General features: G+C 35.9%; 2 protein-coding genes across 5 annotated transcripts; both read left to right on the top strand.

Annotated features, from left to right (window-relative positions):
• The first annotated feature begins 615 nt into the window (after positions 1–615).
• On the top strand, positions 616–6,285 carry LOC123564979 (noggin-2-like). 3 transcript variants are annotated; one of them, XM_045358944.2, is made up of 2 exons: positions 616–756; positions 5,331–6,285. In XM_045358944.2, exons 1-2 carry the CDS (start codon positions 744–746, stop codon positions 6,095–6,097), a joined length of 780 nt encoding a protein of 259 aa, XP_045214879.2. In that variant the 5' UTR covers positions 616–743; the 3' UTR covers positions 6,098–6,285. The 3 variants fall into 3 exon arrangements, with proteins under 3 accessions (XP_045214879.2, XP_045214878.2, XP_045214880.2); XM_045358943.2 differs by having other exon boundaries at positions 735–875; XM_045358945.2 differs by lacking the exon at positions 616–756 and adding an exon at positions 1,447–1,704.
• Positions 6,286–11,199: 4,914 nt separating this feature from the next.
• On the top strand, positions 11,200–43,842 carry LOC123564980 (NFU1 iron-sulfur cluster scaffold homolog, mitochondrial-like). Of its 2 annotated transcripts, XM_045358946.2 has the most exons (9): positions 11,200–11,306; positions 27,522–27,658; positions 27,969–28,104; positions 29,665–29,731; positions 30,287–30,404; positions 35,460–35,563; positions 35,941–36,075; positions 38,960–39,059; positions 40,355–43,842. In XM_045358946.2, the coding sequence occupies exons 1-8, from the start codon at positions 11,248–11,250 to the stop codon at positions 39,044–39,046; spliced, it is 843 nt and encodes a 280-aa protein (XP_045214881.2). In that variant the 5' UTR covers positions 11,200–11,247; the 3' UTR covers positions 39,047–39,059; positions 40,355–43,842. The 2 variants fall into 2 exon arrangements, with proteins under 2 accessions (XP_045214881.2, XP_045214882.2); XM_045358947.2 differs by lacking the exon at positions 38,960–39,059.
• The last annotated feature ends 17,106 nt before the right edge of the window (positions 43,843–60,948 follow it).

Below are 60,948 nucleotides of genomic sequence, written 5' to 3'. Positions count from 1 at the left end.
TTATAATATAACCTTGTACATCCATGTATTGTGTCTTGAAGAATATTTGTTAACATTACAGGGCTATCATAAATCATAACATCTGCATTATGGCAGATTTCTCTTACTGTATTCTAGCGGCATAAAACTGCTTTTTGTCGTTTTCCGTGGGAAAGCGTAAACGTATTAAAAATCCCGTTAGTGACGTCAACGTGATCAAACAACGCTGCGCTGACATTTCCTCGCATTTTATGGACTATCCACGTGATTGATTGAAAATATATTCATTTTTTATTTATTTTTATGTGTTTATTTCATATTATACCATACAGAAAGCATTGAGATATGTTAGTACCCTCATCCTACCGGGATCGGGCACCAGTCCCTTAGGATTTTGCAGATGTTATAACACGAAAAACAAAAACAACACAAAAAACATGCATTTCCCTACTGTTAAATGCCGTAAACTAAAAAAAATAAAAAAAAAAATAAAAAATTCATGACAAATGTACTTATGTAGTATTCGTTGTAACATTGGATAAAAAAAAAACTTTTAATAATTGCCAGCGAAGAATACATCCAAAATCAGTAAAAAAAATAAATAAATACGGGAAAGGCAGCACGTGCAGCCAGTACAGTTAATAAAAAATTGGAATGAGCTATTGGAACGAAGTAAAACGCTTGTATTGACCTTGTATTTATCATTCAGGATGTTGTACAAGCAGGTGTAATGCCAAACGGTGATGCAATACAGGTAGCAAGTGATGAAATACATAGGTAAATGTGTTATATAATGGACGACAAGAGTTTTAAATCAAGACGTGTAATTAATATTCACAGCTGTGTCGTTAATTTGTTCTATGTACAGAATAATGTATCACGAAGGATAAAAATACGTGAGTAGAAACAAACGTTGATTTTTTCGTAATTAAATATAGTGCGACAACGGTTATATTGTCTCAAAGGACTCAGTAGCATATGTAAAATATTTGTGGGGACCGCCCATGTTTACGAATCTCACATTTTCTTGGTGTCTTACCAGTTTGGTAGTAAATGATTTTTATGTCATACCTATATTATGTTTCTTTAACGCCCGCATAAATTCCTCATTAAATCCCTGAAATATCCCCTACAGGTAAATGATTAGTGCAAATATATCAGTATTGTCACAATCGTGCAAAGTCGAACTCAGTCGGATATATACAATATTTGCATTTTCCTGATGTTTTACCAGGCTGGTAGTAAATGACTTTTATTTAATACTTATGTTATGCTTATTTAACGCGCGCATGCATAAATTCCTCATTAAAGCCCTGAAATATCCCTTAATGCAAATATATCAAAAACGTCTATGTCTTTAAGAAATCAATTATGAAATGACGACAGTCCGATCTATTATTTCAGACATGCTTTGATAGAATCTTGGAAGAACAAATCATAAACCGTCTCTGATAGTGGATAAATCTGCGATTGGTCTGGCAGAATTAATTGAAAATCTCTACCACTTGATGAAAACACGTGCCGATTTATTATGGCATCAGCTATCTTATAGCGTAATAAAAACAAATGAGCTTTTACTTCGCGGCACTATCGTGCTTATTTCAAAATAATATTTCTTGCTGGGAGAATGGCCGGGGATGGATATATTTGCTAAATAATGTTTAGATATAACAAAGTTATTCAAATTGACATCTTTCTTCTAAACGGATAACAAATTGCCAACATGTAAGTATACATTTTAAATTAAAAAAAAAAAGACTAAAAAAACTATTTTACCGATTATATGAATGTTAGCTGATATTTATTTTGGCATTGAACAAAATATTTTTAGTTAATTCTAACGTTACTGTTTAACAAAATTGAGTGATGAATGAATTCTTTTGCAGATATATTTAAATATATTTTGCTTTTTAAATGTTAGCAATAATCACTTATTAATTCTAGACTGTAGCCGCATAACGGAAATTAACCACTATTGCATTCAGTCTATACAATGATGATTATTTAACGCAACGGTAAATGCATGTCATAAACGCAGATGTTGCATTGTAAAGCTATTTAACTATACTTTGTTTTTTTTTTTTTTTTATTGTTGGCAATACTCGCTTGTTAGTTCTAGACTGTAGCCGTGTAACGGAAATTAACTACTATTGCATTCAATATGTACATGATGATTATTTAACGCAACGGTAAATGCATGTCATAAACGCAGATGTTGCATTGTAAAGCTATTTAACTATACTTTTTTTTTTTTTTTTTATTGTTGGCAATACTCGCTTGTTAGTTCTAGACTGTAGCCGTGTAACGGAAATTAACTACTATTGCATTCAATCTGTACATGATGATTATTTAACGCAACGGTAAATGCATGTCATAAACGCAGATGTTGCATCACAGGATGTAATCTTTACATTTAAATGCAATGTTTAATATCAGATACGTCAAAATATAGGTTATATATTACAAAATGCTTTCCTGCACAAAGGACTGACGTTTTCAACCCACCTGGCACCCTCCTCGTGCTTGTTATATTGACAAAATAATGATTAGGACATTGATTACAAAGTCAATTCGATTAACATGAAAATTTTTTTATAGCTGCTGTTCCAAAGTAAAGTTGTCAAGTGAAGTAAAAAGACATTGCGTTACGCTTCGATAGAACTAGACCAAAACTCCTCGAAGCGCTGTGTACGGACCTAAGTTTCCCGCGCTTTGTTTAAATACGCTGCGCGCTGCAAAAATTGTGCCGTTTTATTTATTCTATAATTTGTACAATACGGTACGAAAGAAAAATAATCTACCACCGGTTGGAGAATAAGCTTCAGATGGGAATTTCTAGCATAAGGGGACACGTTTCCGATGGGTAAAACATACTCGTATATCTGACACCCCATGCCACATAAATTTCGCGATTTTAATGACATGCTGTTGGAATGTAACAGCATTTTAATAACGATTCGTCCATCGATTAGCGCTATATAAATAGTTTATGTAAAATTCGGTAAAAATCCGATTTCTTGATATTTGCTTTTTGTACGTTGTGGTAGATATTTTACATAAAAAATCGTAATGATACATAATTTCCCGCGCTTTGTTTAAATAATAATAATAAATTTGTACTGTACGGTATGCAAGAAAATTAATCTACCACTGGTTGTTGATGCAGCTGGGAACATTCGACAGTTAAGTACTAGTTACCTCCAAAAGAGTTACCCTCGAACCGGATATGTATCTGCTTCCACATCCAGTGACAGACTATTATAATCTGTCTTATTAAGAAATATAAACAGCTATAATGCAATACAAGTAATCAAAACAAAATATGCAGCAATACAAGTAATCAAAACAAAATATGCAAAGCGCATGAACCACTATAGATTTGCTTTTATGAATTTCATGGATCCTTGTTACCATTCATTTCTGTCATACTCATTTTTTCATAATACATAATACACTCCAACTGATACGGTTAAAGCCGAAAATAAGAAGGTAATGCTATGAAACTGTCAAGTTTCACAGACCATTTAATCTGCCTAACGTCCTGAACTCGAACATATAAAACGCGATGTCTATAAAATACTTCAAATGCTATGAGGTAATGTTAACAGTCATCATATGATTTCCATATTAAGCTAAATTTCGGCTATCTTGCTACATGAACTTCGATAATTGCTGTATTTATTACTTTTTTTTGTCATATCTTTCAAGTTTACAATTTGAATAATTTCAAAACATCAAATTGGGATAAAATCTATAGACTATAAAGTTTTACAATTTTTCACCATCCCTCAAACTTTTCGTGCACTAAAACTATATAGACAGAGATTTTCCAAAGAAGATACATTTTACCACTAAATAAATTACTTTAAAATGCTACAAGTTCTTCTTATCATTTTTTGAATTAAATGCATCCGCATGTATTAGTTTCAGCAATATGACCAAATTAAAAGGAAATCCTGAAATGGGTTTTAAAAAAAATAACAGAAAAAATATTGAGTTTTTGCTAAAACCTAACAGGAATGATTTTATAGAGAAGATAGTTTACCAGAAAACTTGCAGTTATCAAGATATCGTAACATTATGTTTTATAAACATTTCTTGAACCTTAGACAAAATAAACATTACTCCCGCGGTAAGTATTTAAAGAATTTTAATTAGATACGAAAATTGCACATTTATATGCTAAGTTTGGTTTCCAATTTTGACTCAGATTCAGTCAAAGGGCAGCATTTTAAAATCGTATTAAACATTTTTATTACTATTTAGTTTGAATTTAAGAGATGTACGGTGGTATCTAATGTTCAAGTTTCAAAACAAATATAACCGTCGGATCTCTAGTTTGAATCGAATGTTCAATTTTTAAATCTCGCTTTTTTACGTTTAGTTAGAACATATTTTTTTCATGAAATGCAACTACTCTAAACAGCCGATCTTATCTATCGTGTATAAACTTGCGAAACTTAAATGGCTACAGATTTCATATCCGGACCAATCTAAAATGTCTAAAACTTGCTGAATAAAGATCAAAAGGAAAATGTGGACTATGTTTGATTCAAGATAAATATTTGCAGCCAAACAAGCAAACTATAAATTCAGCGGTGTAAGACTTAAGTTTCGATGACAAATTGCACGTTAAATACTGTAATGCTATTATTTTACTGATGGAAACGCTCCCTAAATGTCAAGCTTACGTCCGTCATGATTTCAGCAACAAAATTGCAATGAAATTATGGAAGAATACCTACAGAACAAAAAAAGACTGAGAACTAATCGAACCATTGTGCGACATCATATTTTCCCCACCATTTCTTTATTTAGTGTCTGTCTACCTACTAACTAACAGGCATGGCGGTCAGTTTCATTGTTCTCTGACGTGAACATAAAAAAGAAGATCGATTCGGTAGATATCTTAAACGATTTAAGGAACAATTTTATGGACGAGCGAATCTGAGGCATACCCTGCTTCGATATCATACATGAAGGCTGATGTATCAAATAAGCTTTAAGCCAGTATAGTAGGAATACTTTTAAGCAGAGTTGAAAGCAATCAACAAGCGACAGAAACAGATATTATAATCGTTACCAAAATGGAACGTAACAGCGAAGATAAATATGCATGTGTCGTTTACTAAAAACGGACCGTTAATTATTTAGTAGGAATTGATTGTTGCAGATTCGTTATATTTATAATGTTCTTTGAAAATATTAATTCACCGTTCAAGATTTAAATTCCAAATCAGTTTACCTACTCCAAGAAAGTCATAAAAGGTATTTGTGGGCATGGAAACGTGGACAAAATGTCACTGGTTTACATTACTTTAATGTAAAAGATCTTTTTTTTTCTTTTTCAGCTGAAGTCCGAACTCTTGTCACAGGAATGGATTTGTATATTCACCTAGTTTTCTCACTGGTATTGTTGATACAGGCGGCATTGGGCATTTATATCCAAGATAGAGACGACAGTACTAGTACTCTAATAAAGAAACAATTTTCATTCCCTGTTATGAGGCACTATATGCCACATGGCAAACATCTGAAATCCAAGAGACTTTTAAGAAAGCTCGGTAAAGATTTTAACTCTGAATGGATGTCTACGGAAATACCAAAAATATCTAACTATGTTCCTGATACATTTCCTCTTTACGGGAACAAAATCGAAGACAGTCTGGCAAAATTAAGATTGGATCAATTGGTTAAGATGCATGCCGTTGATATGGGACTCAGCAACCAAACACAAGAAATAATTAAAACTTTTATGCAACGAATGTCCACTTGTCACACAAATTTTGAATGGGAAGAATTAGGGAACTTGTTTTGGCCCCGTTATGTGAAATCTGGGATATGTGTTTCAAGCGGCTCATGCTCCTGGCCTTCAGGAATGCACTGCCAGGCTTCAGAAAATAAAACTTTACGTTTGTTGCACTGGAGATGTATCCGGCGGAAACAGACAAAGACCAAAGTTATCGGAAAAACCAACAAAGATAATAGAACAAAAGAAATCAAAAGAAAAACACGAAGAAATATAAGGAGTACTAGTGGAGTAATTGGAAAGAAGCTAAAATGCAGATGGAAGAAAATACCATATGAAGTGACAGCTAAGTGCGGATGCTCTTGTTAAACAATTGGTTGACACAACAAAAGTAAAATTGTTATGTGCATATTTAATGCGTACTACTGTACAGTCTTAATAACAGATCTTTGTTGTTGTTGTTTTTTAAAGGTGCCATTTTGTTATTATCGCCAATTTTGCTTGATTGTTCCAATTATCTGTTCTATTTTGTTTTATATAAATAAATTTAGATATGACTTCGGTTAAATCTTATGGTTGACTGCATCTTTGTAGATATTTCTCGGATATGTAATTTTTATATACATATATTCACATAAGGTAGATATGCCTTTCCAACGGTTCAGGCGAAGATTTATAAAAGAATGTAAAAATTTATATGAATATTTACATTCTCCCTACTCATTTTCCATTGAAAATTCTGACGTTTAGTTTTATGAACCACGAAATGAAAGACGTCAATGTTACAATAAAGCCCTTAGTGATGACATGCTGCTATTTTGAGGATGCAGTATCGATTTTTTTTATATTTCCTTGAAAATATAAAGTGCTATGATGAAAACTTTTATTTCAGATAAAGCTTATCATTATATATATCAGCGGAAAAATATCAGAACCAAACCTGATCTACTTTCATAGATATTTAAAATTACCGACCCCTACCTTATTGTACATCTTACATAAATTTAGGCAAATGCCAGCCAAAATAAAGGGTGAAAAAAATTCAGCAATAAGTAGAATCTGTTTGGTAAAATGGTACGTTATTAGCCATATTTTGATTATTTAGCATTAATTTTTGGCAAAACTTCTGTTAGAAAGAAATATTCGAAAAAACATTTTTCCAAATGGCGGATAACATGAAAATACGCTCGTACATCCTTAACGACGTCAGCGTGTAGTCCTTAGATGACGTCGCAGTTGTTCTGGCTGGTGAATACAATAACCGAAAAGCAGATAATAGTGTTAAATACAACAAAGTAAATGCTGTCTGTTGAAAGATGAAAAGGAAATATAATGTAAATATTAGAAATGATTTTTTTTGGAGTTCATGCGAAATGAACGTCAGAATATGATTGGTAACTTAACCAGGAATCACTAACGCAGTTGGTGGATTTGCCGATCATATTTTACCGTTAATTTCGCATGAACTCCGGAAAAAGAATTTTAGTCCTTCAATTTGATTTAAACAAGATTTTATAACAACACTATCTCTATTCCTGTCTATTGTTTGTTATAGAGTCACGCCGACACATATAAGGTAATGCGGCGAGTTTTCCAGCTTTTGATGGTAGCGGAATACCTCAAGTGCCCTTCCAGCTATCACTGCAGGCATGAGCGGACCCCTAGGTAGAACCACCGAGCTTCTGTACGCCAGCTGAATGGCTTCCTCACATGAAGGATTCTACATCTCCAGCGAGATTTCGAACCAGCTGCGATGAGGGGTCAATGATTCGAAGCCAGCAATTATAACCACTTTTAATGGTTTTATCTGGCGATTTAATGCTTACATTTCCGCTCCATATAAAAAGTACAACAGTTTTATCCTTTATTTATGGTGCTTTTTAATTTTGCCTTTAGGCAGTAACTGCTATATGCAAGCTCCATATCTTCAGATCCCCTTCCTAAATTCCAGTTTGTTTAGTGCTACTCATTGGCTTTTTCGTTTAGGGCTAGCTCGTTATTTTAACTGGGAACCCTAGGCGCCGCTTTGCTTGGAATTGATCTCTGTGTATCACTGAAGGTACAATATACACCGTCATATGAACATATCTGTGGATGTCTTTACATTGTTTTGTGTTGATTTTTTGGCACTCGTAACATGCGCAAATGTTGAGTTCTGCTCAACACGGGGCTAGAGGGCATTGGACCGTGTAGCATGCAGTCCATGAATAGACTCAATCAAACCGAGCCTGCAACAATTTCATTTTGATGTGTTTGGATACCTATAGAGTTTCCACTTTTTCTGTTTTACCGTTAATGTGTGTATATGGATCATAGAATTTCTTCCATAGAAAAAATGTTTTTAAACAGGTAATGAATATATATACTCACCCAAAAAAGTTCTGTACTAAAGCTTATATACAAAAAAAATGTAACTGAAGAAAATTCGAATAACTAATGACATTTTCGTAACGCATATCAATTGAAAGTTTGATTTTCGCTCATTCATAAGAGTAAAAAGATATTATTATGTAAACATGCAGTATAGTAGTATCTTGTGACGAATTAAAGTGCTTAGATGCAAAGTGTTTGTGACAGAGTTCGTCAACTAAAACTTAACCACACATTCAATATTGATAATAGTAAAGCCACATGAGATTTTGAAAATACATTTGATAAAACTATCAAGTTATATGATTTTTTGGCATTAAAGAAACCAGATGGATTTTTGTCGGCATGAGTAAAATCACATGAAACGCAAGTCCGGTGTGCAAGAATGTTTGGTCAGATTGTCAACAGAATTCCAAGAGAGAATATTGAAGAGAGTTTTAATTAAGAAAGAAAATAATTCAGCCATAATCATAACTGGGACGTTTGTGAATTTGTTTTAGTTGAGGTTCCCTCATATTTGTCGCTTCTGCTAGATCCTCTTGACATCAGTCTTATTCTGTCGGTCGATATGTTTAAGCTGATGGATTAAGTTTATATAGTGCTTATCCTTGGTTGTATTTGAGACGAGTTTTGTTTGTTTGTCTGGTTTAGTTTAACGTCGCACCGACACAATTTAAGGTCATATAGCGACTCTCAAGCTTTGATGGTGGAGGAAGACCCCAGGTGCCCCTCCGCGTATTATTTCATCACGAGCGGGAACCACCGACCTTCCGTAAGCTAGCTGGATGGCTTTTTCATACTAAGAATTCAATGCCTCGAGTGAGGCTGTAACCTACATTGGTGAGGGGCAAGTGATTCGAAGTCAGCGACCATAACCACTCGGCCACGGAGACCCCGAGACGAGTTTTGAAACAGGCTAAACGCTGTTTGGTTTCAAGTTGGAGGTAGCAATTTGAGACCAGTAAGAATCCCAGTGAATGATAGAAAATGTGTAATATGTAATAAGCTAGAAGATGAATATCATTTCATACTTGAATGTTCAATCTACTCTGATTTAAGGAAACTTTACATACATAAAAGGTATTGGAAACATCCAAATATGTTCAAATTTAGTGAGTTGTTAACGCTAAAGAATACCATATATATAAGAAAACTAGGAATTTATGTATATAAAGCATTTCAACGAAGAAACGACAGGTTATATGGTACACGTGAATAAAAATTTTAGACATGAATAAGATTTCACTACAATCACGTTTTTGTATAAAAGAAAATAACTATCTTTAAGTCAATCATTCTGAGGCTATTTCATTATCTTCACTTTATGTGTTTTGAAGAAGTTTATCCATTGTATCTGTCTTGCATGTATGTTTTTGTAAGATTGATAAATTTGTGGATATAGTATACTGATGTTAAAATAAGTAGCCTTTCTTACGTTTCGTTTCGATAAGATCGGTCGCTTAGCCACAGTTAGTGTTTTTTTTTGTGTGTGCATATGTATATTAATGTGTTTATCGTTTGACAATGTAAATGTTATGCAACTGCATAATTGTTAATTTTCACTAAGAAATGCAGAATTTATAGATGTATAATTCCTTAAATTTTATCAGAATGGATGTATCTACTATATCAATATTTTATATACAAGTGTAGTTGATACATTAAAAGAAATATTGTATTAACATAATCTAAATCATTTATGTTAAATGAAAAGGTTGCAAAAAATATGTGTCAGACCTTCTCCACATTGAAGTGTATGTAATTATATATATGTTTTCACTGTTCGTCATATCTGTATGTATGCTTGTTATGCCATGATGGGCTAATAGCCTTATGGAATAAATAAAATAAAACTAAACTAAAAACTAAAACTAAACTATATATTTTGTTTCAAGCTAGTGTTTAGGTTTGGACCTAGTTGGGTTCTGGAAAGGATAATTATAATAACTCATGCTTGCGTCGTATGCTCATATTTGCAGGAGTCTCCAAACTGTAAGCTCGTTTAGGTCTAGAAGTTCGATCGTGCTAATTTGCCGAAACGTGCTTGGTTTGAAACATAGCTTGTATACGGCCATAAGAAGATATAAACTATTTAATACAGTTATGGTTTGATAGGGCTGCATTTTGAATTTATTATACCTACTTGAGTTTTAGTTAAATTATGTCTCAAAAAAATCATTTTAAAATCATTTTTCAAAACTTATCAGAAGCAATGCACCTTAAAAATCATTATACACTTTGCTAATTAGAAATGCTCCGTTTATTTAACATTAGTAGAAATCAAAAGAAGGGTATTACCATGCATCTATAACCATGACCCAGTCCCAAGAACGATTTAATGTTATTGGATACTAGCTTTCGACTGGTTGCAAACTTGTGTGTATAACTCGTCTTCAGATGTTGCTGCATATTTATTTTACGTCAGATCAAAAGAAAAATGGATGAAAGTTAATTTAAGGTATCCAATCCACAAATAGGTAACATTTTGATGCCTGGTGATCTCATGTCTTTTTGGTATCATTTGAAAGATCGAGTTGTGTCTGCTAAACAAGAATTAGTAAATAAGATGATCATAAATAATATGCAAGGATCATTACATTCATGTTTTTTACTGTGAAATGATAAATCGTACATTGTAATAACTGGATTTCTATTGAAGTATCATTGAAGATTATAAAGTAAAAAAATAAAAATTCTGTAACATATTTTCGTCATGTAATTTATGTTTTCTTTTTCAGTAGGCAATACACTTTCAACTGATATACCAAAATTATATGAGCTTACCAGGTATCAATATTTGATATATTTTAATATCACAGTTATATAGAACTTGCTTATAAACTTTGTTGATCGGATACCCAAACATTTCTGAAGCTGATTTTTTCGAGGTTAACTTCAGTATTGATCGACTTTGAAAAAAAGGCAGTGGCTACGATTACGGTACCGTGATCCTAGCCTCCGATTCTAAAGAAAAAACGTATGAAAACTTTCCAATACGAAAGATCAGCTGTGTCCATATAGTACGTGTTTTGTGTTAAGAAGAGTATCTAATAGGGGAAATGAGACCTCTATGATCAGAGAGTCATCAGCTCTGGGGAAAATCTATAGCAGCGTCTGGCCTATCACAACAACAACAACTGAAAAACAAAATGGCTTCCAGTGGAATTTTGCGTATTTTAACGAGGATAAACACAAATTTAAGATTATGGTGAGAGCCTGTGAAGTAAACAAAGACACATATTGAAGATCAGACAGTTTCTCATCAATCAACCTATTTGCTTGTTATGACATTTCATAAATTAGCAAAACAAACGCAACTTTGAATGACCTTTTCACTTGTGTCATCAGTTTACGCGATAACACAGATACTCTGTGGCTGGGCATTAATAACTTTATCATGACATCACAGCACATTAGGGGTTCTAACTGACCAATCAGAGGGCTGCATTTTCAAGTACCTGCCAGTTTCTACTTGGGTATAACGAAGTATATTTACAATGAACATATAGTGACTTTTGAAATAAATATTGATCAGGTTGGCGTGACGTCACATCCGGAGCAATCGATTATGCAAATTACCTTGGAGGTGAAAGCAGGACCTCGCAATTCGTAGCGAATTAACTAGCGATGTGGGTTGTGATGTTTTAATTCTCAAATAAAACAAATCAAGAGTCATATTTTTTATCATCTGCAGTCCTTACGCTATGGTACAATCTATATATTTTTCAAAAAAAAGTAGGGTTTTTTGTGATAATTGATTTTGTGGCATTTTAAATCGGTCTGGAAAAAGTGACAGATTATGTGTTGTCTGCTCTTCGGCGCTACGGATCAGATATAATTAAAACAAGTTCCCAAGCTTATTCAACATTTTCTCAGTTTGCTATATATATATTAATCTAAACTAAATATCTGAGAACAAAACATTTTTTTATTCAACTTCTTTGCTTGAAATCGTAGCAGTTGTTTCTTTCATCTTTCAAGTGTCTTGAATTTTTTTTTTCTTTTTAAGAAAGAACAGATCAAACAAATAGTAAATTAATTTTCTGATATTTTTATGTCTTTTTTAAATAAGCTGATTTGCTCTGAAATAATTATATTGTTGCCATTTTCTGAAATGTACTTTGTGCGATATATTTTATTTAGTTAATGTAAAATGCTATAATGTCGAAGTACATTAAGTATGAAAGTCATTTAAATGAAGTTGAAAACTTATACTTTATTCTATATGTAATCTTATTGCAGACATTTTTTTTTTTGAAGAAATGTCCTTCCAGCCAAAAAATAGTTTGGTGAATTAATTTTAAAGTTTCAAATGAACTAAATGTTCGGGCATGTGTATTGGTTGAAGTTTTTTTATGTAGTAGCTCTATTAATCCCTTTGTCAATTGACAGGCAAATAACAATAATGTGCATCTTCCAAATATCATAAGACCCTGAAGGCATACATCAAACGGATAAGACAGGAAATTACCATAAGGCCACGAAGGGGTACATCAGAGGGATAAAACAAACAGGAAATCAATCTATTAATAAGCGATAGTCATTACGAACTGGTCAAAACTGATTTTCATCAATATACCACATACTGATTGGTTTCCATAGTGATTTATGACTGGAATGAATGCTTTAATTTTGTGGTATGTGGAAGCAGTCAATTGTGACAGTCTAACAATTAACAAAAAAAAATGGATATTGAAAACTACAAGATATGACTAACATTATTCTAGACAAAGCGTGCAAATTATCGTTCTCAGTTTTAAATAATTGACAAAACAGAGATCAGTATTTTTTTTTAGTATTTTCGTAATTGGAAGTCATCAATTTATTGATACGTCCTGGCTTTTCGTAAAAAAGAAACTAGCATGCCGTTATTATATATATCATTTTATCTCCGCGTGTAACACAGTAGCTCTAGATGTCATATTACATTTAAAACAATTGTAACATATAAAAAACCGCTTTGTGTTATAAATGCTATTGTGATCCTGATACCCTTCGAGGGAGAAAAAAAATCCCTTCTCCAGTATTTACGCATAATGTGCTATTAAGCTTTAAATTATGACACCTCTCATTAAATTTCATACGAATGAGAATTTAGGTAAGAGGTGTTGATTTGATTAAATTTGGAGTGACTGAATCACTTTTGACACCACAGTATTTTAATGGCAGGCTACTAAATAGAACGAGAAAAGTGAAACGAATGGAGAAACCTAATTAGATGAAATAGATTTTCTGTTTTATTTACTTTAAAAAGACCTCCGATTTTTTAAATTATAATTTTCATCCAGTCCGTCACAAATATGAGACCTTGCAACTTACACGGATCAATGATGAATATCACGTCTGAAACCTAAAAAAGAAAGGTTTCTTTCTCGGGAGTGATTTCTGGAACATCATGCTACATTATAAATTCACTGACTTATTAATATTGCCCAAAATTTTACTTTAAGCAAAGAAAAACAACCAGCACTAGTGAAACATGAAACGCTTTTCAATTACAATTTAGCGTTTGCTGTCACCTCCGCTTGTTGCTACGCAACGCGATACGCTGAAGTGCCCGGATATCCGACCTGATCAATCACACTATATTAGAAATCAAATTAAGTTTTTTCAATGCACATGCTCCAGATGATGCTACAAACAACAAAACTTTGAAGTTTCATTGAAATATTATATTGATTTAATACTTTTATTTTAGTTAAAAGTTTGAGATTTGTAGTGGTTGTAGGTATATAAGGCCAATTCCAACAACCTTGCTGTTGGGTTAACCCTTTAGCGACATGGTTAGAGTGTCCGCCTTCAGATCACGAGGTCCGGGGTTCGATCCCCGGTAGAGTCTGTGGTATTTTACTACAATGGCGACGAGGATGTTTGACAGATTCATGCATTTGGATGAGGCTAGAAACTGATAGTACTTTTAGTAGGTTCAGTTGATGCCTCGGGCTAGAAACTGATAGGAGGTTCAGTTGATGCCTTTGGCTAGAAACTGATAGGAGGTTCAGTTGATGTCTCAGGCTAGAAACTGATGGGAGGTTCAGTTGATGTCTCTGGCAAGAAACTGATGGGAGGTTCAGCTGATGCCTCAGGCTAGAAACTGATATGAGGTTCAGTTGATGCCTCGGGCTAGATATTGATAGAAGGTTCAGTTGATGCCTGGTCCTTCAATGTTAGAGAGGAGAGGAGTGTAGTGGTTGTAGGTATATAAGGCCAATTCCAACAGCCTTGCTGTTGGGTTAACCCTTTAGCGACGTGGTTAGAGTGTCCACCTTCAGATCACGAGGTCCGGGGTTCGATCCCCGGTAGAGTCTGTGGTATTTTACTACAGATTTTACACAGGGTGTCTTTGATAAAGTCCGAGTAAAATGTAATCAATAACAAAGTGAAATAAGTATCAATCCACAATGTTTTGGACATGTTAAAATTATGAATATAGCCGCCTTGTTGACTGTTCGACGTGATTTGACCTTTTTTCTCCTATTTGAAATTCATTACATATATACTCACCAAATGACCCACAATTTTCAATTTAAATGCTTCTTTGCAGACTCATTAATATGAAAGTTAAGCAGCAATTTCCGTTAGTCACCATTATTAATTACTCAAGCAGTATAAGTCTAAAATACTAAAAGCATATTAAGTTTATTTTTTCAATTCTTCAGTCCTAAGAAATACACAAATTTGATAAAAGCTGCCATTATGGCAAACAATGTATTGTGTAGTAGTGTTTCCTGCAGGCCTTTTTAACATTGCGCAGCACCATGCCCCTTTTGAAGTACTGCCATGCTGCCCTTCAAACTGCCCGTTTGCGCCATGTGCCCTTTTATTTTATCAGGCTTGTGTATTTATCCTGCCCTTTCAAAACCAGCCAGGATAGCCAGTGTTCGCGGGACATGTTCCGTGTATTGTACCGTCAATTAGCAGCTTTGATCAGCAGGCCGACACGCGACCCTGATTAAGAACTGACAGGATTATGCAATCAGTTACTGTTTTATGATACTTTAATTGGGAACAATAGATGAAAATTTGTTGTTTTTAGCATGTCGGCAGTGAAGCTACATGTAGCCTTTCATGGAAGAGATGATTGAGAACAGTCAGTTAAACGATAATTATTTTAAAAGATTGTAATCATTTAAAATGTAGATTGATTGTCGCACATTTTCGATGCGCTCATTAGGCCTTTAGAAATTAAATATTTGAATGTTCACCGACCAACCCATGAAAATTGACCAGACTCGAAATATTTTATATCAGTTTTATTTACAAGATTTATTTTAATTCCTTTAAGGATTCCATTTATAAAAATAATTAGATAAACGTTTAAGCTTTTAACAGAATGATACAAAATTCTTTAAAATCGACCAATGTCTTGATTTATAATTTATAATACGAAGTCGTACTTTCCAAGCACATGACGCGCCGATGCAGAAGTTGCCGCCATCTTGAAAATTTGAAAGCATACATCAGTATGAAAATAACCGATAACTTAGCGATAAAGTTTATTATAAAAACTTATCGAGATTTAAATGAATGAACAAAAAATGCAAGGCCCTATTTTGTTTTCGTAAGTTGAAAGTGCACGGCCGCAAGCGTCAAGCAAGCCGCAATTTCGAGTTTTACAATGAACTGTAGGTATCCACATTTATGTTTATATTACTGAATACTGTATGATTAGATGGAAAAACAGATTCATAGTCAGTTATTTTGATTCAAACTAGTGTATTTATCGCAGAAACTTCCGAGCAATGAGGGAGTGGTAAAAATAAAAATAAAATAAAAAAATAAAAAATCTAATCTAGCAAATTTCACAGCATGTACTTTTTACGTCGCATTCTACTTTCATTTTCGCATGCCCAAAACACTAGAAAAATTAAACTTTCCATGTCAGTTTGTTGTCTTAAATCTTACTGACAATGAAGAACAATTGGTTTAATCAGTGATATAGGTACAAAGTCATTGATTACATGTAGATTTGATGAACTGCCTATGCTCTTAAGATAAATCAATCATTATGGTGAAATGATATTTGATGATTGACTAAAGTTGTTCAATAAAACTTGTTGCTTATATTAATTATCAGCTGATATCTGTCTCTGAAAATGCAAGCCAACACTTCATGAGGGTAACAGAATAAGAATGTTTGGAAGTATGAATCATCAGTGTCATCTTTGAACAAAAGAAAGGAAAGCTCTTTCACAACATGGTAGGCATTATCAAAAGAATAATACAAAATATCTACCATGAGATATGAAAGATTCTCAAATGCAATGTGAAAATAATATGTAAAATGATGCCGGCAAGCATACTCGGATGAATGCGCTTTCAATGCCAAACCGAGCGTTGAAAGTGCCCTTTTCAAGGGAAGCACCATGCCCCTTTTAGAGTCTGCAGGAAACACTATGTAGATGGTCCCATTAATGAATTTTGCTAAGACACTTCCTCATGAAGCGTCACATGCAAGTCCTTGTTGAAGGGGAGTATTCAAATCCAGTAACTGTGGACTCAGGCATGCCCCAAGGAACAGTACAGGGACCTTTTCTCTTCCTATGCCATTTAAACGACCTCCCTGATACTGTCAAATTACAGGTCAGATTATTCGCTGATGACTGTCTCCTTTAGTGCACCATACAAATTTAACATAACAAGACCACCAGACCCTCCAAAAGGACCTTATGTCGCAGGGTGAGAAAAATGTGCAGCCAGACAGGGACTCGAACCAGGGGCTTCAGAATACTGTTCAGATGCTCTACCGACTGAGCTACCCAGCAACCTACACATTTTCTCCCCTTTTTATTAGCTCCACTATTCAGAGAATAGGGGGACTATACTACTTGCCCCAGCGTCGGCGTGACCCTTCTTGGTTAAAGTTTTTTCGGCAACCTTTGTTTTTCTGTCATATCTTTGTTACTATTGCTTATATCTTACTGTAACTTCACATAAACATTGTCCAGTATACAAACAAAGTATGTGTCAGGGCTGAGCCCATTATACCCAAGGTTAGGGTCACCAAGGTCTTATACTTAGGTTATTTTTAAGGTTAAAGTTTTACGACAACCTTTGTTTTTCTGTCATATCTTTGTTACTTTTGCTTATATCATACTGTAGGTTCACATAAACATTGTCCAGCATACAAACAAAGTACATTTTTGTATGTGCAGGGGCTTGGCCCATTATACCCAAGGTCAAGGTCACCAAGGAATTATACTTGGAATTATTTTCATGTTAAATTTTTTCGAAAGCTGCGTTTATAGACATATCTTTGGTATTTAAAAGATAATGACTTGAAATTAAAAGAATTTGTTTATAATCATCTGCATGTGTGGCTACATACCCCATAACTCTAATTGTTTTTGACATAATTATGCCCCTTTTGTGCTTAAACTTTTTTTGCAATCTTTGGATAAAGACTTGAAACTTAAAATGTATCTTTATCATCATCATCTGCATGTGTGGTAACAATCCCCATAACTCTGATTTGTATTTTTGACCGAATTATGCCTCTTTTATACTTAAATTTTTGATAAACTTCATTTTCTGGACAAAGGGGGGGTCCCAGTTAGGTGTCTGTGCAAAATGTTTTTGATTTTCTCTATATTTTATGACAATATACCTACATGTATTAAGTTTCATTCACAAGTGTTACTGTTATCAGTTTTGGCTTACTTTTATAGAAATTCACATTTAAAGTGGGTGGGGTAATTTGACATGTAACCAGCCAGGAACACAATTTCTGTCGTTTTTTAGCTCACCTGTCACAAAGTGACAAGGTGAGCTTTTGTGATCGCGCGGTGTCCGTCGTCCGTCGTCCGTCCGTGCGTGCGTGCGTGCGTGCGTGCGTGCATGCGTGCATCAGTCCGTAAACTTTTGCTTGTGACCACTCTAGGGGTCACATTTTTCATGGGATCTTTATGAAAGTTGGTCAGAATGTTCACCTTGATGATATCTAGGTCAAGTTCGAAACTGGGTCACGTGCCGTCAAAAACTAGGTCAGTAGGTCAAATAATAGAAAAACCTTGTGACCTCTCTAGAGGCCATATTTTTCATGGGATCTGTATGAAAGTTGGTCTGAATGTTCATTTTGATGATATCTAGGTCAAGTTCGAAAGTGGGTCACGTGCCGTCAAAAAACAGGTCAGTAGGTCAAATAATAGAAAAACCTTGTGACCTCTCTAAAGGCCATATTTTTCATGGGATCTGTATGAAAGTTGGTCTAAATGTTCATCTTGATGATATCTAGGTCAAGTTCGAAACTGGGTCACGTGCGGTCAAAAACTAGGTCAGTAGGTCTAAAAATAGAAAAACCTTGTGACCTCTCTAGAGGCCATATATTTCATGAGATCTTCATGAAAATTGGTCAGAATGTTCACCTTGATGATATCTAGGTGAAGTTTGAAAGTGGGTCACGTGCCATCAAAAACTAGGTCAGTAGGTCAAATAATAGAAAAACCTTGTGACCTCTCTAAAGGCCATATTTTTCATGGGATCTGTATGAAAGTTGGTCTGAATGTTCATCTTGATGATATCTAGGTCAAGTTCGAAAGTGGGTCACGTGCCTTCAAAAACTAGGTCAGTAGGTCTTGAAATAGAAAAACCTTGTGACCTCTCTAAAGGCCATATTTTTCATGGGATCTGTATGAAAGTTGGTCTGAATGTTCATCTTGATGATATCTAGGTCAAGTTCGAAACAGGGTCATGTGCGGTCAAAAACTAGGTCAGTAGGTCTAAAAATAGAAAAACCTTGTGACCTCTCTAGAGGCCATACTTATGAATGGATCTCCATAAAAAGTTGGTCAGAATGTTCATCTTGATGATATCTAAGTCAAGTTCGAAAGTGGGTCACGTGCCATCAAAAAGTAGGTCAGTAGGTCAAATAATGAAAAAACGTTGTGACCTCTCTAGAGGCCATATTTTTCATGGGATCTGTATGAAAGTTGGTCTGAATGTTTATCTTGATGATATATAGGTCAAGCTTGAAACTGGGTCAACTGCGATCAAAAACTAGGTCAGTAGGTCTTGAAATAGAAAAACCTTGTGACCTCTCTAGAGGCCATACCCTTGAATGGATCTTCATGAAAATTGGTCAGAATTTTCACCTTGATGATATCTAGGTCAAGTTTGAAACTGGGTCACGTGCCGTAAAAAACTAGGTCAGTAGGTCAAATAATAAAAAAACCTTGTGACCTCTCTAGAGGCCATACTTTTCATGGGATCTGTATGAAAGTTGGTCTGAATTTTCATCTTGATGATATCTAGGTCAGGTTTGAAACTGGGTCAACTGCGGTCAAAAACTAGGTCAGTAGGTCTAAAATTAGAACAATCTTTTGACCTCTCTAGAGGCCATATTTTTCAATGGATCTTCATGAAAATTGATCTGAATGTTCACCTTGATGATATCTAGGTCAATTTCGAAACTTGGTCACGTACGGTCAAAAACTAGGCCAGTAGGTATAAAAATAGAAAAACCTTGTGACCTCTCTAGAGGCCATATTTTTCATGAGATCTTCATGAAAATTAGTGAGAATGTTCACCTTGATATCTAGGTAAAGTTCAAAACAGGGTCACGTACCTTTGAAAACTAGGTCAATAGGTCAAATAATAGAAAAACCTTGTGACCTCTCTAGAGACCATATTTTTCAATGGATCTTCATGAAAATTGGTCAGAATTTTTATCTTGATAATATCTAGGTCAGGTTCAAAACTGGGTCACATGAGCTCAAAAACTAGGTCACTATGTCAAATAATAGAAAAAACGACGTCATACTCAAAACTGGGTCATGTGGGAAGAGGTGAGCGATTCAGGACCATCATGGTCCTCTTGTTTGAAAATGGTTCAAACTTTTTACCTGGCACTTTCATAATAAAAATAACTATGCAATGGACATTTACACAACATGTTGCATTTTAAATTGTCTTGAATACCCTTTTCAACACAGAGCCACAAAGTGGCCTGATCAAATTTACTGATTTTCAATGGACAAACCACCAAAAATCTAAAACATTTTTTATTAGTTGAGATATTCAGGTGTTATTTTCAGTAGATATTGTAAGCTAAATAAACATTAAAATGACAGTATATCAGTACACTTATTAATACTGAACGAGTGGTACACTCTCAAACAGGGAAAAAGTGGGTGGGGTAAATAAACATTCGAAGCAACACTATTATTGGAACAAAAATTCTGCAGTTGTTACGAAATGGCCTCAGATTGTCTACTACCCTCTTAATTGTATTAAATACAGCCATGGGTGAGAAACTTTTAAAACACAAATTTGTCCGCCCGCCCGCTTAGCTCAGTAGGTAAGAGCGTTGGTCTACGGATCTCGGGGTCGTGAGTTCGATCCTCGGGCGGGGCTTATGTTCTCCGTGACTATTTGATAAACGACATTGTGTCTGAAATCATTAGTCCTCCACCTCTGATTCATGTGGGGAAGTTGGCAGTTACTTGCGGAGAACAGGTTTGTACTGGTACAGAATCCAGGAATACTGGTTAGGTTAACTGCCCGCTGTTACATGACTGAAATACTGTTGAAAAACGGCGTTAAACCCAAAACAAACAAACAAACAAATTTGTCCACTATATACATGTGTGTCATGGAAAAAAGCATAGACCTTGAACATGAAATGTAGACAAACAAAATCAACCCTGAAAGCTCAAGGTATTTAACAAAAAGTTTTGCCTGAGCAGGGCTCGACACTAACGCTGGTCCGTTGGTCCGAGACCAGTGCTTTTCTGGGAGGACCACTAACTTCTCGAATCTGTGTGGTCTGATGGACCACCGAAAATTACAAGCAAGTCATTTTTAAAATAAATCAATAAACATTGAATTGTTCACGGTACTGAAGTACAGCAGTTTAAAAATAGAATTTGGTTTTCCCCGTGTTTTTTCTTGAAATTTGGAATGCCCAGATGTAATGCTGGTACTAAAACCCGGGAACGGAACAGGGTAACTTATCTATTCCAGATTTTGACCCGCGAAAATCGAGAAAAAACTTGTACCTGACCCGCACAGAAAATGCTCCATGCGTCGGCTTGACCGCGGAAATTGTCTCGAGTTCGAAAGTCAAAAATCCTGATGAATTTAAATATTGTTTGCCGCCATAAGCGGAAGTATGACAGTAGGCGGAGCGTGGTATATTAATTATCTACTGACATATGTCAATCACGCCACGAGCCAACTGACACGTTGTCATCTCGCGGTTAGTATTCAATACAATTATAATGCCAGTCATTATCATAAGTGTTTATTGTTTAAAGTTGATTGATAAACAATGCGAAAAGCAGCCTATTATCGCGTTTGTACAACTTGTTAACTAGCAGTATACTGCTTATGCTGTATTGTTTTGTCTTGCAGATCATTACTGAAAACTAAAATCATTTACATGTTTATATGAGCCGGTCGGCCGTTACGATCTATAGCATTTTATTAGCTCATCTGATTTTTTGAAAAAAAATGAATTTAATGTTACTTTCGTTTTCCATAATTTGTCACCCAATTTCACGGCCGTGATTTTCGTTCATTTTTAATGAGATTTTCTAGTGCAATCTTAATACAAAGTCAGTATAAAGTCTGCATTTAAGAAAAAATGACAACTATTGCAAGAAAAGCTCTTATGTTGAAGCATTTTTCGAGAAAAGGCACCAAACCCCACCCACTTTTCATATATGGCCGGCAATGTGCAAAATAAGACAACTTAAAATATTAATTGCTGAAAAAAATCTTCTTTATTGACATCTTTATTTCAAATTTTGATTTTCCAATTATTTTCATTAATTAAATGGCAGATGTTTATAATAAATATATAATAATATAAAATCACGTTTTGCAGTGTTTGTAAAAGTACTCCATAGAGAAAGAGGAGGTCTCATATGTTACTGGTTGCGTTAACTTAAAAAAAAACACATCCATCTAGGTAGGACCACCTGAAATTCTGTCGGACTATCAGTTTGCAAAAGCTGCTGGTCCTTCGGACCACCACTGGAAAAAAGTTAGTGTCTAGCCCTGCTGAGGCAGTATATTATTAGGAATGGTATTGTTAAAGTTGAGATTAAATTTTCTGCATTTGTAATTTCAATGTAGTTTAGAATATACATGAATATACACGGGAGGGGATCCAACATAATTATGTATTCCCAAATGGGCACTGCTTAAATTCATATGTTGTGCTTTCGGTAGTACATATGTGGTAAAACTTACACAGAAAAACAGGTGAGGTTTTTATTTGTGATTGCATTTTGCGGAAATGACATTGTTTTGCCAAAAAATCGCGATGCAGTGCAACCGAGTATACATTAACCAGCACGTAAGTGCATGTACCTTACCTGTATTTGTAGAAATGACAGAGAAAAACGTATCCTCCATGAAGCGGTATGACTGAAAATTAGCAACAATTTTATCAACAGATGGAAGTATGTTGTAATTGCCTGCGCTTGCTTAAAGTTTGCTCTCGAAACCTTCCATATGCAAAACCCCACCCAGAAAAAAAGAATATTATGGCGATCACTTTGCTGGAAAAAATGTTTTGGGGCGAAAAACCGAATGGGATACATATGTTGTGCATGGGCTACATATGTGGTGCATTAGACTTTTTAGAACTCCACAGATCTTGAGCTTAACTGGTACCTGGCTAAAGAAACGAACTGGAAATACGTGCCAAGTATATTTCACATTATTCCAAAAATTATATACATGTATATTAAAGGGGTAACATATTAGAAACGAGCACAGCTTTAAGCTTACATATGATGCTGTAGAACATTTCCACTAAGGAGTCAACGCATCTCCTAAACCCAAAAGGGTTTATGTGTTGCTTATGTGTGTTGACCTGTGAATGTCGGAAATATGCATGTATAGTTTGGTGTATAGCATATTAGCTGCCGATACGGTCTGCGTAATTATATGTTATTGAACCCAGTGTTCTTTTCGTGCTTGTTTTACTCATTCATGTGCGTCTCTATATATATCTTCGGCGGTATTTTGCATCATGAACTGTGGAAATTGTCTGTCTTTGAATCATGTACGTGAACTGAGTTATAGAGCCAAATATCTGTGTCTCGGGCAACGCACTGGAAAATAAAATGTAATAAATACTTTTGGGTCTGGGATTTCAATTCAGGAGGTAATTTTGGTTTGCCCGATACAGAACTATTGGCCCGGCCGCTCCAATACATAAGATATTGTGGACCTGGCACTTACTTGTGTTGAACTACGCAGTAACTTCGCAAGCTAGACCTATATAGTTTGTGGCAATATAGGAGGGAGGATATATTGCAAGGCACTCGGTCAAAAATTGTGTGATTATTACTGAGCATGGTCATTAAAATATGAAATATGTCCTGGGCCCTTAATTTGATTAAGTTACTTACCAGACGCAGCTATGTTCTGATTATATGACCGAGTACCTTGCAGTATATCCTCCCTCCTATACTTCCACAAACTATGATAGGCCTAGAATGTGGAGTTGCGGTATACATGTAACAACGTAGTTTTACACAAGTGCCAGGTCCACAATATCATATGTACATGTAGTGGAGAGCCTGGGCTAGCTTAAGATACTTCAGCGCACCTGTTTATGCTTGATTTGGACGGGAGCTTAAGATATTTCAGCGCACTTGTTTATGCTTGATTTGGACGAGAGCGCTCTCTAAAGCCGCAACTATAAAAAAAATATATATGAAAAAGCGGCATTTAGAGTTTTGGAAGCCAGGAAAAGCCGCAACTATAAAAAATATATATGAAAAAGCGGCATTTAGAGTTTCGGAAGCCAGGAAAAGCCGCAACTATAAAAAATATGAAAAAGCGGCATTTAGAGTTTGGAAGCCAGGACTAAGCCTGGGCCAGTAGTTCTGTATCGGGCAAACTAAAATACCTGCTGAAACACCCTGACCGTAAAGTATTTATTACATTTTATTTTTGAGTTTGTTGCCCGAGACAGATATTTTGCTCCATAACTCAGTTCACGGACAGACAATTTCCACAGATAACAATGCAAAATACCGCCGAAGATATATATTGAGGCGCACATGAATGGGTAAAGCAAACATGAAAAGAACACTAGGTTCAAGAACATATAATAACGCAGACTGTATCGGCAACTAATATACTACACACCGAACTAAACATAAATATTTCCGACATTCACAGGTCAACACACATAAGCAACACATTAACGCCTTCGGATTTAGGAGAGATGCGTAGACTCCTAAGTGGAAATGTTCTACAACATCTAATATAAGCTTAAAGCTGTGCTCGTTTATAAGTTATCCCTTTCATACAAATGTATATATGTATGTGACATATACTTGGAACATATTTCCTGATCGTTTCTTTATACAGGTACCATTTAAGCTCAAGATCTGTGGAGTTCTAAAAAATCTTATGCGTCACATATGTAGCCCATGCACAACATATGTATCCCATTCGGTTTTTCGCCGAAAAATATTTTTCTGGCAAATTGATCGCCAAATACTTTTTCTTCTGGATGGGGATTAGCATATGGAAGGTTGCGAGGGCAAAATTAAGCAGGCGCAGGGCAACTAAACAACATATTTCAACCTGTTGATAAAAATGTTGCTATTTTTCAGTTATACCGCTTCACGGAGGATACGTTTTTCTCCGTCATTTCTACAAATACAGGTAAGGTAAATGCACTAACATGCTAGGTAATGTATACTCGGTTGCACTGCATCACGATTTTTTGGCAAAACAATGTCATTTTCACAATATTTAATCACAAATAAAAATCTCACGTATTTTTCTGTGAAATGTTTACCACATATGTACTACTGGAAGCACAACATATGATTTTAAGCGGTGCCCATTTGGGAATACATATGTTGGATCCCCTCCCGTGATATAGGTCTTCAAACTGGTAGCTTTGACAATCTCTTTTAGGTAGCCTTAGTGCTGGTAGTTTTAATATTCTATCAGGTTTGTCAATAGCAGCATATAATATACAGTACAGGCACTGCTGTCAGTGGTCATTTATCTGAAGTACATAACACATTGATCGTTAATTTCTAGACAGAAACATAAATCTGCACCAAGCTTCAAGTACTTTTGTTATACGAAGGAACAAATACTTATACATGTAATTGCATTAAATGTACTTTGAACTCTGTTAGTTTTAAGAAGGAACCCATCAAGTAAGTTCAAGGAAGGAACAACCACACACATTATCTACACTTGTTCCAAAGCAGGAACATACAGCAATCTAGGTATTGTTGGTTCCAGGTAGGGACATATACCAGTTGCACACAATAAGCCACTATAAGTTCCAGAAAGTGTATCACCCAAGGCTCTATTTAATAAAACTAGAATGTATCTGTAGGACACATGGTGTGCCCCCACTGGTATATTTGTCACAAATAAGGAGCAATAATTCATAGATTCATGTTTGCAGTTTTAAGGGGATACAGCCTCAACAAACATTTTATACAAAAAGGATTCATTTTTCTAGGCCATATACCTCTTGAACTATGAGCATCACAAACAAAACATCTATTATTTTGGCTATTTTAAGGGCCATAACTCTGTAATAAGCGCTAAGGTTCTCAAGAAGAATGCCAAGTGTGCTCATAATCAAGACTCGTGCAGTGCTTCATGAATTTACATCAAACTTTCTGAGCCAGGCACATCATTAGGTGAAAATGGCATTTTGAAACATTTCAGGGGCCATAACTCTGGAAATAGGGGACAGAACCAGACGACAAATAGGAGGTGCACAAGTTCATATCATGATAAAGACTCATGCATGGTTTCATCAATTTATATGAAATACTTTCTGAGCTAGGCGCACAACAAGGTGAAAATGTGCATTTTTGACTATTTCAGGGGCCATAACTCTGGAAATAAGAGGCGGAGCTAGACAAAAAATATGAGGTATGCAAGTACCATAGGGGGCAGAGTCAGCCGAAAAAAAAGAGATGCTTAAGTTCATATCACGTTAATGATTCATGCAAGGTTTCATCAATTTATATGAAATACTTTTTGCGCTATCCACATCACAACGTGAAAATGTGCATTTTTGACTATTTTAGGGGCCAAAACTCTGGAAAAAGGATGTAGAGACCGTAGAAAAATAAAAGGTGTGAAAGTTCATATCATGGTTAAGATTCATACAAGGTTTTATCAATCTATATCAAATACTTTCTGAGCTAGGCATGTCACAAGGTGAAAATATGTGTTTTTGACTACGTCAGGGGCCATAACTCTGGAAATAAGGGGCGGAGCCAGACAAAAAATAGGAGGTACGCAAGTACATATCTTGATAAAGACTCATGCAATTTTTCATCAATTTATATCAAATACTTTTTGAGCTAGGTGCGTCAAGAACTTCATGCGACGGACGGACGCTCAGACGCACGGATGCACCTATATGCCCCCACCACTCACAGGGGCATGATTAAGATAGTTGTAGATAATCTGAGGCCACATTTCTTGAACTGCAAAATTATTATTCCTATAGTTGTGTTGCTTCGAATGTTTAGCTTCGAATGTTTATTTACCCCACCCACTTTTCCCTAGTTTGAGAGTGTACCACTCTTCCAAATTAATCAGAGTGTACTGATATATTGTCATTTTAATGTTTATATAGCTTACAATATCTGCTGAAAATAACACCTGAATATCTCAACTAATAAAAATGTTTTAGATTTTTGGTGAAGTTCCTCCATTGAAAATCAGTAAATTTGATTAGGCCACTTTGTGGCTCTGTGTTGAAAAAAGTATTCAAGACAATTTAAAACGCAACATGTTGTGTAAATTTCCATTGCATAGTTTTTTTATCACGAAAGTTCCAGGTAAAAAGTTTGAACCATTTTTAAAAAAACGACGGAAATTGTGTTCCTGGCTCGTTACATGTCAAATTGCCCCACCCACTTTAAATGTGAATTTCTATAAAAGTAAGTATATTGTCATAAAATATAAAGAAAATCAAAAAACATTTTGCACAGACACCTAACTAGGACCCCCCCCCCCCCCATTTGTCCAAATGGGGGCTTGGGCCAATTTTTTGGGGCCACTAGAGTTACTTATAGAAATCCCTTTAAATGATTTCTTTTGATGGCTTGCGTTTTAGGTGCATAACAACAAATATAGAAAAACATTACATTTTAGTTTTTGTTCTAATGAACAGCTTAAAATATTTTCACTAAACCTAGTTATAAGCAAAGTCAGATGGTTGAGGTTTTCTTCAGGTGAGTGACGGCCAATTTAGGCCTCTTGTTAAATTGTCAGTCCATAGTTTGTGCTGTATGACCTGTCCATTTTCAACACATGATCACTGGGCTTATTAGTAAAAAATTTCAAAATAGAGTGAAAATTGAATTTTCATGTCATGTGAGGAAACACTGAATGTATATTGTAGAGTGGCGATGTATATGTAATAAAAAGTCATGTTAATATCTATTAAATATTTTTGTTCCAGTGAAAGGTCAACAGTTTCGAGATTATCAGGAGTATGTCAGTCATGTAGAAAGCTGTCTTCAAGCATTAGAGAACACCAAACAAGGGACAGACATAGACAACTTCTCTCTGGAGTCAAACTAACTCACTTACAAAATGGTAATGTAGCTAGTAGTTTATCTAGAATATACATGATAGAATTAGTTTTAAAAAGTACTTTCATTCTGTCACTTTTTTTTGTTGTAATATTGTTATGAAATGTTTGAATGCCATCATCTCAGTGGTCATTGTATTTTCCACATGTTTTTGTTCTATTCTAGTTCTAAAAAGACAATTAATGATCGAAAAAAAATGAAGTTACTACATTCCTAGATACAAAGTTTGAAAAAAAATTAGAACACATTTCATGTAAAAATAATAATGCTTCTGAGTAGTGTCATGCAGCTAACATTTGAAAATTTTATTTCAGTGAGAAACATGTTTATCCAAACACAAGACACACCAAATCCAAATTGCTTGAAGTTTATACCTGGGGTGACAGTATTAGAATCTGGTACAAAAGATTTCCCTAATGGTCAGTCAGCGTATTGTTCTCCACTTGCAAAGTGAGTTTACTGTATAATATTGTGCCGCATCGTGAGAAAACCAACATAGTGCATTTTAGATCAGGATGGATCCAGACCAGCCTGTGCATCCGCGCAGTCTTGTCAGGATCCATGCTGTTCGCTAACGGTTTGGATTCATGCTGGTGGCAAATGCACTATGTTGGTTTTCTCATGATGTGGCTCAATTATATTCATAATGTGTACAAGTTAGTGCGCTGTATAATGTGTACTCTTATATATAATCTGATTAACATTTAAGTCAGAGTCTTACAAGGCTGATCATAAAATTAATACATGGGGTTAAGAGATAACTTACAATTGCTATTCTTGACAAGTAGTTAGGTGTTTAGAGAACTAATAGAAATATCACAAAAAATTTCACATTTTACTTTTTCACTGCAGTCACTAATATCAGATACAGGTATGAAGATTTGCCCTTATCTGTCCATCCAAATGTCCATTCATCAGTATGAATTTGTGTTGTGCATATCTCAAAAAGTCTTTTGACTTAGAATCATCAAACCTGATAGGATTGTTGATCAGCATGTTTAGTTGTGCATATTGGGTTTTCTTAGGTTTGTACTCAGCTTGACCAGAGTTATGGCCCTTGATTTAAGGAAAAAAAACACATATAAGGGCATAAAAGAGGATGCATGTATCTCAGAAATTATTCAATTTAAGGTCATTAAACATTTTAGTAATTCCATTATTTTGTTGGGATTTCACTCGGATTGACCATAGTCCATAGTCAAATGTATTTTTAAAGGCCCTTAAAGTTTGTGTTACATATATCTCAAAAAGTGATTGGCCTAGAGTAGTCAAACTTTATCCAAATATTATTCAGCATGTGAACTGTCCTCATTGTGTGCAACTTGGTTTTGTTTTGGATCCAGAGTTGCAGCCATTCACTAGTCAAAATATGATTATAAGGCCAAAAAGTTTGTGTCACAGTTACCTTAAAACATATTTGACCAGGAGTCATGAATCTTTATAGCCTATTAGGAATGTTGTTCAGTATGTGAACTTGTGCACCTGTGGTTTTTGTCTTGCCCACTTTTAGTTGAAGCGAGAATAAGTGATCCAAATTTTACACCCCCGTGGTGAGTTCTGGCCCCTAGTGACCTTGACCTTGAAGAAATCAGCCTTTCAAAATATACAAAAATGACAATTTTTCAAAACATTGTTACAGATATAATTTTGAAACTTTGGAAGATGGTTTTAAAACTCATTTATTGCACCTATTACATGAGTCAAAGCTCCTGTGGACAAGACACTTTCAGGCCATGGTCTTGTATTTGGGATATAACCCCTCCTAACCCAATGTTTTTTTAATCTCAGTCATCTATCTTGTGTTTCTTGATGATGTTTTGTAGTATCCATCTGCACCCCACCACACACCGTTGATGACTCATACTCTTAAACCCAAGGTAATAAAAAAGTTCACTTTAAAGTTTTGCATTGTCAACAAGTAACATATGACCATACATTAACAGGAAATGAGGGCACACCAGAGCTCTATGGACACACATCTAGTTGAATATACTTGTTGTTTATTTGTAGACAGTTGTTTCGGATACAGGGAGTGAAGGCCGTCTTCTTTGGACAGGATTTTATTACTATTACTAAGGTAAATATTCTTATTAAATAACCGTTAATGTGCATTCCTGGTATTATGATCGTGGATTATGAGTGGTTGGTATCCCTTACTGTTAGCACTGTTTGTGTCATAATTTTCCTTGGTACTGGCATACATATCAAAATTCCCAGCAGACATAATTGTGATGAATTGGCATTTTTCTGTAGTATCTAAATTTGTTTCGTTATAAAGATTTTTTTTTGTTAGTAGTAAGCCATTTGATGACTTTTCAGTTTAAATGTCTCAAGATCCTACTGTTTGTCAAGATCAAACTAATTCAGCTCTTATAAAGCTTTAAGCACATGAGCATCCACCATCGTGAAGTGTAAGTGTGCATGAAATATGTTTTAGGGTCATTTCAGGCATTGTAGAGTGATGTGCCCTTGAACTAGAACAAGATGTTTTTACTGAAATACCATATGATATACTGTAATGACATTGACATATGAAATTTATCTTAATTGTAACAATTAGCGGAAGAAAGTTTTCAATTTAGAGAATCAAAGTTTTATGACACTTTGCTCTAGAATTTGTTATATTGTATAGGTAGATGATGATATGGACTGGTCTGTGATAAAGCCTGATGTGTTTGGTACAGTGATGGATTTCTTTGCTACAGGACTACCTGTACTCAATGAGGATGCCGAGCCCTCACCAGACACATGTAAGGATATAATGGCCAACTTCATGAGAACAAGTCACATACATCTTTGTACATATAGCTGTCTGTGTATGATTGGTCAAGTCCTTCCTAACCTCTACAGTATTTCTGATAAGGATAATCTAACCTATGCTGTCCGGGCATGTGTCATTGAGAATGTCAGACTTTCTCATGTTTGATTTTAATTACATGTACAAGGTCATGTTACTTTCATAAGGTCAATTCAAGTTTTGGCCAAACTCTGTTGTTTGCACTTGCTCTGACATTTTACCAAGGATCTATATATTTCAGTTTCTCAGTTGCACTATATATATAAATTTTCAGGTCACTCCAAGCCGGCGTGTTTTAATGTTTTTCCACACTTAGCTTTCATAATTTTGATTTGTTTGTTGGATTTAAAGCCATACGGACACTGTTCAGTCATATGAAGACCTTCCAACATTAATTATGAAGAAAGACCCTAGGGCACTGTGTCAGGCTTCTGGCGGGCACTTGCATGGGACCAGCCAGAATGACTTCCTCACATGATATAAACCAGGCAGGTCTCTAATCGTAAAATGTGAGAAGCAAGTGATTCATAGTAAGCAACCATAACCACTCGACCACAGATGCCCCAAGTTATAAAACAGTGTTACATTTATAAGCAGATCTTGTTGCAATATTTGGTACCTAATAGACTTATCATTATATTTAGTGGCAGATTATTATGTCTCCCCCAGGAGACATATTGTTTTTTGCCCTGTCCGTCCGTCCTTCCGTCCGTCCATACGTCACACTTCATTTCCGAGCAATTACTGGGGAACCATTTGACCTAGAACCTTCAAACTTCATAGGTTTGTAGCGCTGCTGGAGTAGACGACCCCAATTGTTTTTGGGGTCACTCCGTCAAAGGTCAAGGTCACAGGGGCCTGAACATTGAAAACCATTTCCGATCAATAACTAGAGAACCACTTGAACCAGAATGTTGAAACTTCATAGGATGATTGGTCATGAAGAGTAGATGACCCCTATTGATTTTGGGGTCACTCCGTCAAAGGTCAAGGTCACAGGGGCCTGAACATTGAAGACCATTTCCAATCAATAACTAGAGAACCACCTGACCCAGAATGTTGAAACTTGATAGGATGATTGTAGATGACCCCTATCGATTTTGGGTTCACTCCATTAAAGGTCAAGGTCACAGGGGCCTGAACATTGAAAATCATTTCCAATCAATAACTAGAGAACCACTTGACCCAGAATGTTGAAACTTCATAGGATGATTGATCATGAAGAGTAGATGTCCCCTATTGATTTTTGGTTCACTCCGTCAAAGGTCAAGGTCACAGGGGCCTGTACATTGAAAACCATTTCCAATCAATAACTAGAGAACCACCTGACCCAGAATGTTGAAACTTGATAGGATGATTGGTCATAAAGAGTAGATGACCCTTATTGATTACGGGATCACTCCGTCAAAGGTCAAGGTCACAGGGGCCTGAACATTGAAAATCATTTCTGATCAATAACTAGAGAACCACTTGACCCAGAATGTTGAAACTTCATAGGATGATTGTACATGCAAAGTAGATGACCCCTGTTGATTTTGGGGTCACTCCATTAAAGGTCAAGGTCACAGGGGCCGGAACATTGAAAACCATTTCCGATCAATAACTAGAGAAGAACCACTTGAACTAGAATGTTGAAACTTCATAGGATGATTGATCATGAAGAGTAGATGACCCCTATTGATTTTTGGTTCACTCTGTCAAAGGTCAAGGTCACAGGGGCCTGAACATTGAAAACCATTTCCAATCAATAAGTAGAGAACCACCTGACCCAGAATGTTGAAACTTGATAGGATGATTGGTCATAAAGAGTAGATGACCCTTATTGATAATGGGATCACTCCATCAAAAGTCAAGGTCACAGGGGCCTGAACATTGAAAATCATTTCTGATCAATAACTAGAGAACCACTTGACCCAGAATGTTGAAACTTCATAGGATGTTTGTACATGCAAAGTAGATGACCCCTATCGATTTTGGGGTCACTCCATTAAAGGTCAAGGTCACAGGGGCCTGAACATTGAAAACCATTTCTGGTCAGTAACTTGAGAACCACTTGACCCAGAATGTTGAAACTTAATAGGATGATTGGTCATAAAGAGTAGATGACCCCTAACGATTTTGGGGTCACTCTGTGAAAGGTCAAGGTCACAGGGGCCCAAACATTGAAAACCATTTCCGGTCAGTAACTTGAGAACCACTTGACCCAGAATGATGAAACTTCGTAGGATGATTGGTCATGCAGAGTAGATGAACCCTAACGATTTTAGGGTCACTCTGTTAAAGGTCAAGGCCACAGGGGCCTGAACATGGAAAACCATTTCCAGTCAATAACTTGAGAACCTCTCGACCCAGAATGTTGAAACTTCATAGGATGATTGTTCATGCAGAGTAAATGACCCTTATTGTTTTTGGGGTCACTTCGTTGAAGGTCAAGGTCACAGGGGCCTGAACATTGATAACCAGTTCCGATCAATAACTTGAGAACCACTTGACCCAGAATGTTGAAACTTCATAGAATGATTGAACATGCAGAGTAGATGACCCCAATTGATTTTGGGGTCAGACTATTAAAGGTGAAGGTCTCAGTGGCCTGTTCATGTAAAATCATTTTTTGGAAATAATTTGAGAACCACTTGACCTACAATGTTGAAACTTAATAGGATGATTGGACATGCAGAGTAGATGACCCCTATTTATTTTGAGGTCACTTGATCAAAGGTCAAGGTCACAGGAGCCTGAACAGTGACTTGAAAACCACTAGGCCACGAGTGTTGAAATTTAGTGGGATGACTGGACATGCCAAGTAGATGATCCCTATTGCAGCCAACCATCAGTGTCTCTTTGACTTTCGCTCCTGACTCCTATTGACTTCTTGCCTATAGGACTTTGCATTGGGGGAGACATGCGCTTTTTTACAAAAGCATTTTCTAGTTTATATTAAATTCTTTACATTTAGTGGCATATTGTTTTTAGCTCACCTGTCACATAGTGACAGGGTGAGCTTATGTGATTGCACTTCGTCCGTTGTCTGACCGTCCATCCGTCCATTGTCCGTCCGTCCACAATTTCTTGTGAACATTATACAGACCACATTTTGCAATTAATTTTAATAAAACTTGCACACAAATTGTATTGGCATAATATCTCAGTTCCTTTCAAATACTGACCAGATCCCATCATGGGTTCCAGAGTTGTGGCCCCGTAAAGGGCCAAAATTTGCTATTTTTGTATTGTGAACATGATAGAGACCACATTTTGCAATTGATTTTAATAAAACTTGCACACAACTTGTATTGGCATAATATCTTGATTACGTTCGAAAACTGGCCAGATTCCATCATGGGTTTCAGAGTTATGGCCCCTTAAATGGCGAAAATTTGCTATTTTTGGCTTGTGAACAACATAGAGATCACATTTTGCAACTGATTTTAATTAAACTTGCACACAACTTGTACTGGCATAATATCTCAGTTCCATTCGAAAACTGGCCAGATTCCATCATGGGTTTCAGAGTTATGGCCTCTTAAAGGCCACAAATTTGCTATTTTCGGCTTGTGAACACGATAGCGACCACATTTTGCAATTGATTTTAATTAAACTTGCACACAGCTTATATTGGCATAATATCTCGTTTCCTTTTGAAAACTGGCGAGATCCCATCATGGGTTCTAGAGTTATGGTCCCATAAAGGGCCAAAAATTGCTATTTTGGCTTTTGCAGCCATATAGAGACTTCATTTATGGTTTGATTTGATACAAACTTGCAAAATATCTTTGTGAACACGATAGAAGTGACATTTTACATTGGATTTTAACTACAATTACAACTTAAGTCACAATAATATCACAGTTCCTTTCGAAAACCAGCTAGATTCCGTCATGGGTTCTAGAGTTACTGCTCCTAAAAGGGGAAAATTTTTCTATATTGGCCCTTCCAGCCATATAGAGGTTTCATTTATGCTTTGATTTGAAATCAAGGAATAAGGTTGTTTACACTTTTGGGGGCTCATTTTTTTATTCTATCTTCATAAAACTTGGTCAGAATGTTTGTTATCTTAAATTCTTGGATGATTTCAAATCTGGGTCACGTTGGGTCAAAAACTAGGTCACTTGGTCAAATCAAAGGAAAAGCTTGTATACACTCTAAAGACCACATTTTTGCTGCAGTCTTCCTGAAACTTTGTCAGACTGTTTTCATGAAATCTTGAACAAATTCGAATCTGGTTCATGTGGGGTAAAAAATTAGGTCACCAGGCCAGATTAAAGAAAATGTTTGTGTACACTCAAGAGGCCACAGTTTTGGTCCAATCTCGATGAAAATTGGTCCGAATATTTGTCTCCAAAATCACAAGGTAAAACATGTTTACACTGTTATGGAGTGTTACTCAGGTGAGCGACATAGGGCCATCTTGGCCCTCTTGTTTATTGCATTTAGACACAGATTGATAACAATAAGTGGCAGATTTTCATTACATCAAGTGGCTGATTGATTTACCAATATTTACATTTGCCCTATTCTGTTCTGTTGAAAGTTATGACGTTCATTTCATATGAACAGCAAAAGGAAAGCCGCGAAAGTTACGTCAATGCTGCTTAGTGATAATGGGCCGCTGTTTTGACGATGTCTGCATATAGCTAGGGAGAACGTTCCTTAGATGACGTTGCTGTTGTACTGTCTGGTGAACAGAATGGACAGGAAGCTGATCTTAATGTTAAATGCAACAAAATGTCTGAAATTTATGATATAATCATGTTTACCAATGGAAAGGAAATATAATGTGAATATAAGAAATGAAACTTTTTTTTGGTGTTTATGTGAAATGAACGACAGAATATGATTGACAAATTAAATGTGAATCGCTAGCGCGATTAATGAATTTGCTAATCCTATTCTGTCGTTCCTTTCGCATGAACACAGAAAAAAATATTTCATAAATTTTCTTAATTACATTCAGTGACAGATTGATATCAAAACATTTAGTGACAAATAGATTTATCATTACATTTAGTGGCATGTGATGAAGATGATGAGACTGTAGCCATGATAAAAGAACTGCTGGACACAAGGATCAGGCCTACAGTACAAGAGGATGGGGGTGATATTATATTTATGGTACAAACAAAGTTTGAGTCTATATCTATATCCTCTTTGACTTTATTGATTTGTTATTATGCAAAGATGTCTTGTAAACACATATTCTGTTCAATATTCTTCAAAGAGAAAACAAACACAAATTCCCAGTAAATACAAAAGCCTTAATAAAATGATGTTACTTTTAGCTAGAGTATATCTAAGAACACAAAGTTAAGTTATATTTGTTTGAAGAGATGCATGGGCTCTGTGATATATCACCTTTCATCGATTCGAAGTAAAATGTAATTTATTTTGAAAGATGCCAACTTTAAGATTTCTAACACATGTTTTACAAGACTTTGTGCTGTGAAGGGGTGAAATATTCAATGTGAAATGATCAGCACATTTATTTTCAGGGTTATGAGGATGGTGTAGTTAAACTAAAGATGCAAGGTTCCTGTACTGGCTGTCCTAGTTCCACAGTTACACTGAAAAATGGTGTTCAGAATATGCTACAGTTCTATATACCAGAAGTCACAGAGGTCCTCCAGGTAATGTATTTAGGAATACTTGTGACAGGTCAGGAAAATTAGACCTTTGATAAGCATAATATTAAGGAGGTAGGTTACCTTGTTACCAGGGTAAATTCAAATTAGTTGAACCGCATCAATTTTTTGTATTTTGTGTAATATGATGTTTTAACAGCTACAATCTCAATTTCGTTTTTCTCTGGCCCTTCAAGTTCAATTTTTATCCAGGTTTAAAGAACATGACCCTCCAAAGGTATTTTATATTGAAAGAAGAAGGAAAATACGGATATTTAACACTTTTCAGTGTATTTTAGTTTCACTGATATCCGTAGAAGTCTGCATAATTGATAATTTTACTAGTATGCGCGTTAGCTTTCTAATATAAGCTTAAAATGTATATGTCGCGGGGCTCGTGTTTCCTTGGTAACGCATTTTCGCTCATTTTTAAACAATTATGTATAAAAACGGGGTTTTCGACGGCTTCAGTGCCATTCTGTTAATAACCAACATGGAATATTTGGGTAATATTATTAGCAAAATACCAAGCACTTTACATGGTACCCTATTTTTCTTAAAGTTTAAAGTAACCATGGCAACAGAGATGTTTAAAATAGCTTATATCTTGCTTTTTGTCGCAATTTCTTATAAAAAATATTGCATAAAATTATCTTTCTTGTTAATGTAGCTTCAAAACATATTATTTCAAACGTAAGTTATATTTTCATGTTATTTGTATTTATTCAAACAAATTTCACAGCTTAAAATACTTACAGCAGTATCCTTCGTCTTGCATTTTTCATGGAAAAATCGTTCAGCATGTGCTATTATTCTCGTGGATGTTGTTGAAATGAAAATAAAAAGCCGAAGCTGTGTTCCTTAAATAGACCAGTGTCAACGCTTTTGAATTTTACATTTAGATATATAGGTCACGGGCTTCGTTTCCATGGTAACATCAATTCAATTCAAGAAATCACAATTTTCTACTGAAATCTGAACAATTTTAGAGCTTAGTTTTAATATATAACTAACAAATTATCAACGAAAACTGAAAAATAGGTATTACAAATCAAACTGCAAGTTTTTTATTTGAAAATGGCCGTAACAAGTAACCTTTCACCCAATTATATTCCAAATAACATCGGTTACCATCATCCATTTTCTTACATTCCGCATAACATTTCAATATAACTACATAAAAGAAGCAAAATATTGATTGTTATTCAGAGCAAAAGACTCATAAATAATATTTCAGCAAATAATAGCTGTTTGAAAATAGTTCAAATAAAGAAAATGCACAGAATTACGTACTTTCAAAATAAAAGCTATTAATTTTGCGCGGTAACTGACACGTAACGTCATGACGTCAATGACGTCATTTTAAAGCAACATTGTTTTGAAGCGTTTCTGCGGCAATTTATTCATTATTTCTGCATTATTAAACCATAAAACATCAGCTCGGAGACAGGTTCATGATTTGTTTTCAGAAGAATGGATTTACAAACACATTTAGTTTGTCGTAAACGTCGTCGTAAATCGTCACGTTAGCTTCCGGTTGGACATGCGCACTTACAAATATGAAGGTAACCTACCTCCTTAATCTGTATGACTATGAAAAATTTTAGGATTTCATACTGAGGTTGACACCTGATCAGATTATGATGCTTAACTCTTAGGCTGTTGGCTACAAGTGATTTTGCCTTTGCGACCAGTGCAAACCAAGATCAGCCAGTACATCTGTGAAGGCTGGTCATAGTCTGCACTGTTTTCGCTGTTGAGTCAGTAAATCTTCAGTGAATACCCCTATGAACTATGAATAGTAATGTCCAAATTAAAAGATAGAGTAGTCCAATTTAGCAGGGGAAGGGTTAATCAACCGAGGCATTAGTGGCTTCCTTAAAAAATCTGTTTTGACACCTTAAATTAACATGAGCTTGAGGTTTTTATGATGTTGGTCACACATTTATCTTTTAGGAGTTATTGTCCTATCCTATAGTATTCCTGTTGGTTTAGCTAAACTTTTGAGCTATCTTAGTAGGTTGATTTTTGCCAGAGATTACAACATGAATATTTACATAATCTTTAAAAAAAGTTATAAACATCTGTGAAAACCAGATTTTGCAGTTAATGTTTACATGTAGTAGGCAACATCATTAATTAATCTGACAGTTTTCAGCCAAAATCCATTATAAAAGACATTTCATGCATATATTTATATTGTAATCTAAACCTCTGCTAGTAATTGGTGTAGTGGTAAAATACCAGGGCATATTTCCAGCCTCTCTTGTTTACAATTACTTAGATTTTAATCAGATTTGGAAAGTTACATTTTCATAATAAGCAAATGCAAGGGAAAAATGTAAGAGATGATAGAACAAGCCCGTCATCTGTCTACTTTATTTCCATTTGTATTTCTTGGTTTCCTTAAAATAAAGTCTTGTATGTAAAACTTAAAACTAAGTCTTAGATGTAAACTTAGTTTCATACTACATTCAGTGTAGATTTTAAGTTGAGATTCATCCAGGCCTGGGATTTTTCAGGACTGGCCCTGATTTCAGACTTTTGGCTGACAGAATTTCCCTATTTAACTTGATGAAAAAAAGACATTTCAGGCTTTAGAACGTAGAATTTCAGGCTTTTGATTTTTGACTGAATCTCAGGCCTGTTTAACTCCAGAATTTCTGTTCGGCATTGAAAGATAAAAGTACAAACTTCAAACTTGTTAATTTCATTATCCTCCTTGCTAGACTTAAAATATGAAAGATTCTTTTCTTAGAAATACCGGTAGAACAAATTTGTGAAATTTTGGGTTTTGACATTTCTCAGTCTGAGGACATTACTGAATGCATGGTCACGGAAGTGACAAACATATGTCTGAGAATAATGACACAAATTGTTTCTCTCCTAGGTTGAAGATGAAGCAGATGAGGTCAGCAACAGTGAATTTGAAAAGCTTGAAAAACAGTTGGGAGAAAAATCAACTGAAAATACATAAGCAACAGATTAATGTTAGTAATAGTTCCTTCTTATTCCAGATGCTGATGTTCATCTTATGCTTGCAAGAAGACTGTTCATTCTTTCTGTGCCCCTGAAAATGTTTAGGGGTGTACTCTATGTCTGTCTGAATGGATATTTGTCTGTCCATCTGCCCTTTGTGCATATCTCAAAAAAAGTATTTAACCTTGAGTTTTCAAACATCAAAGGACTAATATTCAACTAGTGAAGTTTTGCATTTAGGGTTTACTTAGGATTTCACTCAATAAGACAAGATTTATGGCCCTAGACATAGTCAAAACTATGTATAAATTACTTAAAAGTTTGTGTTTGTGGAAAAAGATGGGGAAAAGTATGGAACTTTCAGAGTTGACTGACAGTATAGTTCTAAACCACATTTTGAATATGCAGCTTTGGGTCTCTGTGGCTGAGTAGTTAAGGTTGCTGGCATTAAATCATTTGCCCCTCACCAAAGAGGGTTCAGAACCTCCTTTTAGGTATAGAATTCTAACGTTGAACTGTAATGGTGGGGTATATTTGAACAATTTCCCTGTTTTTCAGCAGTGAACCCCGTGTCACTGAAGGATTTCAAAGAAACTTGACACAAATGTTCACCACATTGAGACAACATGCAGAGCACATGTTCTCGATGGCTCGCTTCAAGGTCAAGGTCACACTCAGGGGTCAGAGATAATAATGAGTGTGTTTCTTGTCTGCTCTGTAACTCTTGACCCCCTTGAAAGCTTTCAAATTTCAAAGAAACTTGACACAAATGTTTACTACATTGAGACGACATGCAGAGCACATGTTTTGGATGGCTTGCTTCAAAGTCAAGGTCACACTTAAGGTCAATAGTCATATGAGTGTGTTTCTTGTCTGCTGTGTAACTCTTGAACTGCTTAAAGGATTGTAAGGAAACTTGGCACAAATGTTCACCGCATCGAGCACATGTTCTGGATGTCTCGCTTCAAGGTCAGGTTCACGCTAAGGGGTCAAAGGTGTTTGAACCCCTTTAAGGATTTCGAAGAAATTTGACACAAATGTTCACCACATCGAGCGCATGTTCTGGATGGCTAGCTACAAGGTTAAGGTCACACTTGGGGTCAAAGGTCATACCTTAGGGCATATATTGCTCTGAGTGCGGTGCACTTGTATTTCCATTTATATTCTAGCTATGCATTGTCTTTCCTATACCATCACTGTTTGTAGTCTTCCTTTTTACCTCCTAACCATAGGTTTCATATTATCTCATAGTCGTGTGTAATCTTCCTTGTTACCTCGTGATCTTATGTAATATTTTCTATTGCAGGTTGATGATGAGGATGAGGAACAAGAAGAGGCAGGGGCTACATAGAGAGAACTTTAAATTGGTTGAGAAAGTAGTAATTTATGAATAAAATCTTAACTGGTGCATTAAAAATAAATGTTTGTATCTATGAAATTTTTATTTTGGAACAGATATGCATTGCTAAATGACATGATTTTTTTTTGGTAATTGTGTAAGAAAAATTCACTGTTTGATTCACTAGATCCATAGTTTATGAATTGATTCCCACTTATGAATTATGTATCATTATAAACGTATACAGAAAGAGTTGTAGGAACTTAACAAATTCCGATAACATCATGAGTAATTTTCATTTAAGAATTTATTTTACTTGTAAACTTTCACACCGTGAATAGAGATGTTTTTTTACATATTTTTTACATTGATGTTGCTTGTTATGACCATTACACTTAGATACTATCAAAGTTTTTTTTCAGAACCCTCCACTAAACAGAATTAAAGTTGTACTTAAAAATGAATGAGTTATTTGTGTTGTTATTATTATTATCTATTTATTAGATTGGCTTAATACCGGATATAAATTCATTTTTGATGGGAGTGAGAACTGCAAGAAATATGTAAAGAATATATATATAAAAAATCCTCATACCTTAAAATGCTTTAGAAAGACAGTGATATTTTCATGTGTTTAAACAGTAAATGGGGTGATCTTGGGTTGAATAACAATAAAGCCATAGTACTAGTTGGTATTAATTATGTATGATTGTATATTTTTAAGAGTTATTGCAATTTTACATAGGATGCATCTGTAAAATATATGTAGAGCTTAAGGTAGTTCTGCACGTTTGATAAACCGGAAGTGATGGCGTAACGTAGAATAAAGCCTGGATTCGGCGTAAAGAAATGGAAATCATTTTATGAATTAATGACAACCTGTGAGTAAATTAATTAAAATGACACTGTTACTATATTTCTAAAGCCAAATTATGACATTAAAACATACGGCACGTTAAATAATTCAAATAATGTCTCAAAATTAGCGTGGAATATTCGGTGCACTTTAATCATGGTCAAATATCTCAAAAATAAACACACGGACCTATACATTTTATTTCACCATATTATAGGCCATATGATTATTCACAACTGTGAGAAGTTTCATCAAAATCTACATAGTAGAAAAATTTCTATTTGCGAATATGTTATGAAAGTTATCATTTTCCCATAGACTTCCATTATGAAAAATTGCATGAGGTCCAAATTTTTCAAAACAGTCTAGCAAATAATCAAGCACACGACCCTGTCCTTTTTATTAGCTCACCTGTCACAAAGTGACAAGGTGAGCTTTTGTGATCGCGCGGTGTCCGTCATCCGTCCGTGCGTCCGTCCGTAAACTTTTGCTTGTGACCACTCTAGAGGTCACATTTTTCATGGGATCTTTATGAAAGTTGGTCAGAATGTTCATCTTGATGATATCTAGGTCAAGTTCGAAAACTGGGTCACGTGCCCTCAAAAACTAGGTCAGTAGGTCTTAAAATAGAAAAACCTTGTGACCTCTCTAGAGGCCATATATTTCACAAGATCTTCATGAAACTTGGTCAGAATATTCACTTTGATGATATCTAGGTCAAGTTCGAAACTGGGTCACGTGCCTTCAAAAACTAGGTCAGTAGTTCTAAAAATAGAAAAACCTTGTGACCTCTCTAGAGGCCATATATTTCAAAAGATCTTCATGAAAATTGGTCAGAATGTTCACCTCGATAATATCTAGGTCAAGTTCGAAACTGGGTCACGTGCCATCAAAAACTAGGTCAGTAGATCAAATAATAGGAAAACCTTGTGACCTCTCTAGAGGCCATATTTTTCATTGGATCTGTATGGAATTTGGTCTGAATGTTCATCTTGATGATATCTAGGTCCAGTTCGAAACTGGGTCATGTGCGGTCAAAAACTAGGTCAGTAGGTCTAAAAATAGAAAAACCTTGTGACCTCTCTAGAGGCCATATATTTCATGAGATCTTCATGAAAATTGATCAGAATGTTCACCTTGATGATATCTAGGTCAAGTTTGAAAGTGGGTCACGTGCGATCAAAAACTAGGTCAGTAGGTCAAATAATAGCAAAACCTTGTGACCTCTCTAGAGGCCATATTTTTCATGGGATCTGTATGAAAATTGGTCTGAATGTTCATCTTGATGATATCTAGGCCAAATTTGAAAGTGGGTCACGTGCGATCAAAAACTAGGTCAGTAGGTCAAATAATAGAAAAACCTTGTGACCTCTCTAAAGGCCATATTTTTCATGGGATCTGTATGAAAATTGGTCTGAATGTTCATCTTGATGATATCTAGGTCAAGTTCGAAACAGGGTCATGTGCGGTCAAAAACTAGGTCATTAGTTCTAAAAACAGAAAAACCTTGTGACCTCTCTAGAGACCATACTTGTGAATGGATCTCCATAAAAATTGGTCAGAATGTTCACCTTGATGATATCTAGGTCAAGTTTGAAACTGGGTCACGTGCCATTAAAAACTAGGTCAGTAGGTCAAATAATAAAAAAACCTTGTGACCTCTCTAGAGGCCATACTTTACATAGGATCTGTATGAAAGTTGGTCTGAATGTTCATCTTGATGATATCTAGGTCAAGTTTGAAACTGGGTCAACTGCGGTCAAAAACTAGGTCAGTAGGTCTTAAATTATTAAAATCTTTTGACATCTCTAGAGACCATATTTTTCAATGGATCTTCATGAAAATTGATCAGAATTTTTATCTTGATAATATCTAGGTCAAGTTGAAAACTGGGTCACATGAGCTCAAAAACTAGGTCACTATGTCAAATAATAGAAAAAACGACATCATACTCAAAACTGGGTCATGTGGAAAGAGGTGAGCGATTCAGGACCATCATGGTCCTCTTGTTTGCTGAATTTTCTAGGTATATTCTGAAGTTCTGAAAAATGGGAGTTTAATCAAATTCTACATTCTAGAAAAAATTTCGATCCAAACGTGCAGAACTACCTTAAATTAATATTTTTCAAGACTGAATTTTATGTAAAAAAAATTGTCAGACTTACATTAATTACAATTTAATTGTTATGCCTTGTAGATGGTATTTACTGTTTACTTTTGTTGTAATATATGCTGTTTATATGGAACTTAGTTATTTCAAGTCATAATGCAGTTCTTTTGGAATGGAGAAGAGCTTTTCTTTTTCATCTTCTTGCCTTATTTGAAATAAATCCTCAGTTGAAGTGATGGTCCTCCGTGGCTGAATGGTTTCATGTGAGGGAGCCATCCAGTTGGCCTATGGAAGGCTGGTGGTTCTACCCGTGTGCCTGCCTGTGTTTGAAGTAAATCTTTGAAGGTCTCCTGGTGTGTGTCTTACTCAGCCTTTAAACGCTGAAAAGTCAGCAAAATCTTGGCCATGAAAATGATCACATTGAAATGTGTTGTTGTTTGTTATTTTGCTAGTAAAACCAATAAAATTTATAAAGCCAATAGAATATGATTATTGTGTCACTTGTGTTTGTTTCTGCTGTTGTAATTATCTCCCAAAGTTTGCATTCCACTGCCACCTTATTTCACATAATGTGACATTATTATGAAAAGTTACTCAAATTGGAAAAAAAAATGTAAGCCCGTAGTCCTTGACATGTCGCAGATGGCATTGCGTAATCCCCGCATGGGTATCGTTAGGAGGCCGCGCGCTGATCGTGCAGCCAACGCACGACTTTCACATGGACATGGACATGCTGCGCAAAAGAAATCGTTCGTAGATTGTAGACTTGTGGGACCTTTGTACGGTCCTTGTACAGTTGCCACACGTTTGTCGCTTGCTGCCCGTGCAGTACCCGTGAAATCGCATGGATATTGAGCAATCACGCGCGTCAGCCTTAAAGCGGTCGCACCATTCCATGCGGTGGTCCTAATATGGGCAAAGAAACGTTACGCCGGCTGCACTATCACCGTATCTTCTCCGCGCAGCCTCTGCACAGAAGCCGTACAGGCCTTGTACGATTTCCTTATATAATCTCGGTGCAGTGTCTGTACGGATTCCTCCCGGTCTTTCAACCAAGAGCCTGTACAAAAAAGGCACCATGCTCATATATAATGTGAACAACTAACCCATAGCCCCTAAGGACAATTGTACGGGTCAAATGTAAATTAGACATAACAGATATTTTTACTACACTGGCGGCTGTGCTTTTGGATCTTCCCAGTGAGTATATCCTGTCACGAACAAAAAGACAAAAGCACCAACATGTTTTCATTTTTCATATAAAATGATAAAATCATTTCAGTTAAAAGACAAAAACGTGCAGATTCTGAAAATAAAGAAGCGAAATCAAAGATTCTAGTGATGCCAAATCCTTGCAATTGTTTCGGCAGGCAAAAGGCAAGGAATGTGTTGCCATTAGTCCTATCTCAACTTTTTAGCTTACCTGTCACATAGTGACAAGGTGAGCTTTTGTGATCACCCTTCGTCCGTCGTCAGTCTGTGCGTGCATCAACAATTTCTTGTCTGCACGATAATGGTTTCATTTATGATTTTATTTTAACCAAACTTGCACACAACTTGTATCACCATAAGATCACGGTTCCTTCCTTGAACTGGCCAAATCCCATTATGGGTTCCAGAGTTATGGCCCCTGAAAGGGCAAAAATTAGCTATTTTGACCTTGTCTGCACAATAGCAGCTTTATTTATGATTTGATTTTTACCAAACTTGCACACAACTTGTATCACTATAAGATCTCGGTTCCTTTCTTGAACTGGCCAGATCCCATCATGGGTTCCAGAGTTATGGCCCCTGATAGGGCCAAAATTAGCTATTTTGACCTTGTATGCACAATAGCAGCTTCATTTATCAAACTTGCACAAAACTTGTGTCACCATAATATCTCGGTTCCTTTCTTGAACTGGCCAGATCCCATAATGGGTTCCAGAGTTATGGCCCCTGAAAGGGTCAAAATTAGCTATTTTGACCTTGTCTGCACAATAGCAGCTTCATTTATGATTTGATTTTAACCAAACTTGCACACAACTTGTATCACCACAAGATCTTGCTTCCTTTCTTCAACTGGCCAGATTCCATCATGGGTTCCAGAGTTATGGCCCCTTAAAGGTCCAAAATTGGCTATTTTGGCTTTTGCAGCCATATAGAGACTTCATTTATGGTTTTATTTGATACAAACTTCCAAAATATCTTCAACAACAATAAATCTTGGATTCCATGACAAATCAGATCCAATCATAGGTTCCAGTTATTTTATATCTGATTACCTCCCCTGATTGTAATCAAAATGGATTTATATCAGTAAATACTTAAGGACTTATTTGAAATTTCATTATTGTTATTAGTTGAACTGAGACAATCAGGGTAGATAACTATGGACTGATTTTATGTCAAATTACCTCCCTTTATTTCAAATTAAAATTGTTATATCTCCATAACTAATGAAGATACTGATCTGAAATTTCATTTATGTCAACAGATTTATTTGGTAGATCCTTCTTTTGTCCACTTACAATATTTTTTTTTATTACTTCCCTTTTACGTTACTATAAATAACTTATTTTTAGTAACATTTTTATAATTGGCCATAGGGAAAACACGAGACCAGTTGTCTGTGGTACAACATGGATGGTACCTCCGATTTTTAGGTGTATTTTAACATATCTATACCTTGTAAGATTTTTTTTTTTTGGTTAAATTTCTTCCCTTTGTTGTTCCTGTCCTTTGGACTTAGATATTTTTTCTGAGGACCTTCTTGTCCTCAAGTGCAATGATAACAGGTGAGCGATATAGGGCCATCATGGCCCTCTTGTTTTAGCTCATCTGAGCCAAAGGCTCATGGTGAGCTTTTGTGACCGCTCAATGTCCAGCGTCTGTCGTGCGTCATCCATCCGTCAACATTTCCTAAAAAATCTTCTTGAAAACCACTAGGCAGAATTATACCAAACTTCACAGGAATGATCCATGGGTGGCCCCCTTTCAAAATTGATCAAAGAATTGAATTCCATGCAGAACTCTTGTTGCCATGGCAACCAAAAGGAAAAACTTTAAAAATCTTCTTGACCAAAACCGCAAGGTGTAGAGCCTTGATATTTGACTTGTGACATCATCTCATGGTCCTCTATGAAGATTGTTCAAATTGTGCCCTTGGGGTGAAAAGAGGCCCCACCCCGGGGGTCACAAGTTTTACATAGATTTATAAAGGAAAAACCTTTAAAATCCAGTCTAAAACCACAGGACCTAGGCCTTTGATATTTGGTATATAGCATTGCCTTTTGGTCCTCTACCAACATTGTTCAAATTATAACCCTGGGTTAAAAAGAGGCCCTGCCCTGGGGGTCACAAGTTTTACATAGACTTATATAGGAAAAAGCTTTAAAAATCTTCTTGTCTAAAACCATAGGACCTAGGCCTTTGATATTTGGTATGTAGCATTGCCTTTTGGTCCTCTACTAAAATTATTCAAATTTTAACCCTGGGGTAAAAAGAGGCCCTGCTGCTGGGGTTACAAGTTTTACAAAGAGTTATATAGGAAAAAGACGTTAAAAATCTTCTTACCTGAAACTGCAAGGCTTATGCTTTTGATATTTGGTATGTTGTATTACCTTGTGGTCCTCTACCAAAATTGTTCAAATTATGCCCCTGGGGTGAAAAGAGGCCCAGCCCTGGGGGTCCCAAATTTAACATAGACTTATATAGGGAAAAAAAATCTTTTTGTCTTAAAAGTTCAAAGCCTAGGCCTTTGATATTTGGTATGTAGCATTGCCTAGTGGATCTGTAACAAGATTGTTCAAGTTATGCCCCTAGGGTGAAAAGAGGCCCCACCCTAGGGTCACTCGTTATATGAGTTATATAGGAATAAATACTTAAAAAATTATCAGATCATATTTCCTAGACTGGTAATTATAAATACCTGATGACCCCAAGCGATTAGGGGTCTTTTGACTGTGACCTTGACCTACTGACCTACTTTCTTGTTTTCAGCTCACATGAGCACGAAGTGCTCAAAGGTGAGCTTTTGTGATCGCCCTGTGTCCGTCGTTGTCCGTCCGTCAGCGGCGTCAACAATTTGACTGTAAACACTCTAGAGGTCACAATTTTGGCCCAATCTTAATGAACTTGGTCAGAATGTTACTCTCAATAAAATCTTGGACGAGTTCGATATTGGGATCATCCGGGGTCAAAAACTAGGTCACCAGGTCAAACTAAAGGAAAAGCTTGTTAACACTCTAGAGGTCACAGTTTTGGCCCAATCTTAATGAAAATTGGTCAGAATGTTACCTTTAATAAAATCTTGGGCGAGTTCGCTATTGGGTCATCTGGGGTGAAAAACCAGGTCACCAGGTCAAATCAAAGGAAAAGCGTGTTAACACTCTAGAGGTCACAATTCCGGCCCAATCTACATGAAACTTGGTCAGAATGTTACCCTCAATAAAATCTTGGACGGGTTTGATATTGGGTCATCCAGGATCAAAAACTAGGTCACCAGGTGAATCAAAGGAAAAGCTTGTTATCCCCCGACGAAAGTCGGAGGGATATAGTTTTGGCGTTGTCCGTCCGTCCTTCCTTCCGTCTGTCTTTCCGTCCGTCCTTCCGTCTTTCCGTCCGTCCGTCCGGAGCCATATCTAGGAAATGGTTGGGAATATTTATTTAAAACTTCATATACATGTTCACCACAATGAGTTCTTGTGGCCCGTCAAGTTTCAGTCAGATTGCCCAAGTAACACCAGAGTTATGGCCCTTAGAAGTTTCTAGTGTTAACTATATAGGGTACTATAAATATGGCAATTTCTGCATCATAATTTTTGATATATTTGACCTAGAACTATGAAACTTAAACAGAATTTAGATCACCATAATGTGGTTGTGTACACACAATTTCATTTGGATTTATTTGTAAATTAAGAGTTATTGCCCTTTAATTGTATAAAAATCCACATATTTGTACATAATAAACTTACCATTTTGTAGAATTTCATTAAATTTCTTTCATTCTTTTCCATGAACATTTATTGTAAACATGTGAAGTTGTGTACCCACACCTGGTCGCCCCCTTACCTTGATCACACACCTCCCCCCTATCCCCCGACCCCCCCCCCCCACCCCCCCAAAAAAGAAAATTCATTCCTTATTTTAGTTTTTTTTTCAAACAAACTTCATATACATGTTCACCACTATGAGGTTATGGGGCCCCATCAAGTTTCAGACAGATTGCCTAAGTAACACCAGGGTATTGCCCTTAGAAGTTTCTAGTGTTAACTATATAGGGTACTATAGATATATAGATATGCCAATTTCTGCATCATAACTTTTGATATATTTGACCTAGAACTATGAAACTTTAACAGAATTTAGAGCACTATAATGTGGTTGTGCACAGACAATTTTGTACGGATTTCTTTTTGTAACTTCAGAGTTATTGCCCTTTAATTGTCTAAAAATCCACATATTTGTACATAACAAACTTACCATTTGGCAGAATTTCATTAAATTTCTTTCATTCTTTTCTGTGAACATTTATTATAAACATGTGAAGTTGCGCACCCACACCTGGTCACCCACTTGCCTTGGTCACACCCCCTCCCCCTCCCAACCCCACTCCCGCCCCCCCTCCCAATTTTTTTTTTTTTCATTTATTTTAGATTTTTTTCAAACCTTCCAAGTTGTACTATTCCCCCACCTCACTTCTCCACCCAGTCATGCCCACCACTGATCATGCATCCTCTGCCCCCCCCCCCCCCCCCCCATTCCAACTTCACCATTTTACCTTTTTTTTTTCATTTTTAATTTTCAATCAATATTTATAATCAGCATGTGAAATTGTGTTCCTCTCCTGTTCCCCTGCACCCCCACCCCCTAAAAAAATAAATATATACATATATCTATATATAGATATATATATTTCCATCCTTTTTTTTTTTTTTTTTTTTTAAATGTTCAAACCTTCAACATGTTAAGTTGTGACTGCACAAACCTTGCCCTCAGCCATGTTCAAGATATCTTATCTGTGTTCTTTTAAGGACATCTGATCTATTATGTTCAAATGTACATGTAAAACAGCAACACCTGGTGCCAAACCACTCAAAGACAATATTTCATTCCAGTTAAACTTCAAGCTCACATTTCAATTAACTGCATTTAATTTTAAAAGCTAAGCTTATTACAGTAAGCATATCCCATTCAAAATAAATTCTTTAGTCCGGATCAAAGTATCATACATTTATTGTGTACTCTTTAATTAAACATTTGTTTTCTGTTAAATTGATTTTGACTAATGAAATTATTTGCTTCTTATTAACATCCTTAACTTTTTGCCGGATATATCTTTTTGCCATTCCTCACCACAAACCCTTTCGGCGTGGGATACCAATTCATCGAATTTGCTTGTTAACACTGTAGAGGCCACATTTGTGACTGTATCTTCATGAAACTTGGTCAGAATGTTAATCTTGTTGATCTTACGGTCCAGTTTGAACATGGGTCAGTTAGGGTCAAAAACTAGGTCACAGGTCAAATCAAAGGAAAAGCTAGTTAACACTCCAGAGGCCACATTTATGACCATATCTCAATGAAACTTAGTCAGAATGTTAATCTTGCTGATCTCAAGGTCCAGTTTGAATTTGGGCCATGTAGGATGAAAAACTAGGTCACCAGGTCAAATCAAAGGAAAAGCTAGTTGACATTCCAGAAACCACATTTATGACCATATCTTCTTGAAACTTTGTCAGAATGTTAATCTTAATGATCTTAAAGTCCAGTTTGAATCTGGGTCATGCAGGGTCAAAAACTAGGTCACCAGGTCAAATCAAAGGAAAAGCTAGTTAACACTCCAGAGGCCACATTTATGACCATATCTTAATGAAACTTGGTCAGAATGTTAATCTTGATGATCTATAGGTCAGTTTCAAATCTGGGTCAGGTGGGGTGAAAAATTAGGTCACTAGGTCAAATCAAAGGAAAAGCTTGTTAACACTCTAGAGGCCACATTTATAACTGTATCTTTATGAAACTTGGTGAGAATGTTAATCCTGATGATGTTTAGGTCATTTTAAAGTCTGGGTCATGTGGGGTCAAAAACTAGGTCACCAGGTCAAATCAAAGGAAAGGCTAGTTAACATTCAGAGGCCACATTTATGACCATATCTTTATGAAACTTGGCCAGAATGTTAATCTTGATGATCTATAGGTCAAATTCAAATCTGGGTCAGGTGGGGTGAAAAATTAGGTCACTAGGTCAAATCAAAGGAAAAGCTTGTTAACACTCTAGAGGCCACATTTATAACTGTATCTTTATGAAACTTGGTGAGAATGTTAATCCTGATGATGTTTAGGTCATTTTAAAGTCTGGGTCATGTGGGGTCAAAAACTAGGTCACCAGGTCAAATCAAAGGAAAGGCTAGTTAACATTCAGAGGCCACATTTATGACCATATCTTTATGAAACTTGGCCAGAATGTTAATCTTGATGATCTTAAGGTCAAATTCAAATCTGGGTCAGGTGGGGTGAAAAACTAGGTTATTAGGTCAAATCAAAGGAAAAGCTTGTTAACACTAGAGGCCATGTGGGGTCAAAAACTAGGTCACCGGGTCAAAACAAACGAAAGGCTAGTTAACACTTTAGAGGCCACATTTATGACCATATCTTAATGAAACTTGGTCAGAACGTTAATCTTTATGATCTTTAGGTCAATAGGTCAGGTGAGCGATACAGGGCCTTCATGGCCTTCTTGTTTAAGATACAGCCTTGAAATTTGGATGACATGTACAGTTTTGCACACTGATCTTAAAACTGACTTTCAGTGACCATGAATATGACCTATTGACCTACTTTCTAATATTTTAGCATCAGTTGCCATTTTAAACATGTGGCTCATATTACTCAGGTGAGCGATTCAGGGTCATCATGACCCTCTTGTTTAAATTTTGCGTCAAAAAACCCACATTAATCTTGTGGCAAAAAATATCATCTCTAGACAACCACATGCATCAGGTGTATAATGGTTTGGAATGCGATTAACTGAAGAACAGTTCACGGTTGAGATTAGTACATTATGTAGATCATTATGTATATGTATCAATTTCTCTTTTCTATATGATATGAAAGATTGTGATTAAGGTTGAAAAAAAAAGCCAGATGCAGTTATCTTCTTTGAGTGGCCTGGCGTAAACTTTAGGGAAAGAAGCAGTCCTTAGGTCATAAAACTAAGAGCCTTACTGTGTATAATAGTTCCTGAATTAACATTCTAACTAAATTTTACTAATTATCTTTGTTACTGATGTGTGAAGAAAGTGTTACATTTAATGAAGAATGTGTTACATTTAATGAACGATTTATTCACAGACTTGTTAATTTATTGGTTGGTGCTGGAATATTTATATACAGTCAAATCCGTCTGCAAAGACCTTCCTGGGTAAAACTAAAATCTATTTTCCAAATGAGCATGCGGCATAAAACGCGAAAAGAAATTAATGAATGAATTCATACATTTTCCCTCAACCTACTTAAATTTCCATTAAACGCACGGCAATATCTGAGCTAATTTTTTTTCACGTTGACCTCATTTCCTTTTTAAATAATCGAATATCAATGGAGCACACGTAGCTCCTCAGTATCATGTACAGTCAAGCCTGCTTAAAAGGGCCACAATTTTCTCTTCCATTTTAGTCAGAGAAGGTGACTATAACTGTCTTCGGAGACCACCTGTTTACAAAGACCGGCATTTTACTGATAATTTCCCAAGGAAGGTTTTTTCAGATGTACTTAAATGTATATAAATATTCGAGCACTAACCAATAAATTAAAATCTGAAGTGTTTTCACCAGAGAACTATTCGAGTAATTTTGATTAAAAATTTGAAACTCCAATTGTAACCTCTCATTCCCAACACTCCAACCAAATAGGGATTTTGTTTCGAATCATTGGATTAGTATTCATATCGTATCTTTTTTCAGCCTTAAACTTCAGTGTAATACCACTTGACCAGGAGTTTTTACATCATAGACAAACAAATATGACCTCGAGTAATGACTTTATTTGTTTTAAACAAAACGTATTACATCACAGATCTAGTGTCATTCATGTGTTTATTTTCCGTCTTTGTCAAACACTGCGCTAACTAAGTCGCAGCCCTCAGGTCTAGTCTCGCCACAGTAAAGTTCAGACACCTAGAAAATATCAAGAATTTACAAAATTACTCAGACCTACAACTGCAATATTATAATCATTTTGCAAATAGTAAGACATATTATGCGTCCTTTCCCCCAGCCAATAAAAACTACTTTTTAGGAAATTATGGTAGATATTTCATCAACAACAACACTTGTATAACTTTTTCATACAACTTTTTCATCAGAATAATTTGCGTTAGAAATTCAGGAAAGGTGCAACAAACAATAATCTGGATATCCGGATATCATTAGGTACCTAGGTCACACGAGAAAATGATTTCTGACGAACCTGTGTATTGGATTTCTGAACAAAGTATCAAATTTTGTGTCAGTCATCAACGAAAATAGTTTGGCATTTTGCGGAGTTGATATACCCGAATATGCGACTCTCATTAAAAAAAATCGATAAACCCCATGTCATTTTGTCTTTTACGGGGGTCATTCTAAAATAATGACAATCGCGCGCTTCCGTAGAAGTTTTGAACTAAAGAAAGCCGTGTTTTGCAAGGATGATACATGAATGAGTTCTTTATATTCCTGCAAAGTTCTGTTCAAAGCTGTAGTACCCTTTCAGGGATATTTAGTTTTTATCAGGTGTAGTCATATGCACGTAGCTATGAAAAGCGAGCAAAAATTTGAAATTAGAGCGTACATTAAAATACCTGCAACGCAGATTCTGAACGAACTTCATACTTCATATCCTTTCCGCTACCGTAACGTAGTAAAACATATTAGCCTCTGATGGCCCTTTCACGCTTCCGTAGAATCAACATTTATTGCACAAAATTCATTTTGGAAATATTGTTGAAATGTCAAGGTCTGCTGTCCTCAAATATGGAAGTATCTTACATCCGAATCATATGATGACACTTTCAGTCTACATCAAAATGGACCTTTTGAGCGATTTTATGAAGTTCTAAAACTCTCCATTTATGGATTCCTGTTGGTTTTCTCTTTATTCCGAGTTCAAATATATTTTCGTATATGAAAAGCTAAAGCCCAGGTTATTTCAAATCGTTAGAAAGTGATGAAATTGACTCCTCATTAGCAAAAATAAATAAGGAAGGAAGGAAGTACACGCGCATACATTTAGACGGGTTGACCCGTGCGCTTGACCCCTGCCCTGACTACACCAATGCAAAATGCGACTTTCGTTTTCAAGTTTAGCTTGTTTACTTACATTTTCTTTATCTTTACTTCCGTCATTTTCTGTGTTGTCAAAAACATACGTATGCCTGGCGAGATCCGGTAGTCCTAAGGTTATTAGGAAAATCATCTTTTTCTAAAAATGAGCGGATTTTCTTTTGATATTTAACACAGACTTTTAAGACAAAATAGCTATAAAAATGCATTTTTGGAAAGAGTTATGGCCCCTGAAATAGTCAAAAATGCACATTTTTACCTTGTGATACGCCTAACTCAAAAAGTATTTGATATAGACTTATGAAACCTTGCATGAGTCTTAATCATGATGTGAACTTGTGCACCTCCTAGTTTTCAATGGGTCTGCCCCCTATTTTCAGAGTTATGGCCCTTTAAATAAAAATACACATTTTCACCTTATGACGCGCCTAGCTCAAAAAGAATTTTATATAAACTGATTAAACCTTGCATGAGTCTTTATCATGATATTAACTTGCACACCTCCTACTTTTCGTCTTGGTCCTATTTTCAGAGTTTTGACCCCTGAAATAGTCAAAAATGCACATTTTCACCTTGTGACAGACCTGGCTTAGAAAGTATTTGATATAGATTCATGAAACCTTGCATGGGTCTTAATCATGATATGAACTTGCGCACCTCCTATTTTTCATTTGTGTCCACCCCCTATTTTCAGAGTTATGGCCCCTATTTCAAGTCAAAAATGCACATTTTCACCATGTGACACACCTAGCTCAAAACTTATTTAACATAAATGGTTGAAAAACTTGAATAAGTCTTTATGATATAAACTTGCACATCACTTATTTTTTGGCTGGTTTTATAAGTTATGGCCCCTGAAACAGTAAAAAATGCACATTTTTACCTAATTGTGTGCCTAGCTCAAACAGTATTTGATGTAAATTCATTAAACCTTGCTTGAGTCTTTATCATGATGTGACCTTGCACACTTGCATTCTTTTTGAGAATCTTAGCACTTATTACAGAGTTATGGCCCTTGAAATAACCAAAATAGTGGATTTTTTGTTTGTGATGCTCATAGCTCAAAAAGTACATGGCCTGGAGTAATGAATCCTTTCCGAGGCTATATCCCTTTAACATTGCAAACATTTGAATGCCCCTTATTTGTGACAAACGTACCAGTGGGGGAGGAGTGGGGGCACACCCACATTCTAATTTGATTTTATTGGAATAATATTTTTCACAACTATATACTGCATGTTTTAGACAGTTACGTAAGCTTTCTGTATATTCTTAACACTATTAAAATTGTTTAATTAAAAATTTAAACATATCTATATTTTCAATTTTTTGTAAACATAAATATTTCTATGGCGGCGTTTTACATAAAAATAAAAATTGCATCTTAATTATTACCTCCCTTTATTACATATAAAAAATTTATTAATACGGTCTACAAATTTTGTTTGGAACCTAGTTTGATTAATTCTGGCATACATCATATTTGCTTGATAAATTAGCACATATAAACAATTAGATTACTTTTTCACCACTGTGGGTAATCAAATGATCAAAATAATCTCTAAACCAAACTAAATTTATAAAAAATATGGGATGATATTGAAGCAACTTTTGCTGTAAATATAAAATATAGCCTATCACATGTCAACATAAATGTATTCTAGAACTACTAAGATTTCAATCACAATCACCTTCTGATTATCCGGAACACTTCAAGAAACTAAGACTTCTATCGGGCCGATATAGTCATGCTGGCTGGGGGTAGTCGTAAGGATATGAGAAGTCTACAGTATCAGAGAAAGTTGTTTACATGTAGATGCGTAAATCTAAAAAAAAGTCTCATGCAGTTCTTATATATAGACCCACCACAATCTAAAGACATACTTTTCTCTTCCACATGAACTTCGTGAAAATAATTCTAATAATGCTGGTATAATAAAGCTTTACTACAAGAGAACAGGCGGACAATTTAGGCCTTCCATGTATTAATGTGTTTTCACAACTTCGTCTGAAAACTTTTTCACTTCATCTAATTTAAGACCTAAAACGATCTTACACCGTATAAGCAAAGTGTGACCTAGACTCGATCAACCTACTACATTAAATAAATCATAAGACACAATTTCTTTGCCTAATACTAGTATATGTTACTTTCAAATTATAACTAGATACTTGTATTTTTTCAATGTTAAAATATTGCAGCTGTAAGACATCAGAAGGAACACGGTTTCAGAGACAGCATGTCAACGGGAAGAAATCACGAGATTCTCACCAAGCGCTTGGTTTTAAAGAAAGGTTTGTGCCCAATGAGAACCTCAAATGTTTAACTGAGAAGCAAAAAGCCAATATAGGGGTCAAATGTGCTGAAGAAACGCTGAGAAAGTTCTCAAATAGATGATCGCACAATGTCACAGCTCCTAACAGATGATACCTGTATGCACTTTTACGAGTCACAGCGTCGCGTGGACAACAGATAGTGGCTGCGAAAAGGTGTCTGTAGACCAGTGATTGCAAAAAAGAACTAAAAGTTTCAAAAAGGCTTTGTAATCCATCTTCATTACCCCAAGGTTGACTGTTGTGCGAATTCCTACACCGTCAGGAAAGACAGTCACTGGAAAGTTGTATAGAGGCAAAGTAAGCTGTTAAACGAAAATACCAAAAAAAAAACCAAAAAAAAAAAAAACGCCCAGGACTGGTCTTGGTCAATCTGACTAAAGTACTTGATCTTCTAAACGAAGATCTGAGAACGACCCATTCACATTCGTCTTCTGTGAAACCAATCAGACAACTTGTTCGAATGTCAACGAGTAAGAAAAATTTGCAGTTAACCCAGGGCTCAAAGCCATGACCTCTCGCTTACAGAGCAAGTGCCCTACCGACTGAGCTAACCGGCTATCTAACATCTTTCGACATAAAAATTGTAGATATCAAAAACCAAGGCTTTTTAAAGCTTGCGGAATGTTGTAAGTTAGCTTTTGATTGGCTAGCGGAAGGGTCGTCAGAACGAGGCTATCAATAGCTCGTTGTCAGATCCTATGCGTAGCATAATAGGAGATGTACTTTAGTCAGATTGGGTCTTGGTCTTTTTCAGCTGATCCATGACAATGCTGCGGATCACAATAGTGCAACCGTTCAAAGGTTTATGAGAGATGGAAAACTTGTACAAGTCAGTCATCACGCTTATTTATCAGTGACTTTTTCGTCTTTCTAAGACTGAAAAACATACTGGCTGGGCGCAAATATTTATCAAATAAAACACTTGGAAGCGGTCTTTTTAAGTTACTCAAGACCATACTAAGAGAGATTACTCTGCAGCGTTTACCTTTTAGATTTCTCGACTGCGGAAGTGCGTGGAAGTCAAGGGCGTTGTAGACTAGCCACTAGACTGATAATTAAGATATTTCTACGATTTTGTTTTCTTTTTTATGTTCATAGAGACAAAAGCCAGTCTATTCTAGAGATTTTCTAAGAGGACCGATGTTAAAATTATCATTGGACATAGGATATAGACTGGCTCAGTTCACCACATAAAATCATAAACATGTAAAAAAATATCATAGTCTAGGAGCTAGTCTATCATATGGATGATATTGGACATAGGATATAGACTGGCTCAGTTCACCACATAAAATCATAAAAATGTAAAAAAAATATATCATAGTCTAGGAGCTAGTCTAAGGGTGTTGAATAATGTACGCAGTCTGTGTACCGTATTCAAGCTGTTAGAATGGCCCTCGTAAATTTATCGTAAATTTATCATGGTCACGGTTTCTGTCTACAGTGTAACAGATTAATAACTTAGTATGGGTAACTCGAAACAAACACTCTCACATCTGCTAATGTTACAAAATCTTGGTAGAATCTTTTACCAGTTTCCGGCTTTACTTTTATTTTTTGAGAGTTGACAGTTTATGTATTTTCCGTGACAGAATAATAACAAAATATATGGCACTTTTTCTCTTTGAGCAAACAAATAGTATAATTTGACACTTTATTATCAAAAACAAGTAAAATATAAAACAAACATATTTACTCTGAAATGCCAATCTACTTTCGTTGACCGCAAAACGATATAAAATTTGTCTGAAATCCGTGAAATTTTGCTAAAAATCCTTTACCCAGAGACTCGTCAGAAATCATGATGTGAGACTTACATTCCTGGACGAAACTTACATTCCTGGACGAGACTTACATTCCTGGACGAGAGACTTACATTCCTGGACGAGACTTACATTCCTGGACGTGACTTACATTCCTGGACGAGACTTACATTCCTGGACGAAACTTACATTCCTGGACGAGACTTACATTCCTGGACGAGACTTACATTCCTGGACGAGACTTACATTCCTGGACGAGATATTTACCGTGTTATCATGTTCTGCAGATCGGCATAAACAAAGTCCACATGACTCTATGACTGTCATCTGTTCCCCAAACGGTATTGTGATTGAGTTTTCATTAGGTAATGTTACTGTACATTCCTGACCTGTAACAATGAAACATTTACAAATAACTATGGAACTTTATCAAATGTCCGTTTCAGTGAGCAATACCTTACATTTTATTTGAAGAATTGTTAATCAGTTTCGTTTCAAATACACCACTTTATATTTTGATTCACATATACCGCAGAATGGTTGTTCCTACTTCTTATCGGTATATAAAATTATGTATGCACTGAAAAATCAGACATTTAAAAAAAAATTCTCTCCCTATATTTTCGAAAACAAGAGGGCCAAGATGGCCCTAGGTCGCTCACCTGAGTAACACCCCATGACAGTGTAAATATGTTTTACCAAGTGATTTCATGAAGACAAATATTCTGACCAATTTTCATTAAGACTGGACCAAAAACATCGTGGTCTCTTGAGTGTAAACAAGCATTTACTTTGATTTGACCTAGCGACCTCGCTTTTTACCAAGATGACTCGGATTCGAACTTGACCTAGAGATCATCAAGACAAACATTCTGACCAAATTTCATAAAGATTGGGTCATAACTGTGGCCTCTAGAGAGTTCACAAGCTTGTCCTTTGATTTGACCTGGTGACATAGTTTTTGACCCCACATGACTCGGGTTAAAACTTGACCTAGAGATCATCACGACAAAACATTCGGATCAAGTTTCATAAAGATTGGATCAAAACTGTGGCCTGTAGAGTGTTCACAAGCTTGTCCTTTGATTTGACCTGGTGACATAGTTTTTGATCCCACATGACCCAGATTCAAATTTGACCTATAAATCATCAAAACAAACATTTTAACCAAGTTTCATAAAGATTGGGTCACAACTATGGCCCCTAAAGTGTTCACAAGCTTTTCCTATGATCTAACCTGCTGACCTAGTTTTTGACCCCACATGATCCAGTTTCAAAGTTAACCTAGAGAACATCAAGATAAACATTCTGACTGAGTTTCATAAAGATTGAGTCACAACTGTGACCTCTAGAATGTTCACAAGCGTTTGCTTTGATTTGGCCTGATGACCTAGTTTTTGATTCCACATAATCCAGATTCAAACTTGACCAAGATATTATCAAAAAAAAAAACATTTTGACCAAGTTTCATAAAGATTGACTTACAATTGTGGCCCCTAAAGTGTTCACAAGCTCTTCCTATGATCTAAAGCACTGACATAGTTTTTGACCCCACATAACCCAGTTTCAAACTTAACCTTGAGATCATCAAGACAAACACTCTGACTGAGTTTCATAAAGATTGAGTCACAACTGTGGCCTTTAGAGTGTTCACAAGCGTTTCCTTTGATTTAACCTGATGACCTAGTTTTTGAGTCCACATAACCCAAATTCAAAACTGACCCAGATATTATCAAAACAAACATTCTGACCAAGTTGCATAAAGATTGACCCACAACTGTGGCCTTTAGAGTGTTCACAAGCCTTTAATATGATCTAACCTATTGATCTAGTTTTTGAGCCCACATGACCCAGTTTCAAACTTAATCTAGAAATCATCAAGATAAACATTCTGACCAAGTTTCATAAAGATTGGATCACAACTGTGGTCTCTAGAGTGTTCACAAGCTTTTCCTATGATCTAACCTACTGACCTAGTTTATGACCCAACATAACTAAGTTTCAAACTAAACCTAGAAATCGTCAAGACAAACATTCTGACCAAGTTTCATAAAGATTAGTCAAAACTGTGGCCTCTAGAGTGTTCACAAGTCTTTTGTATGATCTAACCTATTGACTTAGTTTTTGATCCCACATAACCCAGTTTCAAGCTTAATCTAGAAATCATCAAGACAAACATTGATCGGTCACACTTGTAGCCTCTAGAGTGTTTACAAGCTTTTCCTATGATCTAACCTACTGACCTAGTTTTTGTTTCAACATGACCCAGTTTCAAATTAAACTAGAAATCATCAAGACAAACATTCTGACCAAGTTTCATAAAGATTAAGCCACACTGAGGCCTCTAGAGTGTTCACAATCTTTTTCTTTGATTTGACCTGGTGATATAGTTTTTGATCCCACATGACCCAGATTCGAACGTGACCTAGAGATCATCAAGACAAACGTTCTGACTAAGTTTCAGTTTCATAACTTTGGTCTCTAGAGTGTTCACAAGACAAATGTTGACGCACGACGCACGCCGGACAATGCCAGGTCACAATACCTCACCTTGAGCACAGTTAAAAAAGATGCTTGTTAATGCCCTGTCACACCCTATATAGCTCCCTTCGGATATAGCTCCCCGTAGAGCTGTATTCGGAATATGTTTTCGTATATAGCTCCTTGGTACAGAGGAGCTGTATACGAACGCAAGCATGTACAAACCCGAATATGACTCACTATGCATGGAAGAATCAAAATAATATAACAGTACTGTTCGAGTAATACAAAACATGATTATTTGGCAGAGTGTCATTTGGATATACGATTTCCCACACCACTTGGGAGACAGGTGGGGATTTATAAATTTAATTTCCCGAGACATTCGTACGTATGAGCTAGAAAGCGGGAGTGCGTAGGTACACAGTCCCGAAAACGGATACAATTAGACCAAGAATCACCAACCTGTACAAGAAAATAACTGGAAATTGAAGTTAGGAACATGGGTTTAAAGTTTTGTATCTGGTCTAGCAGTTTCACTGTTATGACCCTCGAGTCCAAATACATACTAGTATTTGATCATACTGTGACAGGCACTCATCTTCTGTACAATGTGACAGAATTATCAACTTTGAAACAAACTTTAATTAGGTGTACCTGAAGATTTTTTATTTTGTAGGACTTGACGAAATAAGGTATTTGCCCCA

The sequence above is a fragment of the Mercenaria mercenaria genome, chromosome 2 (genome assembly GCF_021730395.1).
Source record: "Mercenaria mercenaria strain notata chromosome 2, MADL_Memer_1, whole genome shotgun sequence".
Classification (NCBI taxonomy): Eukaryota; Metazoa; Mollusca; class Bivalvia; order Venerida; family Veneridae; genus Mercenaria; species Mercenaria mercenaria.
Note: the sequence above shows the minus strand (reverse complement) of the source record. Positions and strands in the feature narration are given on the sequence as shown.

What these genes read in the sequence shown, in the direction of transcription:
- LOC123564980 (XM_045358946.2), top strand. Translation starts at nt 11,248, where the DNA reads ATGGCTTCCAGTGGAATTTTGCGTATTTTAACGAGGATAAACACAAAT. An exon ending in ACTAACTCACTTACAAAATG is followed by an intron (nt 27,659 to 27,968) that starts GTAATGTAGCTA and finishes ATTTTATTTCAG; the next exon opens with TGAGAAACATGTTTATCCAA. An exon ending in ATTTTATTACTATTACTAAG is followed by an intron (nt 29,732 to 30,286) that starts GTAAATATTCTT and finishes TATATTGTATAG; the next exon opens with GTAGATGATGATATGGACTG.
- LOC123564979 (XM_045358943.2), top strand. Translation starts at nt 761, where the DNA reads ATGTGTTATATAATGGACGACAAGAGTTTTAAATCAAGACGTGTAATT. An exon ending in ATCACGAAGGATAAAAATAC is followed by an intron (nt 876 to 5,330) that starts GTGAGTAGAAAC and finishes TTTCTTTTTCAG; the next exon opens with CTGAAGTCCGAACTCTTGTC.